The sequence below is a fragment of the Henckelia pumila genome, chromosome 1 (assembly GCF_033568475.1).
Source record: "Henckelia pumila isolate YLH828 chromosome 1, ASM3356847v2, whole genome shotgun sequence".
In the NCBI taxonomy this organism is placed as follows: Eukaryota; Viridiplantae; Streptophyta; class Magnoliopsida; order Lamiales; family Gesneriaceae; genus Henckelia; species Henckelia pumila.
This window is the reverse complement of record NC_133120.1, coordinates 172,484,781-172,554,678: the sequence shown is the minus strand read 5'-3', so window position 1 is coordinate 172,554,678 and position 69,898 is coordinate 172,484,781. Positions and strand designations below refer to the sequence as shown.

At 39.9% G+C, this 69,898-nt stretch overlaps 4 protein-coding genes across 6 annotated transcripts; all 4 read left to right on the top strand.

The window, feature by feature from the left end:
- The first annotated feature begins 23,507 nt into the window (after positions 1 to 23,507).
- Positions 23,508 to 26,961, top strand: LOC140874477 (uncharacterized). The gene is made up of 6 exons (XM_073277767.1): positions 23,508 to 25,237; positions 25,328 to 25,517; positions 25,800 to 26,229; positions 26,371 to 26,452; positions 26,536 to 26,720; positions 26,819 to 26,961. The coding sequence occupies exons 1-6, from the start codon at positions 23,508 to 23,510 to the stop codon at positions 26,959 to 26,961; spliced, it is 2,760 nt and encodes a 919-aa protein (XP_073133868.1).
- A 600-nt stretch (positions 26,962 to 27,561) lies between these two features.
- On the top strand, positions 27,562 to 29,784 carry LOC140874476 (uncharacterized). Its single transcript, XM_073277766.1, has 2 exons — positions 27,562 to 27,931; positions 29,699 to 29,784. The coding sequence occupies exons 1-2, from the start codon at positions 27,562 to 27,564 to the stop codon at positions 29,782 to 29,784; spliced, it is 456 nt and encodes a 151-aa protein (XP_073133867.1).
- Positions 29,785 to 31,409: 1,625 nt separating this feature from the next.
- LOC140875058 (uncharacterized) lies at positions 31,410 to 33,960 on the top strand. The gene is made up of 3 exons (XM_073278604.1): positions 31,410 to 31,601; positions 32,156 to 33,628; positions 33,729 to 33,960. The coding sequence occupies exons 1-3, from the start codon at positions 31,533 to 31,535 to the stop codon at positions 33,792 to 33,794; spliced, it is 1,608 nt and encodes a 535-aa protein (XP_073134705.1). The 5' UTR covers positions 31,410 to 31,532; the 3' UTR covers positions 33,795 to 33,960.
- A 22,025-nt stretch (positions 33,961 to 55,985) lies between these two features.
- LOC140875460 (uncharacterized) lies at positions 55,986 to 61,267 on the top strand. 3 transcript variants are annotated; one of them, XM_073279145.1, is made up of 6 exons: positions 55,986 to 56,052; positions 56,159 to 56,363; positions 57,648 to 60,237; positions 60,308 to 60,400; positions 60,490 to 60,657; positions 60,761 to 61,267. In XM_073279145.1, the coding sequence occupies exons 2-6, from the start codon at positions 56,212 to 56,214 to the stop codon at positions 61,196 to 61,198; spliced, it is 3,441 nt and encodes a 1,146-aa protein (XP_073135246.1). In that variant the 5' UTR covers positions 55,986 to 56,052; positions 56,159 to 56,211; the 3' UTR covers positions 61,199 to 61,267. The 3 variants fall into 3 exon arrangements, with proteins under 3 accessions (XP_073135246.1, XP_073135245.1, XP_073135248.1); XM_073279144.1 differs by lacking the exons at positions 55,986 to 56,052; positions 56,159 to 56,363 and having other exon boundaries at positions 56,595 to 60,237; XM_073279147.1 differs by lacking the exons at positions 55,986 to 56,052; positions 56,159 to 56,363 and having other exon boundaries at positions 56,595 to 60,237; positions 60,490 to 60,586; positions 60,761 to 60,866.
- The last annotated feature ends 8,631 nt before the right edge of the window (positions 61,268 to 69,898 follow it).

The following is a 69,898-nucleotide window of genomic DNA, read 5'->3' as shown; positions in this document are numbered from 1 at the left end:
AGAATCACACTGAAGACAAACTCACCTCAATCGAACAATTCTGTAAATCGCTGCCTCATATCATATTCGGTCTCCCAAGTTGCTTCCTCAACTCCGTGACGACTCCACTAAATCTTCACCAACGGAATCGACTTGTTTCTGAGCTGCTTCTCTTTTCTGTCTAGAATCTGAATCGGTCGCTTGAAGTAACTCAGAGTTTCATCAAGTTCGGCCTCATCTGGTTGAAGAACATGCGATGGGTCCGAATGATATTTCCGCAACATCGAGATGTGAAACACATCGTGGATTCCTGAAAGAGACGGAGGAAGAGCAATTCTATAGGCAACATCGCCTATCTTCTCCAGAATCTCATACGAACCAAGGAATCTCGGAGACAACTTTCCTCTCTTCCAGAATCTGATAGTGCCTCTGAACGGAGAAATCTTCAGAAACACACGGTCTCCCTGATCAAAAGACAGTGGTCTGCGTTTGACATTTGCATACTTGGCCTGTTGATCTTGGGCTGTCTTCATCCTGATTCGAATCAACTTCACTTGCTTTGCCAAATCGCAAATCATATCTGTACCCAACTCAGGTGTTTTTGAAATCTCATCCCAAAATAACGGAGATCTGCACTTTTTCCCGTACAAGGCTTCAAAAGGCGCCATGCCAATACTCGCTTGGAAGCTGTTATTGAACGAAAACTCCACTAGAGGTAAAGACTCCTGCCAACCTGAGCCAAAATCAAGCACTACTGCGCGAAGCATATCCTCCAAAGTCTGGATCGTACGCTCGGACTAACCACCGGTCTGAGGGTGATATGTTGTGCTCAAGTGCAAACGAGTACTCAATGCCCCCTGTAGACTGTGCCAAAAGTGAGAAGTAAACCTCGGATCTCTGTCTGATACTATCGACTTCGGCACGCCGTGCAATCTCACAACCTCTCTGACATAAAACTCGGATATCTGATCGTGACGGTATGTCATACGGTATTGAATGAAACAAGCAGATTTTGTCAACCGGTCAATCACTACCCAAATCGCATCACAACCTCTGACTGAACGTGGTAGCTTCATGATAAAATCCATAGAGATATGATCCCACTTCCATTCTGTGACAGGTAAACTGTGCAATAATCCACCTGGTTTCTTCCTCTCGACTTTCACTTGTTGACAATTCAGACAATGGGATACAAACCTCGTGACATCTTCTTTCAACTGCTTCCACCAGAACTGAGTCTTCAAGTCGTTATACATCTTCCGGCCTCCTGGATGAACACTGAATCGACTGCAATGCGCCTCTCGAATAATACGCTGTCTCAACTCAGAAATATTGGGCACAACAATACGGTTATTCACGAATAGCATATCATCCCTGACCTAAAACTTTGACTGATGACCTGATCTAACCTTCTCTATCGAACTCTGACTGCTCGGATCGGATCTCTATGCCTCTCTAATCAACTGAAACAACTCTGGCTCGGCCTGAATTGGAAAAACTCTATTGGATCTCCTATTGGTCTCAAACTCCAAACTAGAAGTAAAACAGTCTTCAATCAATTGAGAGACACCAATCGTAGCAAGAGATAAGGAACAAAGCTTTCGACTAAGAGCGTCTGCAGCTGCATTCGACTTTCCAGGGTAATACTTGATCTCACAATCGAAGTCCTTAAGCAAATCCATCCATCTCTTCTGTTTCATGTTAAGCTCGGACTGGGAAAACAAGTACTTCAGGCTCTTATGGTCCGAAAATATATCAAATGACTCGCCAAAAAGATAATGGCGCCAGGTCTTCAAAGCAAACACAATCGCCGCAAGCTCAAGGTCATGGATCGGATAACGAGTCTCGTGCGGCTTCAGCTGCCTCGAAGCATAAGCTATGACATGCTTCCTCTGCATAAGAATGCATCCAAGACCACGGTTAGAAGCATAACAGTAAACGGAATAACCTCCCGTACCTGATGGAATAGACAAGATCGGAGCGCTGGTCAATCTCTTCTTCAACTCAACAAAACTGGCCTCGCACTCCTCGGACCAAACAAACGGTGCATTCTTCTGGGTCAACTGGGTTATCGGCTTTGCAATGGAAGAGAAACCCTCGATAAATCGGCAATAATACCCCGCTAAACCCATGATGCTTCGGATTTCTGGCACTGATGTCGGTCTCGGCCAATTCATAACTGCCTCGATCATACTGGGGTCAACAAAAATTCCATCTCCTAATAAAATGTGGCCTAGAAAAACAACTCGGTCCAACCAAAACTCGCACTTCGATAGCTTAGCATACAACTGTTCGGCTTGCAAAACCTGTAATACAATCCTCAAATGCTCTGCATGATCTGAACGGTTCTTCGAATAGATCAAAATATCGTCAATAAAGATAATGACAAACTCATCCAAATACCGCTGAATTCATCAGATCCATAAAAACTACTGGAGTATTTTTCAAACCAAACGGCATGACTACGAACTCAAAATTCCCATATCTGGTTCTGAAAGCCGTCTTAGGCACATCCTCGTCGCGAACTCTTAGCTAATGATACCCTGATCTCAGATCTATCTTCGAATACACTGAAGAACCCTGCAGTTGATCAAAAATATCGTCGATCCTAGGTAGAGGATACTTGTTCTTGACCGTCGCTTGATTCAACTGGCGATAGTCGATGCAGAGTCGCATAGAACCGTCTTTCTTCCTCACAAAGAGCACTGGAGCACCCCAAGGCGATACGCTAGGTCGGATGTATCCCTTGGCAATCAAATCTTCTAACTGCTTCTTCAAATCCTTCAATTCTAGCGGATCCATTCGATAAGGTGCTTTTGAAATAGGTTGAGTACCCAGTGCAAGTTCGATGTTGAATTCGACCTCTCAAATCAGCGGAAAACCAGGAATCTTGTCTGGAAAAACATCAGAAAATTCGCTAACCACCGGTATCTCAGTCAACTCAGGACTAGACCTTTGAACATCTACTGCATAAATCAGGAATCCTTCTGCTCCTCTCTGAAGCAAACGAGACATGGACAACGCAGAAATCAAAGAAATCCTGGATCGAGAACCCTTACCAAAAAACTTCCAATCATCTGCCATCTCAGGTCTGAAACGAACCACTTTCTGAAAGCAATCTACTGTCGCCCTATACTTGGTCAGAGCATCAATCTCGACAATACAATCAAAATCAGATAATCCAAGTACAATGCAGTCAATCTCAATCGAATTCCCCTCGGATTCTAACACACAGTTTCGGACCATTCTCACCGAAATAATTCCTCCACCCAAAGGTGAAGTGATAAAAACGACATCAGATAATGGCTCGGCAAGTAAATCATGCATCACGACAAATCTTTCAGAAATAAAACAGTGAGAAGCACCCGTATCAATCAAAACAAACGCAGGATAACCAAAGATCGAATAGTTACCTGCTATCACGTCATTCGGAGCTGCATTGGCCTGATCCTCTGTCAAGGCAAACACCCTCGCCTGCTGTCGAGGAGGTTGGTTCTGATTCTGGTTACCTCCCTGACGAGACTGCTGCTGGGGCTGAAAAGAATGGACTGCAGAAGCTGATCTCTCGGGCTAAGCTGGCGGTCTAGAAGTACTGCCGCTCTGAGCTCTATCGGATCCTCGCTGAGGACAGAATCTAGCAAAGTGACCCGGCTGCTGGCAGATATTGCAACTACCAAACACGCCACGACACTGATCACTTGGGTGGCGTCCTCCACACTTGCTACACGGTGCTCCTGAAAACCCAGAATTCTATCGGGAACTGAACTGCCTAGAGTCACTAGTGCTCGATGAACTGCTCCACGACTTCTTGAACTGTTTCCCCTTTGGTCTATACTAATCTCGCCTGTTTCTGCCACTGTTGCCTCCCTTAACCCTCTGAGACTGATTCGACTGCTGAGAAGGTTGGTACTGATACTGGGATTGCTGAGGCTGAAAGTGAACAGGCTGATTCTGAAAAGATCTCTGCTGCTGCTGAGGAGCTATCTGATTTCCTCGTTGCATCAAAAGTCCCGCTTCGGCTCCCTTTGCCTGATCCATAGCATCTGCAAAGTTGTTGGGTCTCCCGGTATTGACCAAGGTAAAGATCTTAGGATTCAAGCCATTGATGAAATGATCGGATTTGGCTTCCTCGTGATCTTCAATGTGAGGTGCAAACCTCAAGAGACTGTCAAACTTACTCACGTACTCCTCGATACTCAGATTCCCTTGCTTCAGATTCGCAAATTCGGCACCCTTTTTCTTACGATACGAGACAGGAAAGAACCGCTTGTAGAACTCAGTCTTGAATAAATCCCAAGTGATAACGGTGCCTCGATTCTCATTGGCCCTCTTGGTCGTAGTCCACCAATTCTTGGCAACACCCTGAAGCTGGTGAATGATTAACCTGATCCTGCGGTCATCGGTATAGTCGAGAGAATCAAAGAGCTGATCAATATCCTCTAGCCAACTCTCACAGTCAACGGAGTTCTCGGTACCACTCAAGGTAGGCGGTCGGAAAGATCGAAATCTCTTCAATAGAGTCTCCATCGGGGTCGCAGTTGCATCAAACTGATCCACTCCAGTACTATCCTGATCATTCGGAGGAGTTAAAACTGGCGGCGGATTCTCAGTAGAAGGAGGAGTCAAAGGTGGTGGATTCCTTCTCAAAGATCGACGAGGTGCCATCAGATATCAAAGGTTAGGACACAATATCTCAAACTCAATCTCAATCTCAAAACCTCGGTGTCCAAACTCTGCTCTGAGTACTCATGAATCTCAAAGATATACGAGAACAGATAATAGCACAAGGTAGATATATAACAAATAATTCATGCTTTATAAATTAAATCACAAATCATGTAATTCAATTAATTCAAGAATCAATAAAGCATGCTCGCACGTATTTAAAATAATCATTTAAATAAATCAATTGCATGCGAGAATCCAATTCATGCGGACTCGATCTACCCGGCTCGCGGCCGCGCGAGGGGAGAGCTCGCGCGCGCGCGCCCGGGAAAAACTTCCCGAGCCCTCAAGAAAACTCACACCCGCGCGAGGTTCTAGACTCGCGCGCGTGCGGGCAACCAGACCCGAGCACCCCAGGCCTTCTTTCGCGCGCGCGCGCGAGGGCGAGCCTCGCTCGCGCATAGGCCAAAAGGCCAGCAGGGTGCAGGGCTCAACTCAAACAAACCCGAAATTGAACCAAACAAACAACCGATAAATCAAAACTCGATTTCGACGGCATAACGGCTATAATCGTTCAAACCAAAAATCATCAATATCATCAAACCATTCTATACCATCCATATCAACTTCTCAACCAACAAATCAATCAAAATCCAACCAAAATCCAACACCCCATTTTCGAAATATACCTCAAAAATCATATAAAATCCAAACTTTGTTCTTTTTCCGAACCGACTTCGAATACACGATCTAAGCTAACTCAATAACAACATACTCGAAGATTATCAAGTTTTGACAACCCAACAAAAATCAAAGTTCGAAGATCGTAGAAAAACTTACGTCAGAACGAAGCCCTCGTTGCGGTGATCGTGAAACTCGACTCGAAATCAAAATCTGACGGTCGGATCGTGCAAATCAAACGGAAGAAAAGCTTGAGAAATCGTTGGTTATGGCTTTCGGAGGAGAGAGAGAGATCGAGAGAGGGAGGGTAGGGAAGAAGGAGATGATGAATGATTGGCCAACTTGCATCTTATAATATAAATAAATCCAATTTTGCATTCCGGTCCCTGAAACTCCCAATTTAATTCGATTCAATCCCGGCTCAAAGAATCTCCAAAATAAATAATAATCAATTCCAATAATCACGAAAAGTAATTAATTTTCAGGGCCTTACAATTCTCCCCCTCTAAGATTCGATTTCGTCCTCGAAATCTGACAGATCACAGACTGAACAAGAAAGAATCACACTGAAGACGAACTCACCTCAATCGAACAATTCTAGAAATCGCTGCCTCATATCAGATTCGGTCTCCCAAGTTGCTTCCTCAACTCCGTGACGACTCCACTGAATCTTCACCAACGGAATCGACTTCTTTCTGAGCTGCTTCTCTTTTCTGTCTAGAATCTGAATCGGTCACTCGAAGTAACTCAGAGTCTCATCAAGTTCGGCCTCATTTGGTTGAAGAACATGCAATGGGTCCGGATGATATTTCCGCAACATCGAGATGTGAAACACATCGTGGATTCCTGAAAGAGACGGAGGAAGAGCAATTCTATAGGCAACATCGCCTATATTCTTCAGAATCTCATACGGACCAAGGAATCTCGGAGACAACTTTCCTTTCTTCCCGAATCTGACAGTGCCTCTGAACGGAGAAATCTTCAGAAACACACGGTCTCCCTGATCAAAAGACAGTGGTCTGCGTTTGACATTTGCATACTTGGCCTGTCGATCTTGGGCTGTCTTCATCATGATTCGAATCAACTTTACTTGCTTTGCCATATCGCAAATCATATCTGGACCCAACTCAGGTGATTCTGAAATCTCATCCCAAAATAACGGAGATCTGCACTTCTTCCCATACAAGGCTTCAAAAGGCGCCATGCCAATACTCGCTTGGAAGCTGTTATTGAACGAAAACTCCACTAGAGGTAAAGACTCCTGCCTACCTGAGCCAAAATCAAGCACTACTGCGCGAAGCATATCCTCCAAAGTCTGGATCGTACGCTCGGATTGACCGTCGGTCTGAGGGTGATACGTTGTGCTCAAGTGCAAACGAGTACTCAATGCCCCCTGTAGACTGTGCCAAAAGTGAGAAGTAAACCTCGGATATCTGTCTGATACTATCGACTTCGGCACGCCGTGCAATCTCACAACCTCTCTGACGTACAACTCGGACATCTGATCGTGACGGTATGTCATACGGTATGGAATGAAACAAGCAGATTTTGTCAACCGGTCAATCACTACCCAAATCGTATCACAACCTCTGACTGAACGTGGTAGCTTCGTGATAAAATCCATAGAGATATGATCCCACTTCCATTCCGTGACAGGTAAACTATGCAATAATCCACCTGGTTTCTTCCTCTCGGCTTTCACTTGTTGACAATTCAGACAATGGGATACAAACCTCGTGACATCTCCTTTCAACTACTTCCACCAGAACTGAGTCTTCAAGTCGTTATACATCTTCCGGCCTCCTGGATGAACACTGAGCCGACTGCAATGCGCCTTTAGAATAATACGTTGTCTCAACTCAGAAATATTGGGCACAACAATACGGTTATTCACGAATAGAATATCATCCCTGACCCAAAACTTTGACTGATGACCTGATCTATCCTTCTCTATCGAACTCTGACTGCTCGGAACGGATTTCTGTGCCTCTCTGATCAACTGAAACAACTCTGACTTGGCCTGAATCGCAAAAACTCTATTGGATCTCCTATTGGTCTCAAACTCCAAACCAGAAGTACAACAGTCTTCAATCAATTAAGAGACACCAATCGTAGCAAGAGATAAGGAACAAAGCTTTCGACTAAGAGCATCTGCAGCTGCATTCGACTTTCCAGGGTAATACTTGATTTCACAATCGAAGTCCTTAAGAAAATCCATCCATCTCCTCTGTCTCATGTTAAGCTCAGACTGGGAAAACAAGTACTTCAGGCTCTTATGGTCCGAAAATATATCAAATGACTCGCCAAAAAGATAATGGCACCAGGTCTTCAAAGCAAACACAATGGCCGCAAGCTCAAGGTCATGGATCGGATAACGAGTCTCGTGCGGCTTCAGCTGCCTCGAAGCATAAGCTATGACATGCTTCCTCTGCATAATAATGCATCCAAGACCACGGTGAGAAGCGTAACAGTAAACGGAATAACCTCCCGTACCTGATGGAATAGACAAGATCGAAGCGCTGGTCAATCTCTTCTTCAACTCAACAAAACTGGCCTCGCACTCCTCGGACCAAACAAACGGTGCATTCTTCTGGGTCAACTGGGTTATCGGCTTTGCAATGGAAGAGAAACCCTCGATAAATCGGCAATAATACCCCGCTAAACCCATGAAGCTTCGGATTTCTAGCACTGATATCGATCTCGGCCAATTCATAACTGCCTCGATCTTACTGGGGTCAACAAAAATTCCATCTCCTGATACAATGTGGCCTAGAAAAACAACTCGGTCCAACCAAAACTCGCACTTCGATAGCTTAGCATACAATTGTTCGGCTTGCAAAACCTGTAATACAATCCTCAAATGCTCTGCATGATCTGAACGGTTCTTCGAATAGATCAAAATATCGTCAATAAAGATAATGACGAACTCATCCAAATACCGCTAAAAGATACGATTCATCAGATCCATAAAAACTGCTGGAGCATTTGTCAAACCAAACGGCATGACTTTGAACTCAAAATGCCCATATCTGGTTCTGAAAGCCGTCTTAGGCACATCCTCGTTGCGAACTCTTAGCTAATGATACCCTGATCTCAGATCTATCTTCGAATACACTGAAGAACCCTGCTGTTGATCAAAAAGATCGTCGATCCTAGGTAAAGGATATTTGTTCATGACCGTCGCTTGATTCAACTGGCGATAATCGATGCTGAGTCGCATAGAACCGTCTTTCTTCCTCACAAAGAGCACTGGAGCACCCCAAGGCGATACGCTAGGTCGGATGTATCCCTTGGCAATCAAATCTTCTAACTGCTTCTTCAAATCCTTCAATTCTAATGGATCCATTCGATAAGGTGCTTTTGAAATAGGTTGAGTACCCGGTGCAAGTTCGATGTTGAATTCGACCTCTCAAATCAACGGCAAACCAGGAATCTCGTCTGGAAAAACATCAGGAAATACGCTAACCACCGGTATCTCAGTCAACTCAGGACTAGACCTTTGAACATCTACTGCATAAATCAGGAATCCTTCTGCTCCTCTCTGAAGCAAACGAGACATGGACAACGCAGAAATCAAAGAAATCCTGGATCGAGAACCCTTACCGAAAAACTTCCAATCATCTGCCATCTCAAGTCTGAAACGAGCCACTTTCTGAAAGCAATCTACTGTCGCCCTATACTTGGTCAGAGCATCAATCCCGACAATACAGTCAAAATCAGATAATCCAAGTACAATGCAGTCAATCTCAATCGAATTCCCCTCGGATTCTAACACACAGTTTCGGACCATTCTCACCGAAATAATTCCTCCACCCAAAGGTGAAGTGATAAAAACGACATCAGATAATGGCTCGGTAAATAAATCATGCATCACGACAAATAATTCAAAAATAAAACAGTGAGAAGCACCCATATCAATTAAAACAAACGCAGGATAACCAAAGATCGAATAGTTACCTGCTATCACGTCATTCGGAGCTGCATTGGCATGATCCTCTGTCAGGGCAAACACCCTCGCCTGCTGTCAAGGAGGTTGGTTCTGATTCTGGTTACCTCCCTGACGAGACTGCTGCTGGGGCTGAAAAGAATGGACTGCAGAAGCTGATCTCTCGGGCTGAGCTGGCGGTCTAGAAGTACTGCCGCTCTGAGCTCTATCGGATCCTCGCTGAGGACAGAATCTAGCAAATTGACCCGGCTGCTGGCAGATATTGCAACTACCAAACACGCCACGACACTGATCACTTGGGTGGCGTCCTCCACACTTGCTACACGGTGCTCCTGAAAACCCAGAATTCTGTCCAGAACTGAACTGCCTAGAGTCACTGGAGCTCGATTAACTGCTCCCAGACTTCTTGAACTATTTCCCCTTCGGTCTATACTAATCTCGCCTGTTTCTGCCACTGTTGCCTCCCTTAACCCTCTGAGACTGATTCGACTGCTGAGAAGGTTGGTACTGATTGAACAGGCTGATTCTGAAAAGATCTCTGCTGCTGCTGAGGAGCTATCTGATTTCCTCGTTGCATCAAAAGTCCCGCTTCGGCTCCCTTTGCCTGATCTATAGCTTCTACAAAGTTGTTGGGTCTCCCGGTATTGACCAAGGTAAAGATCTTAGGATTCAAGAGATTGATGAAATGATCGGATTTGGCTTCCTCGTGATCTGCAATGTGAGGTGCAAACCTCAAGAGACTGTCAAACATACTCACGTACTCCTCGATACTCAGATTCCCTTGCTTCAGATTCGCAAATTCGGCACCCTTTTTCTTACGATACGAGACAGGAAAGAAGCGCTTGTAGAACTCAGTCTTGAATAAATCCCAAGTGATAACGGTGCCTCGATTCTCATTGGCCCTCTTGGTCGTAGTCCACCAATTCTTGGCAATACTCTGAAGCTGGTGAATGATTAACCTGATCCTGCGGTCATCGGTATAGTCGAGAGAATCAAAGAGCTGATCAATATCCTCTAGCCAACTCTCAGAGTCAACGGAGTTCTCGGTACCAGTCAAGGTAGGCGGTCGGAAAGATCGAAATCTCTTCAATAGAGTCTTCATCGGGGTCGCGGTTGCATCAAACTGATCCACTCCAGTACTATCCTGATCATTCGGAGGAGTTAAAACTGGCGGCGGATTCTCAGTAGAAGGAGGAGTCAAAGGTGGTGGATTCCTTCTCAAAGATCGACGAGGTGCCATCAGATATCAAAGGTTAGGACACAATATCTCAAACTCAATCTCAATCTCAAAACCTCGGTGTCCAAACTCTGCTCTGAGTACTCATGAATCTCAAAGATATACAAGAACAGATAATAGCACAAGGTAGATATATATCAAATAATTCATGCTTTATAAATTAAATCACAAATCATGTAATTAAATTAATTCAAGAATCAATAAAGCATGCTCGCACGTATTTAAAATAATCATTTAAATAAATCAATCGCATGCGAGAATCCAATTCATGCGGACTCGATCTACCCCGCTCACTCTAGTTCAAATCCAAGAATCTTATCGCTCTGATACCCATTTCTAATCTTCTAAACTCGAATAATTAATGATAATCGGATACGAATAGCCGTGAAAAAGCGAATCAATTTTTTTTTTTTAAAGGGTCTCGCGCGTAGGCTACGCGGCCAGAGGGCTCGCAGAAAGGCTCGCGGCCGCGCGAGGGGAGAGCTCGCGCGCGCGCGGGCAAAACTTCCCGAGCCCTCAAGAAAACTCGCACCCGCGCGAGGTGCTAGGCTCGCGCGCGTGTGGGTAACCAAACCCGAGCACCCCAGGCCTTCTCGCGCGCGCTCGCGCACAGGCCAAAAGGCCAGCAGGGTGCAGGGCTCAACCAAAAACGCTCCAAAGGTAGCCCGATTCAAAACCAAACTCAAGCACGCATATAAAATGATATATAGAGCATACAATGGGTTCTAAGTTCTGCCCAACAAATACAACCAAAAGTTGAGTTCTAGAATAGAGTTCAAAAGACTCAACAAAACTAATACAAGTTCAACGGGCTCGACCCTACGACACGGAGTCTCACTTCTATCAATCTTAACCCAAGCTAACCAAGACGACTCGGTCCAGCTCCTGATCCTCCTGTTGCCAAGTTCACATACAAACAAAGACAACAGCCGGATAAACCGGTTAGAAATATAATTTCTAAGTAAAAGAGACAGGCATGCAATAACAGATAAACACCTCAGATTGAAATACAATAATCAATAACAAATCAAAATGAGAATGAATGTGTGCATGACTTCAAAACTCGGGACTATCAAATCAGATAATCGGAATATCAATCGGTATTTGGTTGGGATCCCGGGGCCAAGTCTTCACAATAACTCACCGACACACCCATTCGGGGTGGATGTCATTCAACTCAACCCCTAGACTTCAGGGCAACTATAAGAAGTATTCTGGCACTTGGAAAAACTCGAAATCCAAGACCACTTCAATATAGCTCCCTAAATCGTCTAATTTCAAAACGAATCGAGAAATCGGTTCAATATGGATGCAAGTGTAAATAAAATGATCAATCAAATTCACACAAGCAAATAAACATGCAGTATGTGATTTTCGGGGCTCGAGAATCAATCGAACTCGAGTATTCAACCCCATTCAAATCAATGTCATCTTTTACCTTTCAAGTCCGTCGAAGATACAAATCTGAAATAACAACGAACTCAAATAAATAATCAATCAAATCACAACAAATTGAAACAAGGAAAACTCAATCAATATATCGTCTTCGATTCTCAATTCGATCAACTCCCAAGTTCGATCCAAACCCAAAACTCCAATCCAAATCTGAAAATGAAGATTATAGGGATTCGGTGTCAATCCAACAACTCAAACAAACCCGGAATTGAACAAAACAAACAACCGATAAACCAAAACTCTATTTCGACGGCATAATGGCAATAATCGTTCAAACCAAAAATCATCAACATCATCAAATTATTTTATACCATCCATATCAACTTCTCAACCAACAAATCAATCAAAATCCAACCAAAATCCAACACCCCATTTTCGAAATATACCTCAAAAATCATATAAAATCCAAACTTCGTTCTTTTTCCGAACCGACTTCGAATACACGATCTAAACTAACTCAATAACAACATAATCGAAGATTATCAAGTTCTGAAAACCCAAAAAAAATCAAATTTCAAAGATCTTAGCAAAACTTACGTCAGAACAAAGCCCTCGTTGCGGTGATCGTGAAACTCGACTCGGAATCAAAATCTGACGGTCGGATCGTGCGAATCAGACGAAAGAAAAGCTTAAGAAATCGTTGTTTATGGCTTTCGGAGGAGAGAGAGAGATCGAGAGAGGGAGGGTAGGGAGGAAGGAGATGATGAATGATTGGCCAACTTGCATCTTATAATATAAATAAATCCAATTTTGCATTCCGGTCCCTGAACTCCCAATTTAATTCGATTCAATCCCGGCTCAAAGAATGTCCAAAATAAATAATAATCAATTCCAATAATCACAAAAAGTAATTAATTTCAGGGCCTTACACATTATCTCCATAACCAATAAAGAAACATTTCTTTGATTTCGGATCAAGTTTCATTCTACTGGCTAAATCGATGTGAATATATGAGAGACAACCAAACACTTTCAAGAACAAAAGGTTTAATCCTTTGCCGCTCCAGACCTCCTCTGGTATTCTGCAATCAAGTGGTACCGAAGGTCCTTTGTTGATCAAATACGCTGCAGTGTTAACTGCATCAGCCCATAATGATTTCGGCAGTCCAGCGTGAAATCTCATGCTCCTGGCACGTTCATTCAGAGTTCTATTCATTCTTTCAGCCACACCATTCTGTTGAGGTGTACCAGGAATGGTTTTCTCCATCTTGATTCCGTTTAGTGCACAATACTTTTTGAACTCAAAATCTTCATATTCTCCACCGTTATCAGACCTTAAACATTTCACCTTCAAGTTGGTCTCATTCTCCGCCATGGTTTTCCACTTCTTAAATATTTCGTAAACATCAAATTTATTTTTCAAAAAATAAACCCAAACTTTCATGCTCGAATCATCGATAAATATGACATAATATCGTGAGCCACCAAGGGATGTCACAGGAGATGGCCCCCACACGTCTGTATGAACCAACTCCAATTTTGATGCTTTTGGTTCCCTACCGCCTTTCGAAAAGCTCACTCTTTTCTGTTTTCCAAGAACACAACTTTCACACAGTTTGTGTTCGACAGTTTTTAACTCCGGTAGCTTCCCTTTTGATATCAGCATCTTCATTCCCTTCTCACTCATATGTCCAAGTCTACAGTGCCATAGACTTGAGTTAGCTCCCGCATCCACAGCTGCTAACATTTCTCTACAACTGGAAGTCATATAAAGAGTTCAAGTTTTTGTTCCTCGAGCAACAATCATGGCTCCTTTGCTCACTTTCCAAGAGCCATCACCAAATGTCACTTTATGGCCTTCGTCATCAAGTTGTCCTACTGAGAACAGATTCCGGGTCAACTTTGGTACATGCCTCACTTTGTTGAGCTTCTAGATAGATCCGTTTGACATTTTCAAACTGACATCACCCATGCCAGCTATTTCCAAATTTTTTCCATCAGCCAAAAAAACTTTTCCGTAATTACCAACAATGTAATTATTGAATAGCTCACGATCACCAGTGGTATGAAACGAAGCTCCCGAATCCATAACCCAAGAATCAACCGGGCTTTCCATGGATAGTACTAAGGCATCATGTACATTCTCAGTAACAACATTTGCATTATTCTTGGGTGATTTGCAGTCCTTTTTCATGTGACCAGTTTCACCACAGCTCCAGCACTTCAATTTCTATTCAAATGTATTTTTGTCTTTTCCAGTTCTTGATTTGGATCTGCCACGCCATCGGTTAGAACCTTTTTCGCTATTCCTGCCCCTACTTCTGTTTTCGAGATTTAGGGTAGATCTCGATGATGTTGCTTCTTCCGAATCCATCCTGCAAACTTCTTCACCAAGGATTCGATCTCTGATATCATTAAATTGTAACTTTTCTTTTCCAGCAGAATTACTAACCGCTGCCCGCATCGGCTCCCAAACATTTGGTAAAGACGCCAAAAGAATAAGTGCTCGAATCTCCTCATCAAATTTGATTTCAATCGATGTTAGCTGGGAAACAATCGTGTTGAATTCATTTATGTGTGCCGCCACCGAAGCACCTTCCTCCATCTTCAAGTTGAATAACTTTTTCATGAGGAACACTTTATTATTTGCTGATGGCTTCTCGTACATGTCCGACAAAATGGACATCATCTCCTCCGTAGTTTTTGCCTCCGCCACGTTGTGTGCCACGTTCTTTGTTAGGGTCAATCGTATTACCCCTAACACTTGTCGATCAAGGAGCTCCCACTCATCATCCTCCATCTTTTCTGGCTTCACCCCGGATAGAGGTTGATGTAGCTTCTTGCTATACAAATAATCTTTAATCTGTAACCGCCAGAATGTGAAATCTGTACCGTTGAACTTATTGATTCCAGGTCCCGATCCGTCATTTTCGGCCATCGCTTCTCCTGCCTTAATAAAATTTCAAACAATATTTTCTGATGTGGAAAATCAGACAAAGCTGCAACCACAGAGCATACTCAAAATTTTAAGAAAATTTTCACCAAGGCTCCCGAACACCGTTACAGCTCTGATACCAGTTGTTATGGATTATACCAAAGCGAACATGACGATAATAGAAATTGCGAAATAAAATAATCAACAAGAACACCAAAGATTTACGTGGTTCACCCAATATAGGCTACGTCCACGGAGCTGCTGCAAATATTTATTACCGGAGAAATATTACAAGTGTATACAAAACACTATATCTCTCTACACCCAAGCCTCGAGTATTACCGAGAAAATATTTCTCTAACTCACACCGAAAAAAACAACTCTTTTTTTCTCTCTTTATTTTCTTCTCTAATGTCAATAAAAAAGAAAAGAATGGGATACAATAACTGAAATAAGGGAGCTCTATTTATAGGAGGTCTTCTCATTCAGTTTTGATAATCTTTCGATGTGGGATTTTAATATGGGCCTCACCCTTAACAGGTCCATACTATCATCAAAGCATTTTCAGCTAGCTCCAATCACTATGGATAAAATATACATAAAATAACTCATGATACTTAGAAGAAAGAGGATCCCTGGACCAGAAATTATCCAAAGAATCCCTCCGGCAGAATATAGAACCTTCGAGCGTTGACCTATCCAGGTTATCTCCTGCGTAATGAGTACAAGTCAATATCACTACAAGATGGGAAATTTTCAAAAAATAAATAAAGCAAATGTTTTTTATATAATTTAATTGCGATAAACCTGTAGGAGGACTTGTAAGGTCCAAATCCACTAAACTCACTTACGATGATTTTAAAATAATTTTTATGATTTTATGCCATAAATTGTTTAAGTTATGATTTAATGATTATGGTTTCATGATATAATTATTTTATGTTTAACGCTTTTGATTAAGTTAATGGTTTCAGGTCAAGTTTGATTTTGGAATCATGGGACGAGGCTAACTTACGAACGAGATGATAGAGCGTATTTTTATGAACGTTTTAAGTATAATATTGATATGTTTTTGATGCATGAGTCGGGGGATGGTATTTTTATCAGAAGAGTCGGGACGGGTGACTGACTGCATTTTAGAGATGAACACACATTATGTATTGAATGATCATTATCCTATCTATCTACCCAATTCCCCACCCCATTACTTCCCATGTCCCCTTGTTCCCTTGACTCTCTCTTCTTCCCTATCCTCTACATGATTCTTTCCCATTATCTCCATTCTATCATCTTCTCCTTCTTGTTTCTTTATTAAACTTTCACGGTTCTTTAAGAAAGTCACAAGCCAAAGTTCCAAATCTCGTTCTTGGTGTGGTTAGCTCGTTGCCAAGAATCCGAATCAACTTCGTCTTCATTTCAAGGCAAGTACAAATTTAAAAGATTTTGAAACCCATTCAAGCTATTATGTATTTTGATATGAATTGTTGTGTGTTGAGATATTTATGCATGATTTTCATGAATTTCAAGAGCATGAAGTTATGATTTTACGAGATCGTGAAGCGTAGGTTGTTCTTGTCAAGTACTTGAGTTGATTCAAGAGGTTCATGTTCTTTTAAGATTTTAATGTTTTGAAGTTAGTTAAACCATGTTCAATTACAAGAAAATGAGCTTTGATGATTTATGTAGTTAGGATTTTGATTAAAAGAAGTTTATGTTTGAAGTTTGAAGTGTTGAAATTGTGTTTGGTGGCACCGGATTACCTATACTTGTTATGATTTTGAGGATACCAATTAGGATAGTAATCCAAATGATATGAGGCTAATTTTATTTGAAAGCTAGCTTATTTATCTACAACTTTCATGTTTTGAGTTTTGTCAAAATAATTTTGGAAGATTGGTCAAAATCACCCCAAAGTGTGTAGAGTGTTTTGATTTCCCGGCAGTGACACATTTGGGGAGAATGAGCATAACTTTTTACGTCAAACTCCAATTGAGGTGCTGTTTTCGGCATTAGAAAGCCAAGCTCCAGAGCTACAACTTTCATGTTTACCACGTGTTCAAATTATAACTACAAAATAGAGTTTCGGAGCGAGCAAGATGAACCATTTGCGCAGGTCAGGCGCGCCCGCGCTAGAAGTTGAGCGGCCGCGCCTTTCACTCGAAATTCATGATTTGTTTATGTTATTTTAGGGTCCTAAATTCATGATTATGATCTTCAAAGGCTTATAAAATATATTTAAGAGTTTCTATGCAAAAAGTTTCAAGTTTTAAGTCAAGAACGACAAGAACGACTTACGTGGATCGATTACGCTATGTGATGCATGTAAATGTCTAAGTTTCATTCATGAAACCTATGTTCAATATGAAAGTATGATTTTTATCATCTATGACATGCATGAAGTAATGGAGTAAAGTTTTATGTTCATGAAATGAAAGTTATGACGGAATTTACGATGAAACAATGATGTTTCATAATGAATGAAATGATATGATAAATGATGTTAAGATGAATCATGATATGATACGTTGATGCATGAAAAGATTTTGATGTCTTATGTGTCTTTGTGGTGGCAAACAGGGGATTGGTGCTCCGGTTTGGGCTCCGGAGAGGGCCTTTCCAAACATGGCTCATGAGACAGATAAGTACACGGGACTGGTGCTCCGGGATGAGCTCCGGAGATGGCCTTTCCAAAGAACGAATGTTATGAGGCTTAGTGCCATATGCTTGTTGATCAACAAGAAAAGGATGAATGTGCCCATTATGATGGTTGCCACAATTTCGCATAATTCATCACCAAATGATGAGTTTATGCTATGTTATGTTACGTTTAAATGATATTTGAAATCTCACGATTTTTACTGCATATACTTGCTGAGTCTTTAGACTCACTATACTTGAATGGTGCAGGTAATGAAGGTGACATTTATGCATATGTCGACGAGTTTAATGTCAGACATGAAGAAGAGTAAGGAGTCGGACCGGCGGGCGATGCATGAGTGTGTTATGTGTTGAGTGTGATATGCTATGTCTTGAGCTATTTGCAACTTTATGATGTATTTTAAGGTTGTAAACAAGTTTTATAAATTTTAAGGTTTGGATTTGGTTTGTAAACTATTCTGAAATGTTTTAAGTAAGGTTTGATGTATGCATACATCTTTCAAAAAAAAAAAAAATTCTTTTCCGCGTTATTGTAAGGTTATGTTAGTTTTGTAACATCTTCATCGGTTGAGGGCGTTACAGGACTGGTACGAGGAATCTGCTGATGTAGATGACAGCAGGAACCTATGAATGAATATTGAACATGGTAACTAGCTATCAAAATTTATATCCTTTCCTTGAATAATTAAATGTAAGTAATAACATAAAATCAAATATAGTACCACATCTTTTGAGGATTGGATCATTTTCAGATCATTTATGACATAGAAAGCTAGAAATGCTTGTTACATCAAGTAAATGTTAGAAATCTCTCATCTGAAAAACTCCTTTTTTAAACTATTGAGCCAAATTTGTAACAAGTCTGGTTAGCACATAAACAAGGGCCACTTGGTAATACAACACTTTGTTAAACCAGTACGCCCAAGAAACTCTGGCATGACCTTTTTCACGTGCTTCTCTTTTCAATCTAGAAGAAAGGAGTGAAAAATATTGAAACTCGGCATTCGTCACATATCATGCAGTAGAGGTACAAATAAATATGAGATAAGATATCTACTGCAAGTGTGATAAAATCACAACACCGGTTACCAACCTCGACTCTTCTGTGCCAAAATGAAATATGCCAGCAAAACAACATCCAATGAAGATTGACAAAAATGCAATCCAGCGATACTGAAAAATATAATTTTCCTTTACAAAATTACAAGAAGGATAACTTAACTCTTAGAAAAACCTTTCCCTTTGCACCAACTAATCATTGTGTTTACTACCAAACCAAAAATAATAAAAAAAAAATAGATGAACGAAGAAAGTAATGCATCCCAAGAACACAAAACCGACAGATCTTCAACTGATATGGGAAAAAAAACCCAAAAGAAAAATAAAAACATGGAACAGAGAAAGAACATATCTTTAACAACACATCACCATGGCCATAAATTTAGGGGAAAAGATTGGACTATGCTCGAATAGATTGAGGTTTGGTTAAGAGCAACTTACAACCAAAAATTGAAGCAAACTCGCACAAGAAAGATGAAGAACAGCGCGTGTAGTAGGTCACGGAACAAGACTTCGACCAGCTCGATTTATTGTTCAAAAATTATGATTTATGGATAAAATCAAAGCTGAAGATGTAATTGAATTGAATTTAGTCCAGAGATTAGTAAAACTTATGTCTATGATTTAAGGACTTTGCCAAAGAAGGATAAAACAATTTTGTTCATCTAGTAGCGCAAGTCAGAATTCAGCAAGGAATTATTAGTATCCGTGACAGGATAATCAGTATTCTCTTTTTTAGGTGTTATCTCAAGTTTTGAGTTAGATGTCACTATTCAACTTGGAATATTAGTACTATGGATTGTACTAATCGACTTTTGAGTCAACAGAATAAATATTGATATTTTCAAGAAGAGAACCTGAAGTGTTCGGGAAATCAGAAATTGTGGACAACGACGTTGTCACATGTGACAAAGTGTTAGTCATTAGTATGAGAATCCTTTTGGTACAAAGACTTGTGTACTCAGTTCTAGTGAAAAGGTATGAAGCGCTTTGTGTATCATTATGTTTCCTAGTATTGGGTGTATCAACAGATTTAGACTGAACATCGACAACCTGGAAGTTTGTATGATAAGTTATCGATTCCTGAGTAGAATGGGAGTTATCACGATGGACTTTGTGACCCATTTGCTAGTACTCTCGAAAAATTATGATACTATCAAGGTTGCGATGTATCAACTCACCGAGACAACGCTTTTCGTTTTGTGTAATCGAGAATTCACTTTTGACAGTAGTGATTGATTACACATTCAGGAAATTGCGAATTTGCATGGCATATCTGTAAGCATTGTCAGGGAATGGGATTCCATATGTGTTCCCAGATTCTGGGGGAGTTTCGAATATGACTCAAGGAATATTATCAATGTGAGTACAACCAATCATTCGGAGAATTTTGACCAGTCAGAACATAATATCTGTATTTTGAGAATATATTATGAGCTTGCGCTTAAGAATTTGGCCAACTTGGCAAAATCAGGTTTCATTAATTGAATTATTGTACAACAAACAGTTTTCACAGCAGTAATGGAATGATACCATTTGAGGTGTTATACAGACAATGATGTCGTACTCCACTGTTTTGGGAAGAAGTAGGGAAAAACGACAGGTTGAAGGACCAGAATTGATTCAACCGAGGGTTGATATAGTTGGTTCACCAAAAAGATATATATAGAGTTTATTGGTCCAATTGGGATGTTGAAAAGTAAATGAGATATAGTTCAGATTAGCTTTGTCGTTATATGGGAATAATATCCTCGATGTGTTCCATGTGTCACTGTGATGATGATTTATGGTAGACGAGTCTTACATCTTGAAATTATCTAAGGTTCAGTGGATACAGATTTGACATTTGTGGAGAGGCCATGTTGATACTGAATTATAAAAAACAATATTTTTGAATAAGATGTTCCTTGTATGGTCCAGTTTTAGCATTGAGACATTACTGACAATTATTTGGATTACAAAGAGATCTTGTAAAATGATATGAAAGAATAAGAACCTGTTGTTCTTATTCAAGTTTTTTCGGTACTTAAGATATGATTTCGAGGACGAAATATCTTAAGTGGGAAAGAATATAATAGCCCAGTTCTATTTTACAAAATTAATTTGCTAATCATGTTTAGATTTAATAAAACATGGTTAAGAGATTTTTATATATTCTAACGGACCAAGGATTTGGGTCCAAAATGCCCGAAAGATGCTTAATAGGCTTAATTGAGCTCGAGAAGTTCGGAGGATCCGAACCAGATCGGAACCAGCGGAGGAGTTCGGAAGCTACGGGGAAGATCGGAGCATCCGAACTGAGATCGGAGCGTCTGGTCATAGTGTCATGCACGTGTCAACAAAAAATTGAACACGTAGCTGCATGCATGGGATCGGAGCCTCCGAAGTGTGATCGGAGCATCTGATCTTGGCCGATCAGAACGTGGCATGCATGCGTAGATTGGAGCATCTGATCTAGGGATCGGAGCATCCGATCTCCGCCTATAAATAGGGGGTGCGAGGCTCTAATTTGATTGACAATTCCGAAACCTTTTCTCTCCCGTATGGCTCTATTTTAAGGGCTTTGGGACTCTTTATTTAAGAGTTGGAGTAGGCAGTAGTATTTTAATAGTTAGCGGACAGTGTCCAAGTAATGGCCAAGCGGCGGCTCTAGAGAGGTGTCTAGGAGTCGTAGCAAGGCTGTGCCCAAGCTATGGGGAATTCGACATCAGCGGGCTGAAGACGGATGGAGTGTTGCATGGTAGGCTTGGTATAAGGTCCAAAAAGTTCACTAGCTTAATCACGGTTAATTGGTTAAATTATATGATTTAATGCATGTTATTTAGAATGTTTAATTGCTATGTTTAATTATGTGATTAAATTAAATGCCTGAAATTTTATGCAATATGTATGATTTTAAAGTTTTCATGTTGGAATTAATCTTGGGTCGCAGGAACGAGTTTAGCCTTGAAGCGAGTAAGAAAATATTTTTTTTAATTAAGTTTAAAGGTATGCAGTGTAGAGTACAAATTTTAAAGGATTTTAAATGTAACTAATGGGCCGTGTTGGAGCCCATTAGTCACAAAAGAAATAAGCGTTCAGATTTTTTTCTGAACTCTCATTTTTTTTGAACGCTCTCTTTTCTTTCAAATCTCTCTCACTCGAACGCTGCATCAAAGCTAGGGTTCTTCGACTTCTCAAGGCTAGATCGTTCCGCCGTCCAGGTTAATCCCAATCAGACGATTCAGGCAAGTTTTTACTATTTTTAAACCCATTCAAGAATATATGTATTTTTTTTTTTAGGTAAAACCCTAGGTGTTTGATTGATGATCTATGCATGTTTCTTGAAAATTTTATGAGTATGTTGCTTGATTGTGATACGTGAAGCATTCCTGATGTGTTCGTTCATGTTTATTGAGTTTTGAAAGATTTGAATGCATTATATCAGATTTTTGGGTAAAAGTAGTTATAAAGGTTTTTGACTCAAAATCTTTGAATGTTTGATGTATTGGTACAAGTTATTTGGAAATTTTGATGTTGTTGAATGGTATTTTTGATGGAAAAATCGTCCCTAAGCAATGTGGTTTTGAAAAAGTGCAGAAAATATCAGTTTTCGGAAAAAAAAGTCGCTACGGAGCGCCCGCGCTGCCAAGCAGCGCGCCCGCGCCGAGCGCCCGCACTTTTGCGAAGTGCGGCCGCGCCCGCGCCGCAGGCTCAAACTTCCCACCCCATTTTACGAGTTTTTGAGTCCTAAAAATCATGATTTTGATATTTTAAGGTATTTTAATTATTTTTAAGAATGTTCATGAAGAATGTTAAAGTTTTCAAGGTCCGAAACGGACGGAATGCCTCACGTGGATCGGTCAAGTTATGTATTGCATGATTATGTGATTTTCTCATGAAAGCTAATTTCTCATGAAATGATTTGAAGGAATTTAAACATGTAGCATCACGAGAAATTTTATGAGCATGTTACGAGGTTTATGAAAATGATATGATATGATTTGATAAGATGAAAGGTATGATACATGAAAAATATTTTGATGAATTATGCGTCTTATGGTGATTATATGGGGTATGCACTTCGGGATGAGCTACGAAGCGGCTATCCAAACATGGCTCACGGGATGGTTATATGGGGTATGCACTTCGGGATGAGCGCCGAAGCGGCTATCCAAAGAATAAAAGTTTACGGGCGTAATGCCATATGCTTGTTGATCAACAGGAAACCATGAATGGCTCGTTATGACGGTTACCACACTACTCAAACTTCATCACCTCAAATATTTTTATATTATGGCTACTTCAAAGTTATGTTTATTGCATGAAAATTTAAGTTAATGTTTTTTCTTTTAAAGTAGAAAATCCTTTTTCTGCCTTTTCTTGCTGAGTCTTTCGACTCACTATACTTGAATGGTGCAGGTAACGATGATGTGGATGCTTACATTGATGATTATGTGACCGGGCGTGAAGAAGAGGCCGGGGTCGGTCCAACGGGCAATGCATAAGTGTGAACGCTTTAGCTTGGGAGATGTTTTAAAAACATTTGTTTTATTTTATTTTTATTTGATGACAGGCAAAAAAGTTTAATTTTCTTTAGTTGTTGGCCATGTTTGGCAAAGATTTTTAGATACTATTTTATTATGTGAAATTTTTATATGCTCCTTTTAATAAAGAAGATGATGCTTTCGCAAAATTTTTATTTTTACCAAATTTAAGTATGTATGTATGAGTAACATTTCGATTGTGAAATTGAGACGTTACAGCTTGGTTTCAGAGCAGTTCGCTCTGGGTTTGTCGCACACATGCATTCTCGCCACGACCCTATGCTTCGTCTTCATGTCTGTAAGTTTTATGTTATGGATTGTTTAATATGCATGATAATGTTTTTGATTTATAGTGTATGTCTATTGAGTAGGATGTTATGTTTAAATAATGTAATTAAGCATGTGGACTGTATGGACATCAGGATCATGGCTAACCATAGGAATCCGAACAATGAGGACAATCAGAACAACCAGTTTTTGGCTGGGTTGGCGACTCTGTTGCAAGAGCAGAGTAGAGCCCAAGGGGAACAGATTCAACAGTTAATCCAAGCACAAGCGGGAGGACGGAACAGCAATCAGCCGCTATTAACTAATCCGATCTTTAAACAGTTTAAGGATCTAGGGCCACAGGAGTTCAAAGGAGGGGCTGATCCCCTTGTAGCCGAGGAATGGGTGCAGTCAGTGGAGACTATTTTTTACTACATGCAGCTCACTGATGCAGACCGTGTGATGTGTGCCATCTTTATGTTCCGTGATGATGCACGGGTTTGGTGGCAGGGAGCCCGTTCTGCTTTGGATATGACTACGTTGACTTGGAATGGATTCAAAGATGTGTTCTATGGAAAATATTTCACTATCAGCACCAGGAATAGACTTGCTAGAGAATTTTTGGAGCTCCGCCAAGGGAGCATGTCCATTGCCAAGTATGTGAAGAAGTTTGAGAGAGGGGGTTACTTTGTGCCCATGATTTCGGGCAATGCTGCAGAGGAGTTGAAGCATTTCACAGAGGGACTGAATGTCACTATTCGACGAGATATCAGGTTGAGTGGGGCACAAAAGTACCGAGCAGCAGTGGATGAGGCTATGTTGTCAGAAAAAGATGGGAATGATATTATCAAAGAATCGCAAACGAAGAGGATTAGTTACCAAGGGAGAGAGCAGCAAGGGTCTAGTCAGAAGAGGCCGTATCAAGCTCCAGCTCAAAGGAGACCGCAACAGCAGCAGCACCAAAACCCCAATCAGGTGCGACCTCAGGGACAGAATCAACCGAACGCCAATGCTCCAAGGCCGGCGAATGCACCTATCTGTCAGAAGTGTGGGAAGTCACACTCCGGTCAATGCATGCTTGGGACCAATACTTGTTTTCTCTGCAAGAGGCCAGGGCATTTTGCCAAAGACTGCCCGCAGTCAAAGGAGCCTGTCAAGGGAAGAGTGTTTGCTATGACTCATGATCAGGTTGACCCAGATTCTGCAATTGTCTCAGGTATGATTCGTATTTCTGATTTACCTGCATTCGTGTTGATAGATACAGGAGCTACGCACTCTTTTATGTCTGTTAGTTTTATGATGAAATTGAGGGTCTTGCCGGATGAATCTATTTCGGAATTTTGTGTGTCGTTACCCTCAGGAGAAGAACTGAAAAGTAGTAGTGTGGTAAGAAATTGCAAGGTTCAGATGCAGAGTCTAGTTTTGTGTGCAGATTTTATTGTTTTGAAAATGGTGGATTTTGATGCAATTCTTGGGATGGACTGGTTGATTCGTCATGAGGCTATTATTGACTGCAAACAGAAAACTGTCTCTGTGATAGATCAGAACGGGAAATCGTTGGTGTTCCGCACTACGTCTAAGAAGAGTGCACCAGGTATGATTTCTGCAGGAACAGCCTGGCAATTATTGAGTAATGGGTGTACAGGATTTCTTGCGATTCTAATTGGTGATCTGGAGGTACAGCGACCAAAACTTGGGGAAGTGGAGGTAGTGAAAGATTTTCCGGAAGTCTTTCCCGATGATGTTGTGGGATTGCCTCCAGTCAGGGAAGTCGAATTTGGGATAGAATTGTTGCCTGAAACTAAGCCAGCTTCTAAGGCACCGTACAGATTGGCACCGACCGAGATGAAAGAATTAAAGGATCAGTTGCAAGAGTTGCTAGATAAGGGGTTCATCAGACCGAGTGTATCGCCTTGGGGTGCACCAGTGTTGTTCGTCAAGAAAAAAGATGGGTCAATGAGATTGTGCATTGACTACAGAGAGCTGAACCGAATTACAGTGAAAAACAGATATCCCTTGCCCAGAATAGACGAATTGTTCGACCAATTGCAAGGGGCAGAGGTGTTCTCAAAAATAGATCTACGATCAGGTTACCATCAACTGAAGGTAAAAGATGCAGATGTGCAGAAGACAGCATTCAGGACTCGCTATGGCCACTATGAGTTCTTGGTAATGCCGTTTGGGTTGACCAATGCACCAGCTGTGTTCATGGATTTGATGAACAGGGTGTTTCAACCTTTCTTGGATCAGTTTTTCATAGTCTTCATAGAACACATATTGATTTATTCTCGTAGTAGGGAGGAACATCATCAGCACTTGACTACAGTGTTGCAGATTTTGAAAGAAAAGCAGCTGTATGCTAAATTCAGTAAGTGTGAATTTTGGCTGGAGCAGATTTCATTTTTGGGTCATATAGTTTCAGCTTAAGGGATTGAGGTCGATCCGTCTAAGGTGGAAGCGGTTCGGAATTGGGTTGCTCCGAAGAATGCTACAGAAATACGAAGTTTCTTGGGTTTAGCAGGCTACTACAGGAGATTTATTCAAGACTTCTCTAAGATAGCTCTACCACTGACTTCCTTAACTCAAAAAGGTGTGAAGTTTGTGTGGTCAGATCAATGTGAGAAGAGCTTTGCCGAATTGAAAGAAAGACTGATGTCAGCGCCAGTGCTAGCAATTCCCGAAGGCACAGGTCGTTTTGTGGTTTATACCGATGCTTCTAAGAGTGGATTAGGAGCTGTTTTGATGCAGGATAATAAAGTAATAGCATATGCATCTCGACAGCTGAAGGTTCATGAGAGAAACTACCCGACTCATGATCTTGAATTGGCGGCAGTGGTTTTTGCTTTGAAGCTTTGGAGACACTACTTATACGGCGAAAGATGTCAGATTTTTACTAAACACAAAAGCCTAAAATATTTCTTCACTCAGAAGGAGTTGAATATGAGGCAGAGGCGATGGCTGGAATTGGTGAAGGACTACGACTGTGACATTAGCTATCATCCGGGTAAGGATAATGTTGTAGCAGATGCATTGAGTCGCAAGTCTGCGACATTGAACCAATTGACAGTCCAGCGGGAATTGATTGCTGAAATTGAACGGATGAGGTTGGAGGTATTCAAACCAATGGAGGTATGCACTCTAGCAGCCTTAACAGTAGTACCTAGTTTTCTTGAGAGAATTCGTGTAGGCCAAGCTCTGATGAACAGTTGATGTTGTGGAGGAACAGAGATGAAGCTAAGGGTGGTACATTGTACACTGTCAAAGATGGAATTGTTCATCACCGAGGTAGAATGTGGGTGCCAGTAGTAGACTCACCGAGAGTTGAAGTGATGACTGAAGCCCATACTGTTCTGTATTCCATTCATCCAGGAAGTACGAAAATGTATAAGGATCTGCAATCCTTATATTGGTGGCCAGGAATGAAGAGGGATGTTGTTAAATTTGTGAATGAATGTTTGACTTGCCAGCAGGTGAAGATCGAGCATCAGAGACCGGCAGGACTCCTGAAACCATTGCCAATACCCACATGGAAGTGGGAAGATGTCACCATGGATTTCGTGGTAGGATTGCCAATTTCAACGCAAAGGATGAACTCGATTTGGGTGATAGTTGACAGGTTAACTAAGTCAGCTCACTTTATTCCAGTCAAGAATAACTTCTCGATGAATCAGTATGCAGAGCTGTACATTTGAGAAATTGTCAGATTGCATGGAGTACCAGCGAGGATAGTATCTGAAAGAGACCCTAAATTCACTTCAAACTTTTGGAAAAGTTTACATAGAGGATTGGGAACGAAGCTAGTTTTCAGTACAGCTTTCCACCCTCAGACAGATGGTCAGTCAGAACGAGTGATCCAAATACTCGAAGACATGTTGAGAGCTTGTATGATCGACTTTGGAGGTAATTGGGAATCGAAATTGCCTTTAGTGGAGTTTACTTACAACAATTGTTATCAAGCAACTATTGGCATGGCTCCTTATGAGGCGTTGTATGGGAGAAGGTGTAGAACTCCCCTACACTGGGACGAAGTTGGAGAAAGAGCTGTTTTGGGACCGGAAATAGTGACCCAAACAGTAGATGTGATAGCCAAGATCAGAGACAGAATGTTGACAGCTCAAAGTCTACAGAAAAGTTACGCGACCAGTGACGTAGAGATTTGGAGTTTGAAGTAGGTGACCATGTATTTTTAAAGGTGTCACCATGGAAAGGTATTATGAGATTCGGGAAAAAGGGTAAATTGAGCCCAAGATATATAGGATCTTTTGAGATCCTAGAAAAGGTTGGGGCTCGAGCTTACCGAGTGGAACTACCACCCAACTTGGAGGGTGTTCACAATGTCTTCCATATCTCCATGCTAAGGAAGTATGTGGCAAATCCCTCTCATGTTATCCGCCATGAGCCAGTGGATTGGACGCCAGACTTGTCCTACGAGGAGATTCCTGTTCAAATCTTAGACAGACAAGTTTGTAGGTTGAGAAACAGAGAGATTCCGATGGTGAAAGTCTTATGGCGCAACCAGTTGGTTGAGGAAGCTACCTGGGAAACCAAGCAGGATATGCGAGCACGCTATCCTGAACTATTTGGTAAGTCAAATTTCGAGGACGAAATTCTTTTAAGGAGGGTAGAGTTGTAAGGTCCAAAAAGTCCACTAGCTTAATCACGGTTAATTGGTTAAATTATATGATTTAATGCATGTTATTTAGAATGTTTAATTGTTATGTTTAATTATGTGATTAAATTAAATGCCTGAAATTTTATGCAATATGTATGATTTTAAAGTTTTCATGTTGGAATTAATCTTGGGTCGCAGGAACGAGTTTAGCCTTGAAGCGAGTAACAAAATATTTTTTTAATTAAGTTTAAAGGTATGCAGTGTATTTTTATTGGGATAGTACAAATTTTAAAGGATTTTAAATGTAATTAATGGGCCGTGTTGGAGCCCATTAGTCACAAAAGAAATAAGCGTTCAGATTTTTTTTCTGAACTCTCATTTTTTTTTTAACGCTCTCTTTTCTTTCAAATCTCTCTCACTCGAACGCTGCATCAAAGCTATGGTTCTTCGACTTATCAAGGCTAGATCGTTCCGCCGTCCAGGTTAATCCCAATCAGACGATTCAGGCAAGTTTTTACTGTTTTTAAACCCATTCAAGAATATATGTATTTTTTTTTAGGTAAAACCCTAGGTGTTTGATTGATGATCTATGCATGTTTCTTGAAAATTTTATGAGTATGTTGCTTGATTGTGATACGTGAAGCATTCCTGATGTGTTCGATTCATGTTTATTGAGTTTTGAAAGATTTGAATGCATTATATCAGATTTTTGGGTAAAAGTAGTTATGAAGGTTTTTGACTCAAAATCTTTGAATGTTTGATGTATTGGTACAAGTTATTTGGAAATTTTGATGTTGTTGAATGGTATTTTTGATGGAAAAATCGTCCCTAAGCAATGTGGTTTTGAAAAAGTGCAGAAAATATCAGTTTTCGGAAAAAAAGTCGCTACGGAGCGCCCGCGCTGCCAAGGAGCGCGCCCGCGCCTAAGTCGTGCAGGTCTGTGCACAGGAGGTGCGCCCGCGCTGCCAAGCAGCGCGCCCGCGCCGAGCGCCCGCACTTTTGCGAAGCGCGGCCGCGCCCGCACCGCAGGCTCGAACTTCCCACCCCATTTTACGAGTTTTTGAGTCCTAAAAATCATGATTTTGATATTTTAAGGTATTTTAATTATTTTTAAGAATGTTCATGAAGAATGTTAAAGTTTTCAAGGTCCGAAACGGACGGAATGCCTCACGTGGATCGGTCAAGTTATGTATTGCATGATTATGTGATTTTCTCATGAAAGCTAATTTCTCATGAAATGATTTGAAGGAATTTAAACATGTAGCATCACGAGAAATTTTATGAGCATGTTACGAGGTTTATGAAAATGATATGATATGATTTGATAAGATGAATGATATGATACATGAAAAATATTTTGATGAATTATGCGTCTTGTGGTGATTATATGGGGTATGCACTTCGGGATGAGCTCCGAAGCGGCTATCCGAACATGGCTCACGGGATGGTTATATGGGGTATGCACTTCGGGATGAGCGCCGAAGCGGCTATCCAAAGAATGAAAGTTTACGAGCGTAATGCCATATGCTTGTTGATCAACAGGAAACCATGAATGGCTCGTTATGACGGTTACCACACTACTCATACTTCATCACCTCAAATATTTTTATATTATGGCTACATCAAAGTTATGTTTATTGCATGAAAGTTTAAGTTAATGTTTTTTTTTTAAAGTAGAAAATCCTTTTTCTGCCTGTTCTTGCTGAGTCTTTCGACTCACTATACTTGAATGGTGCAGGTAACGATGATGTGGATGCTTACATTGATGATTATGTGACCGGAAATGAAGAAAAGGCCGGGGTCGGTCCAACGGGCAATGCATAAGTGTGAACGCTTTAGCTTGGGAGATGTTTTAAAAACATTTGTTTTATTTTATTTTTATTTGATGAGAGGCAAACAAGTTTAATTTTTTTTAGTTGTTGGCCATGTTTGGCAAAGATTTTTAGATATTATTTTTTTATGTGAAATTTTTATATGCTCCTTTTAATAAAGAAGATGATGCTTCCGCAAAATTTTTATTTTTACCAAATTTAAGTATGTATGTATTAGTAACGTTTCGATTGTGAAATTGAGACGTTACACTTGGTATCTAGATGGGAGTTTCTAGGATCTATCTTAATAAAGGTACGATAGTATTGTTCGAGATACCCTGACTGAGTATGCGCATGTATTATGTGTTGCATAGTTTACTTGATTATATGACATGATTATATCTGCATATATTATGACATATTATAATGCTGCATGCATGATCATCTTGAGCTTGTATTTTTGTGATATCCTGTAGTAGGGTGTTTACCCTATCTTATTAGTAGATGGTTGGACACATGGACTTGTGTCAGGTCACCATCAGTTGGGTATGTAGGTCACCTCTTAAAGCGACGACACAACGTGCTATATACCCAGGGCCCAAGTATATTCTTGATCAGATAATCTTGACCTCATGTCTTGGTACCCGTACACTTGCGTACATGCACATTTAATATTGTATACTCATAATCTCGTACTAAGCGTTTATGTTCACGTCCTCGTACTTTTGTTTTTCGACATCCCATTCGATGGGCCATTTGCAAGTAGTTTTCTCAGAGGTCTGGAGATTAAGTGGTGACCAAGGCAGGATTACGAGGTCAGCCACTAGATTTTTCCATGCTTGTATTAGTTATTTTAGTTTCCGCAATTTATCTTTGATTTTGATTATTTATTGTTTAATTGCATGCCTAAGTTTTTAATTAGTAGGTGATCATGGTGCGGGTCACTACATTCATCGTCACCATTAATCGCCATGGATGAATCATTAGCAATGGAGATTAGAAGTTCCTACTAGTTCATGCGACATAAATTACTCACCATTAATAGCCATGGATGAACCATCATGAATTTGCTGGCATCTGCTTTATACATAGATGTGATTTTAGCATCTAGGAATCCATCCATTTGTTTTTTTAACATATTGTATTAATCGACTTGGTTAATGGTTAATCATATCAAGATTTAACGTTTGGTGAAACTTTATTTTCAAGAAAATAAATAATTGAACAAACCCTATCGTTTGAGATGAGTTTGAAAAATTGAGAGTAACCATTTTGTTTGTTTTTATATTTTATTAGAAAACTAGGTCTCATCTACTTTTGAAGCTCGACTCAGGTTCCAAGAGTCTTGGCTACATCTCGATTATACAAAAAAAAAAAACACTTTTATAAAAACGTTTTATATGTACATGTTCAAACAGAGCCTACGAGTTTTTTAAAAAACTTAAATCACCCAAAAAAATTTTAAAACAACTTTATAAAGTGTCAACCAACTTATTTTGACGATTTATAACGCATTAGAACCAAATTATTGTCCAACAAATTCACAAGTGTTGTTTTGGAGGTTACAAGCCAAACACCCTCGTCTATGTGATGTGACACGATAGAGTGTAGATGAAACGCGACTCTTACCGGGAGTTCCGCTTGTACTAGGAGTTAAAGTAACCCAAAGTTCGAACAACTGCTGCCAAAATCTACACCCAATTCGATTAATAATTTCCTCGAACGAACAAGCCACACAAGAACCACAAAATCCCAAATTTCATGGCAGGAAAAGCTTCTTCCTCCAGGACAAAATCCTCCAAGAAGAAAAGGAACAAGATTTCTTCTAAGGTTTGTCTGATTTTATTGCGCTTTTTATGTGATTGCTTGCTGATGGATTTGTTAATTAGTTGTTCAATTCTGATTGGGGCTTTATTCTTTTTGAGTTTTCTTTGAGGATTTTTTGAAAAAAAAAAATTGAATCTTGGAATTTGGTGTATTTGTTGAACTGAATTGAACATGAATTTCGTGGGTTCCTTGAGTTTGTGGAAAAAATGTAGAGATGTGCTTTAGTAGACCCAGTACTTTAATTATGTGATTCGATAAATTGATTTTCTAATGGATTCTTGCAACCGAGATTTAAGTAGGTTTGTATTTCAATGGAAATTTTGTGTATAAATAGTCTCTGTAAGCAATCAATATCTCAAAACCAACATCGGTGAATGAAAAAGTAATGTGCACTCAAAATGGGTGAAATAAAAATTAATATATACATCAATTTAGTTTTTTCCTCGTACACGCTGAACTAATGTGACCCGGCTGCATTTTGACTGCGTTCTGCCGTAATATATCATCTATTGTTGTTTATGACTTAACCTCGAGTCTTTCTTAATTCAAACTGTTAGTTATTGAAGAAGAAGAGCAGAAAAAAGGAATCCAAGGTGCTTCACGGTCCTGATTCTGTTTCTTTAAGTTCCCAATCGACGGGGTCCGCATCTTCAGAATCTGATTTTAGGAGCAGGAAAGATAAATCTAAGAAACGTCGTCGTGATGACTCGGCTTCATCGCATTCTGATGATCATTCAGTGACTTCAGCTACCGAGTCCTTATCCACGCATGATAACAAGAGTTATAAAAGAAGGAAAGCCCTACCTCAGGGTAGAAAGAGAAGGACTCGAAAAACATACGAAAGTGCCGAATCCGATGCAGAGTCGAGAAGGAGAAAAAGATCTAGGAGACATCATGTTGTCAAGTCGAGTAACAAACCATTAAAGAAGAAATCAAGAAGACGTTTTACTAGTTCTTCGAGCTCTGATTCAGAGAGCTGCTCCACATGTGATAGTAGAGGCAGCAACAGGACAGGAGATCGTAAACATCGAAGCAGTAAAATGATTCTCCATAAAAAAATAAAAAGTTCAAGAGGTAGGGAATCTCACAGGGCTCGTGGAAAGCGCAAAGCAAGGTCTCCAAGTGGTTCTTCTTGTAGTACCTGTAAAGACCATGATGTCATTGTGGACCAAAGTGACAAGGCTTTAGACCGTGATATCTGGGTAGACCGAAGTGACGAGGCTTTAGTTCCTGTGGTTAACTCTAGGCGGCTTAAATCAGTTATCGCCTTTGTCACTCGGCCCACTGCTGAAGAGGAAAACAGATGGGAGAAAGATCCTCAAAAAGAAGAAATTGTTTGTCATCATGATGATTATCCATCTCCCAAAAGCATGGACAGTAATGAAGGAGTGGATAAAAAGGAGTCGGATGATCAATCACATGGTGCATCCAATAAGAGAATTCGTGTAGAAAATGTCGAAAGTGAAGTGATTTTGCCCATGAAATCTGGAAATGAAGGATATAATGCTGATGATTCTCGGTCACATGAAATTCATACAAATCGTCCCGAGAATGGAAAAGAGATTAATGTTTCTGTTAATTTTTCCCCTTTGGATGGGGATAAAAAGGATGGTGGCGGCGATGATATAGAGTTAATTTTGAGGCAAAAGGCTCTGGAAAATTTGAGGAGGTTCAAAGGGGGACTTCAAGCTGCTCAGAAAAGTGTTAATCTTGACACCAATAACGCAAATGTTAACAAATCACCCATGGAAAGGAACGATAACATTCAAAACAAATCTACTGAGCCGGATAGCTTTCTTGCTCAGGAGACGAATAAGAGAAGTGGAGCCACACTCCCAGAGGTTAAAGAAGATTCTGATTCTGAACATACGGCTAATGATCCGCCCAAAGCTCCCGTCGCTTTGGCCATTAATGACAATAATCAAGCCGCTGGAGAGCATAGCTCGAAAAAACAGCTAGATGAGGCTAAGAATGGGTCTGAGTTTGAGAAGAAAACAATGTCTGTAATGAGGGGTGGTGAAATGGTGCAGGTAAGAATTATATCATAACACGCTAAGATTTATACTATGATTTAATGTGCTATGTTCCTTATTTCTTATGCTGGTACCCATTTTGGGAATGTTTTACCAGGTGAGCTATAAGGTTTACATACCGAAACGGGCACCAGCTCTGGCCCGGAGGCAACTCCGACGGTAGTGTGATCGGGTTTGAAGGTCGTACTGTTGAATTATCTGTGATAAAGTTTCCATTTTATGTATTCTATTGTTTGTTGGTCCTTTTTTTTTCCTCCCGGACAATACTTGATTCAATAACTCTTGGCAGATCATTGAAATAACTTTTAATTTTTTAATCCATGATTATTTTCTCATTTTGGTATTTTTGTATTTTATCATTAAGATTCTGTTTGGATTCATTGATTTCAAATGTGTTTACTTGTATTTTCCTTGTTAGAGAAGGAAGACGATAAACATCAAATTCATCTCCTATATGTATATATAGCATTTAGTTATAATTAAGATGGATTTCAAGTCTACTCGATAATGATGTCATTTGAAATTTAATCAAGTTTGTGCTACTAATCTGAAAATAAGTGATTATGAATTTAAACTTTGATTTATTATTTCATCATTAACCATAATATTATAATCCAAATTCCTTCAAATTTATCTGCTCAAACCCATCCCAAAAGAAGGGATGGAGTAGGGTTCACTGTTCGGAGGGACAAGTAAATGCTAATTTTTTTGAAATAAAAGTAATCGACTCAAATAAGATTACATCTGAAATAAAAGAAGACAAATGAGTGAGTCGACCTTTAAATCAAACATAGAACCTACTGTTCTAATCAAAATATGAACAACTTGGTTCGCTGATCGTTTAGAAAAATAAACCATCACGATTGAAAATCCTCAGCAAGAAATTGAAAATCCTCAACTATTACACTCAAGCTAGAAGCCTAGAATAACTATTACATCCAAGCTAAAAGATTCAAAACTTGGAAGATTTGCAAACACTACCTTAATGCATAGATCACAAATCTTTGCATCTGATTCAAGCATAATTCTGTGAAAAGTTCAAATCTCAAAACTTCCGCTATAGTTGGATCTTATATACCCAAAATACTACTTTGAATAGCCCCAACAGCTGCCCCACAAGAATCTCTGAGTAAATGCTACATTTTTCTTCTTTTTTTTCTTTATTATTTTTTTTCCTTGGCATTTGGTTACACATGAAAAGATAGTATGTTGGTATGACCTACCTCATTATTTTTTTGTCTTTTGATGGCTATGTAATTACAGAAATATAAATTTCATTATATTTTTTTATTTTAATGGATATTTATTTAAAAAAATGCCATTTTTTTAATTTCACTATTTTTATTTTCTACAAGTATTTAATAAAAAATGAATTTTAAATGAAAACAAACGTGTACGTAAAAACGCACTGTATAAGCATGCAACGCGTACAATTTAGTACTAGTTTAGAATGAAAAATAATGTTTCTGATATTTAAAAAAAAAAAAACAAAGATAATCCCTAATAATTAGGCCAGGGGACGTCTTAACCATGTGAACACATAGGAATTTTAAAAAGTAAACATCTTTTTTCAAAGTAGATATAAACACATTCTATTTTTATTTAATCTTTTTCTATTTTATAAAGCCTCAAAGTCACTTAAAAACTGTTTTGTACGTTTAGCATGGCCCAATAAATTAAATGTATTAAAAATTAAAAAAACAAAAGAAAACCTACGCTTTGTAAGAACCATTACCTTGGTGTGGCCTCAAACAAAAAACAGAACCGTCTCCTTTCTCCTCACATCGTGGCCGACATCATGGAAGAAAAAAAATATGAAGAAGGATCGGTTTGTAGCTTCCACTTGGGCAAAACCACCTCTATTTGCTACAACCCTTTCTTTTCAAATTACATCGCCTTCTCAATCAAAGCCGCTAAATCTTCATTCCAAGGTTTTCGGGATACTAAATCTTCATTCCAGCCGTAAATCCTTCGAAATCTGTTCTCAAGTTTTGCGTGTCTCTCAGATTGTTCGTTCTTTGAGCTTTATATGGGTTAATTGTTCGTGCTTTGAGATTTATATGGGTTAATTGTTCGTGCTTTCATTGTAGTGACCCTTACCGAGATCACCTACTAAACAGAACTTAATCATGCAATTAACTTAATCAAACAGTAAACCAGAATTAAGCTGCAGAAACAATAAACAATATACAATCCCGAGAAAATGAATCTGTAAATACCCAAATAGTTATACAACCAAATCGAACAGCTGTATCAACCCAAATACAACAGAGTAAAAACCTAGACGAAGCTCCAGCTGGCCAACCACTGCCTAGCCCCTCTTGGATCCACCCGCCTCATCCAAACGCAAACCTGCCCCATGGAATAGGGTGTCCAGAAATACAGAGTACGAGACGTGAGCATAAAACGCTCAGCACGAGAGTATGAGTATACATGAATGCAAGTGAATCGCCTACTGACTAGAGGTCAAGAATCAGATAACAAAGACAGACCGGGCCCTGGTATGTAGCACGTTGTGCCGTCGCTTCAGGAGGTGGCTCACATACCAAAATACCAGTGGATACGCCAGAACCAATTCGATGGAAGTCCATCCACTAACAGGATAGGGTAAAACCCTACTAACAGACATCTCAAAAGAGATAGCTCAATATGCAAATGTATGCAGCATATAATCATGTCATATAAATCATGCAGTCACATAATACATGCATACTCAGTCAGGATATCTCGAACAATACTTTCGTACCTCAAATACTAGGCAAGCTCTACCAGCTCTAGGTCCACGCCTATAGTCCGCACTACACTGCAAAATGATACTATTATCATTAAAGTGCTCTAAAAGCCTTAACTAAGCTATTGCATACTCTTAAATATTTTTAGGAAGCAAAAGCTATACCTTCGTCCGTCGTTAGCCCTTTGCTGTCAATTGCCTCAAAACTAGGCCACAGCTCCGCTACGATGCCTGGATCGCTATGCCACTTTCGGATTCCCAACGGGACGCCTAGAATGCCCTAGATCTAAGCTGGAATACCAAGGACCCGGTCCATATCTGATCATTCTGGGTCCATTACCAGACTCCGCTAATCCAATTGACATCCCCTTAATCATGTTTATTGGATTAATTAGCAATTACTCACTAAAACTGGGTACGGGCTACTACATTCTCCCCCACTTAAGATATTTCGTCCTCGAAATCAGATTTTAAGTACTAAATGTAAAACAAGATGCAGAAACATTCTTTATTCAAATTAAACGTTTACAAGGTACAACTGTACAATACTGAAATAACAATCAGAATAACTCAGGATGTTCTGGACGCATCCTGCTCTCAAGCTCCCAAGTGGCTTCTTCAGTGCCTCGACGCTGCCACTGAACTAAAACTAGAGGAATGACTTTATTCCGCAAGACCTTATCCTTATGATCCAGGATACGAAAAGGTCTCTCAACATAGGTCAAACCCAAATCCACCTGAACTTCAGACGATTGCAGAATATGAGACTGATTTGCCACATACCGTCGCAACAGAGATACGTGGAACACATCATGAATACTGGACAGATACGGTGGCAAAGCTAGCCGATAATCCAAATCGCCGATGCTCTCCAAGATGTCAAATGGACCGATAAATCTGGGAGACAACTTGCCCTTAAGGCCAAATCTGAGAATCCTGCAGAAAGGTGAAACTCTCAGAAACACTTTTTCCCCAACATCAAACTGCAAAGGTCTACGCTTGGTATTAGCATAGCTGGCCTGACGATCCTGTGCAGTCTTAATTTGTTTCTTGATCTGATCAACAACATTTGTTGTCTGCTGGATTAACTCCGGTCCCTCAGCCTATATCTCCCCCACTTCTTCCCAAAAGAGTGGAGTGCGACAACGTCGTCCATACAACGCCTAAAAGGTGTCATCTCAATGCTACGATAATAGCTGTTGTTGTACGCAAACTCAATCAATGGCAAATGATCCTGCCAGGCTGAACCAAAATCCATAAGGCATGCTTGAAGCATATCCTCCAAAGTACGGATAGTGCGCTCTGACTGACCATTTGTCTCCGAATGATAGGCAGTACTCAAACTGAGAGTAGTGCCCATCGCACGCTGAACACTCCCCCAGAACATAGAAGTAAACCTGGGGTCTCGATCGCTGACAATGCTCACAGGCACTCCATGAAGTCAAACGATCTCCTGAATGTACAACCGAGCCATATGATCCACATTGAACTCTCGGCTGTAGGAAATGAAATGAGCTGACTTGATGAGTCGGTCCACCACAACCCAAATAGCATCAAAGTTTCTCGATGATACCGCCAAATGGTTCACAAAATCCATCGTGATAAACTCTCATTTCCACTCAGGAATAGGCAGACTGTGAAGCAAACCTCCAGGTCGTCGATGCTCTGCCTTGACCTGCTGACATACCAGACATCTCGAAACAAACTAATAAACACTGCGTTTCATTCCCTTCCACCAAAACCGAGTACGTAGATCCTTGTACATCTTGTTGCTCCCCGGATGAATACTCAACTTAGTGCGATGTGCCTGAGACAAGATCTCCTCTCGCAACTCTTCATCCTCTGGAATCACAAGCCTACCAGACAAACACAGAAAACCATTTGACTGATAGTAAAATCCAGATGTGCTACCCTCATTAGCTAGACGAGCCAAACGTTGGGTCTTCGAGTCATACATCTGAGCATCCCGAATTCGCGAATACAAAGCTGACTCAGATAATATCGCAAACATCTGGATACTATGCATACCTTTCTTGTGCTTGAAGGTATACCCTGAAGAACAGCAGTCACCGATCGCACTAGACATCGAACAAGTCTAAAGTTCGGATAGTCGCACATTGCGACTCAATGCATCAGCAGTAAACTGCGTCAACGATCGAGCTAGCTGAGAGAAGTTCAAAATGAAGCGACGATAATATCCTCCTAGACCCAGAAAACTGCGGATCTCAGCAACCGTCGTCGGACGCGACCGATTTAGCACAGTAGCAATCTTGCTCGGATCAACAAAAATCCCCTCCCTGGATATGATATGGCCAAGAAAGACCACTCGATCCATCCAGAACTCACGCTTACTCAGTTTGGCGTATAATTGCTCATCCCTAAGAGCCTGCAGTACCAACCGTAATTGAGAAACATGCTCGTTCGCATTGCGCGAATACACTAGAATGTCGTCAATAAAAACCACGACAAACTTGTCCAAATACTCCCTAAAAACACGGTTCATCAGATCCATAAATATAGCCGGCGCATTAGTCAATCCAAATGGCATTACTAGAAACTCGTAGTGCCCATAGCGAGTACGGAATGCAGTCTTGGCTATGTCCTGATCTCGGACTCTCATCTGATGATACCCAGATCTCAAGTCAATTTTGGAGTAAACTGAAGTACTCTGCAGCTGATCAAACAAGTCATCAATACGAGGCAAAGGATACTTGTTGTGAGACCTCGATTCTAAACATCTAATCTTGGGATTAAACAACACTAAGACAAACAATAACCAAAGGTTAAAGCAATTAAAATTTTTTTTTTTTTTTTTGGAAATAGTGCCTCGCTCGATCCGCATGATCTTGCGGATCGAGCGAGCAAATTTTGCCAAAGTTACTTCCCGGAAAACTCAGTCCTCGCTCGATCCGCAAGATCTTGCAGATCGAGCGAGCCACCAAAAATTGGGAACAGAGGACTGCACAGCTTGCCCTTGCTCGATCCGCAAGATCTTGCGGATCGAGCGGTGACAGAAACAGAGCAAAAACAGCAGAAATCATGCTAGAACTTGAGTCCAAAACCAACAACATTTTATCATGCATTACAATCACAAGTTCTCCAACTAATACATGAAATTCTAGGGTTACACAACCGCTCAAAAGTATTGGATTTGTAACGACAAACTTTCAACACAGCTTGCATAAACAATACAATAACATAACGAAGTTTGATATCTAAACATGTTCAAATACAACTAGGTATACATGCTGACACGACTTCTAAACCGAGTCTCACTACTAGCTCTCCCTCTTGTTGCTAACCAGGCCTTCGCTGACTTGGTCCTGCCCCACCTGTTGCCAAGTACACATACAAAAAAAAGCAACAGCCGGATAAACCGGTGAGAATGACATTCCCAGTAAAAAAAACAACATAACAAGTAATGAATATACAACATGATATCAAAACAACAAGTTCAAGTCGAAGCTAATGATATGCATGTCTTTAAAACCAGGATATCAATTCTGATAAACAAGGAAGTGCTGCTTTGCTTTTGGGATCCCGAGGATGAGATCACGTAACAACCCACCGACTCTCCCAATAGAGGTGGTGCCACGTATCCCACTCCTCTAGACTTTGAGCAACCATAACGAGTATGCTAGCACTAGGCGAAATACTACAATCTAGGCCACTCAATCATAGTTTCCAAACGTCTAAACAAAAAGGGCGGTTCTACCCGCTGAAATCAAAGTAGGCTCAAGATGAATGCATAATAGAAACATAAACATAAGCCACATAAAAAACTCAATCAATCAACAAAATACAAGTTCCACATGCTAGAACCAGTATCGATGCAATATGTGATTTAAAAAGGGAAACTCGAGAACCAACAGTCTCGAGTATGCTATCCCGCTACGATGACTGCTTTTTACCTTTCAATGCAGTAGTTCCAACTTCTGGAAAGCTACAACAAAAGATTGTATCAAAGTCTAACCAATCTAAACAACAACAAGGCTCAAGGTAATTCTCTATACCGTTCTTCGTCCAAAACTCTGAAACGAACAATTGCTGTTAATCTTGGGCTTGACAAGCTCCAAACGAATCTGTTCAGATACCAATAAATGATCAATAACCACGATCAACTTACAAGCCCAGATCACAACTCAAAAATGGTTCGAAATCCCCAAAACTCAAACCGACGGCATAACGGCTATAAACTGAACAAACCGACAATGCAGACATCAGTTCAATAGCGATATAATCTCATAACAATGCTAATACCACAACAACAAGGCAATCCCAACAAATCTCAAAACTCAAACTTTCGAAAATGGCTTCCAAAAATCATAAAAATTCCGAACGTCGCTCTATTTCAAAACTGTCAGATAATAAACGATCAGAACACTGTAGAGAACGACATACTCGAATCTAGAATGATTCTAACAACATCCAAAAATTAGAATGTATCTGATTGTAGAAAAACTTACGATAAAACGAAGCTCTCGCAGCAGTGATCGCTAATCTGCCTTCAGAAATAATTTCCAACGGATGGATCGAGCTCGGACTGAAATCCCATAGCTTGGAATGAGAAGGGGCGGCTCTAATGGAGGATAAGTGCAATGAGGAAGAAGGAGAAGACTTCTCCAATCAAATCCAAGTGTAGATAATATATAAAAATCAATATTTGCGTTTTAGTCCCTAAAATTTCCAAAATTTACAAAAAGGACCCTGATCAAAATCAAACCGGCTCGAGAACTCTGTAATCTCTAATTAACTCAAATAAAATCATTTAAGATAAAAACGGGGCGTTACAATTCTCCCCCACTAAGAAAAAATTTCGTCCTCGAAATCAACGAGAACCACAACTCATAAGATAGAATAAAGAACTAAAGACAGTAAGAAGAACTCACGTCATCCGAATAACTCTGGAAAACGTTGTCTCATGACAGACTCTGTCTCCCAAGTCGCTTCCTCGACTCTGTGACAGCTCCACTGCACTTTCACTAATGGAATCAACTTGGTTCTGAGTTGCTTTTCTTTCCGATCAAGGATCTGAATCGGTCGTTCAAAATAGCTCAGATTCTCGTCTAACTCGGCTTCGTCAGGCTGAAGGATATGTGAAGAATCTGGATGATACTTTCGCAGCATAGAGACGTGAAAAACATCGTGAATACCAGATAAAGACGGAGGAAGTGCAACTCTGTAGGCAAGATCACCTATCTTCTCGAGAATCTCGTACGGCCCGATGAATCTCGGAGATAACTTCCCTCTCTTACCGAATCTGACAGTGCCTCTGAACGGAGAAATCTTAAGAAAAACACGGTCTCCCTGCTCGAAACTCAGAGGTCTACGTCTGACATTTGCATACTTCGCCTGTCTATCTTGAGCTGACTTCATTCTGGTCTGAATGATCTTAACCTGCTCTGCCATATCTCTAAGAATATCCGGTCCCAAATCTGGTGACTCGGACAAGTCATCCCAAAACAACGGAGATCGGCATTTCTTACCGTACAATGCCTCAAAAGGCGTCATACCGATACTCGCTTGAAAGCTGTTGTTGTAAGAAAACTCGACAAGAGGAAAAGAATCCTGCCAACTAGTGCCAAAGTCTAGCACTACCGCTCGCAGCATATCCTCTAACGTCTGAATAGTCCGCTCTGACTGTCCATCCGTCTGAGGATGATAAGTTGTACTCAGATGCAATCGAGTACCAAGTGCCCCCTGAAGACTATGCCAGAAATGCGAAGTGAATCTAGGATCTCTATCTGAAATGATCGACTTCGGCACCCCATGCAATCTCACAACATTGCTAACATACAATTCAGCCATCTGATCATGACGATACGTCATCCTGTACGGAATAAAACAAGCAGACTTCGTCAATCGGCCGATCACTACCCAAATAGCATCACATCCTCAAACGGATCGTGGTAGCTTCGTGACAAAATCCATAGAAATGTGATCCCATTTCCATTCAGGAACAGATAGACTGTGCAAAAGACCTCCTGATCGCTTTCGCTCTGCTTTTACTTGCTGGCAGTTCAAACACCGAGATACAAACCTTGCGATGTCGCTCTTCATTCTCTTCCACCAGAACTGAGTCTTCAGATCATTGTACATCTTACGACCTCCAGGATGAATAATAAATAGATTGCAATGAGCCTCTCGGAGAATACGCTATCTCAATTCCAAAATATCAGGCACAACAACACGGTTATTCACAAACAAAACATCATCTCTAACCTGGAATTCAGACTGATGTCCCGATCTGACTTTCTCTACTGAAACCTGAATGCTCGGCTCAGACTTCTGTGCTTCTCTGATTGCAACAAACAACTCCGGCTCGGCTTAAATAGCAAACACTCTGATAGTCTCCCTATCTATTTCAAACTCTAAACCAGAAGTGCAACAATCATCGATCAACTGAGAAACACCAATAGTAGAAAGAGATAAAGAACATAGCTTTCGGCTCAAAGCATCTGCAACTACATTAGACTTTCCCGGATAATACTTGATTTCACAGTCGAAATCCTTCAACAGATCTAACCATCTTTTCTGTCTCATATTCAGCTCTGCCTGCGAAAATAAGTACTTGAGGCTCTTATGGTCAGAAAAGATCTCGAAAGACTCACCATAAAGATGGTGACGCCAGATCTTCAATGCAAAGACGATCGCAGCTAGTTCAAGATCGTGAACCGGATAACGGGTCTCGTGCGGTTTCAGCTGTCTCGATGCATACGCTATCACATGCTTATGTTGCATAAGAACACAACCCAAGCCTTGATTAGAAGCATCACAATAGACTGTGAAACCTCCAGTACCCTTTGGAATAGAAAGAATCGGAGCACTGGTCAGTCTCCTCTTTAGATCAACAAAGCTAGCCTCATAATCTGAAGTCCAGACAAAAAGTGCATTCTTCTGAGTCAGCTGGGTAATAGGCTTGGCAATAGACGAGAAACCCTCGATGAATCGGCGATAATAACCAGCTAAACCCATGAAGCTTCGGATCTCAGGTACTGATGTCGGTCTAGGACAATTCATTATCGCTTTGATTTTGCTGGGATCGACAGAAATCCCATCTTCAGAAATAATATGACCGAGAAAGACAACTCGATCTAACCAGAATTCACACTTAGACAGCTTGGCAAACAACTGCTCAACTCGCAAAATCTGCAGTATGGTCCTCAAGTGCTCTGCATGGTCAGTACGGTTCTTCGAGTAGATAAGAATATCATCGATAAAGATAATGACAAACTCATCTAAATAACGCTGAAAGATACGGTTCATCAAACCTATTAAAACCGCTGGAGCATTTGTCAAACCAAATGGAATGACTATAAACTCAAAGTGACCATACCTCATCCTGAATGCGGTCTTAGGAACGTCTTCCTCTCGCACTCTCAACTGGTGATAACCTGACCTCAGATCAATCTTAGAGTAGACAAAAGAACCCTGCAGCTGATCAAAAAGGTCATATATTCGGGGTAAAGGATACCTGTTCTTAACTGTAGCCTGATTCAATTGGCGGTAGTCGATACAGAGCCGCATAGAACCATCCTTCTTCCGAACAAAAAGCACAGGAGCACCCCAAGGCGATACACTAGGTCTGATGTATCCCTTGGCAATTAAATCCTCAAGCTGCTCTTTCAATTCTCTCAATTCAATAAGTGTCATACGATACGGAGCTTTGGAGATAGGTTGAGTACCTGGCACTAAGTCAATGCTGAATTCGATTTCTCGAATAGGTGGCAAACTAGGAACATCTTCCGGGAACACATCAGCAAATTCTCTAACCACCGGTAAATCTACCAAAGCTGAGCTAGATTTCAGTACATCAACCGCATAAACCAAAAATCCTTCTGCACCTCTCTGTAGCAAACGAGTCATAGATAACACTGAAATCAAAGGAATTCTAGATCGAGAACCCTTACCAAAGAATTTTCACTCGTCTGCCAATTCAGGCCTGAACCTGACAACTTTCAGAAAACAATCGACTGTTGCCCTGTACTTGGTTAAAGCATCTATACCGACAATACAATAAAAATCTGACAGTCCAAGTATAATACAGTCGAATTCTAACAAATTTCCCTCAAAACAAAGTTCACAGTTCCTGAATAGTCTGACAGAAACAATTCCTCCACCCAAAGGTGAAGTAACAGCTACTACAGTAGGCAACAACTCAGTTGGAAAAGCATGCAATAACACAAATTTCTCAAAGATAAAGGAATGGGAAGCACCTGTATCTATCAAAACATGAGCAGAATGACCAAAAATCGAACAGTTACCTGCTATAACATCATCAGGTGCCGCCTGAGCCTGATCCTCTGTCAAGGCAAAAACTCGTGCCTGCTGTCTCGGGGGCTGGCTTTCAGTAGTGTTACCTCCCTGTCTGTTCTGCTGCTAGGGCTGGAAAGAGTGAACTGCAGAGGACTGCCTCTCAGGCTGAGCTGCAGGTCTAGACGAACTCCCACTCTGAGCTCTATCTCTGTTACGTTGAGGGCACACCTTAGAAAAGTGTCCCGGTTGCTGACATGTGTTACAATTGCCAAAACCTCCCACACACTGATCCGGTGAGTGCCTTCCTCCACACTTGCTGCAGTACAAGGTTGATGATCCAGAACTCTGCCCTGAACCAAACTGTTTGGAGCCACTGGAACTAGAAGAACTGTTCCTCTGTCTTTTGAACTGTTTACCTCTTGCTTTGTACTGATCCTTTCTGTTTCCCCCACTGTTACCACCTTCATACCTCTGCTGCTGGTTCTGATGCTGAGGTGGCTGATTCTGATACTAAGATGGTTGGTTCTGATACTGCCTCTGCTGCTGAGGTGCTACCTGATTACCTCTTTGCCTCCACAAGCCTGCTTCTGCTCCCTTTGCGTGATTCATGGCATCCGCAAAGTTGTTTGGCCTAGCAGTGTTCACCAAAGTGAAGATGTCAGGATTCAAGCCATTTATGAAGTGGTCGGCCTTTGCTTCCTCATCTCCGGCAATTAGTGGTGCAAAATGAAACAGACTATCAAACTTGGCAACGTACTCTTCGATGTTCAGATTCCCTTGTCTCAAATTGGCAAATTCTGCTCCCTTGTCCTTACGGTACGAGATAGGGAAAAACCGCTTATAGAATTCAGATTTAAAAAGAGTCCAAGTAATTTCCGTACCTCTATTCTCTATTGCTTTCTTTGTCATGATCCACCAGCTCTTAGCAACCCCACGTAGCTGATGAATGACTAACCTGATTCTGCGGTCATCTGTGTAATCAATGGAATCAAACAGCTGATCAATATCATCCAACCAACTTTCACAGTCAACTGGATTTTCTGAACCCAACAACAACGGCGGATTGAAAGACTGAAAGCTCTTCAGCAAGGTTTCCATAGGCGTTGCTGAAGCATCCAACTGATCAAACTTCAGTGCTAGCTTGCTCAGTCGTAGGAATAACTGGCGGTGTGTTTCTGTTTATCACTCGACGAGGACCCATCTGATAATAAAATGTTAGGACACGAGATATCTCAATCGCTACAATCAGTGTCCTTAAAACCGCTTGGGATACCGGATACCAGTCGATAACAGAAACAATTATATCTCAAGTAGATCATGCTTTATAAATTAAATCACATAACCATGTAATTCAATTATTCTCAATAATAAAGCATGCTCGCATGGAATTAAGTACACAGTTAAAATAATTCAAACACATGCGAGGAGCCAATACACGCAGACTCGATCTACCCCGCTCACTCTAGTTCAACCAAGAATCTTAACGCTCTGATACACTTAATGTGAGACCTCGATTCTAAACATCTAATCTTGGGATTAAACAACACTAAGACAAACAATAACCAAAGGTTAAAGCAATTAAACAAAAAAATTTTGGAAATAGTGCCTCGCTCGATCCGCATGATCTTGCGGATCGAGCGAGCAACTTTTGCCAAAGTTACTGCCCGGAAAACTCAGCCCTCGCTCGATCCGCAAGATCTTGCAGATCGAGCGAGCCACCAAACATTGGGAACAAAGGACTGAACAGCTTGCCCTCGCTCGATCCACAAGATCTTGCGGATCGAGCGGTGACAGAAATAGAGCAAAAACAGCAGAAATCATGCTAGAACTTGAGTCCAAAACCAACAACATTTTATCATGCATTACAATCACAAGTTCTCCAACTAATATATGAAATTCTAGGGTTACACAACCGCTCAAAAGTATTGGATTTGTAACGACAAACTTTCAACACAGCTTGCATAAACAATACAATAACATAACGAAGTTCGATATCTAAAAATGTTCAAATACAACTAGGTAGACATGCTGACACGACTTCTAAACCGAGTCTCACTACTAGCTCTCCCTCTTGTTGCTAACCAGGTCTTCGCTGACTTGGTCCTGCCCCACCTATTGCCAAGTACACATACAAAATAAAGCAACAGCCGGATAAACCGGTGAGAATGACATTCCCAGTAAAAAAACAACATAACAAGTAATGAATATACAACATGCTATCAAAACAACAGGTTCAAGTCGAAGCTAATGATATGCATGTCTTTAAAACCAGGATATCAATTCTGATAAACAAGGGAGTGCTGCTCTGCTTTTGGGATCCCGAGGATAAGATCACTTAACAACCCACCGACTCTCCCAATCGAGGTGGTGCCACGTATCCCACTCCTCTAGACTTTGAGCAACCATAACGAGTATGCTAGCACTAGGCGAAATACTACAACCTAGGCCACTCAATCATAGTTTCCAAACGTCTAAACAAAAAGGGCGGTTCTGCCCGCTGAAATCAAAATAGGCTCAAGATGAATGCATAACAGAAACATAAACATAAGCCACATAACAAAACTCAATCAATCAACAAAATACAAGTTCCACATGCTACAACCAGTATCGATGCAATATGTGATTTAAAAAGGAAAACTCGAGAACCAACAATCCCGAGTATGCTATCCTGCTACGATGACTGCTTTTTACCTTTCAATGCAGTAGTTCCAACTTCTGGAAAGCTACAACAAAAGATTGTATCAAAGTCTAACCAATCTAAACAACAACAAGGCTCAAGGTAATTCTCTATACCGTTCTTCGTCCAAAACTCTGAAACGAACAATTGCTGTTAATCTTGGGCTTGACAAGCTCCAAACGAATCTGTTCAGATACCAATAAATGATCAATAACCACGATCAACTTACAAGCTCAGATCACAACTCAAAAATGGTTCGAAATCCCCAAAACTCAAACCGGCGGCATAACGGCTATAAACTGAACAAATCGACAACGCAGACAACAGTTCAATAGCGATATAATCTCATAACAATGCTAATACCACAACAAAAAGGCAATCCCAACAAATCTCAAAACTTAAACTTTCAAAAATGGCTTCCAAAAATCATAACAATTCCGAACGTCGCTCTATTTCAAAACCGTCAGATAATAAACGATCAGAACACTGTAGAGAACGACATACTCGAATCTAGAATGATTCTAACAACATCCAAAAACTAGAATGTATCTGATCGTAGAAAAACTTACGATAGAACGAAGCTCTCGCAGCAGTGATCGCTAATCTGCCTTCAGAAATAATTTCCAATGGACGGATCGAGCTCGGACTGAAATCCCAAAGCTTGGAATGAGAAGGGGGCGGCTCTAATGGAGGAGACGTGCAATGAGGAAGAAGGAGAAGACTTCTCCAATCAAATCCAAGTGTAGATATTATATAAAAATCAATATTTGCGTTTTAGTCCCTGAAATTTCCAAAATTTGCAAAAAGGACCCTGATCAAAATCAAACCGGCTCGAGAACTCTGTAATCTCTGATTAACTCAAATAAACTCATTTAAGATAAAAACGGGGCGTTACACTTGTTCTTAACTGTAACTCGGTTCAGCTGCCGATAGTCAATGCACAACCGCATAGATCCATCCTTCTTCTTCACAAAGAGAACAGGAGCTCCCAAGGAGATACACTAGGACGAATGTACCCCTTGTCCAAAATATCCTGTAACTGATTCTTCAACTCTCGCATCTCTGACGGAACCAGACGATACGGTGCTCGATAAATAAGAGAAGTACCTGACATCAACTCTATGCCAAACTCAACTTCCCTAATAGGAGGAAACCAGGAATCTCATTTGGAAATACATCTGGGATTTCATCAACAACCGGAATACTCTCTATCCCAACGCTCTCAGCGGTCAGATCAACTGCATAGATAAGGTAGCCTTCTTCGCCAGACTCTAGAGCTCGACATGCTCTCAAAGCTGATACCAAAGGCATTGGGGGTGGCGCTCCCTCACCATAGAAAAACCATCTCTCACTCTTATCCGGATGAAAGCGTACTAATCTCTGATAGCAGTCCACTGAAGCTCGATAGGTAGTCAGCATGTCTATCCCCAGAATGCAATCGAAATCTTCCATCTCAAGAACCATGAGATTCGATATCAAAATGTAGCACCTAAAATCTAATCTACTAAATTGCATGCATTAAATTTATTAAATATTAGGATTATTATTTTTAATTTTAATTGATTAAATTCTTTATGTGAATTATGTGTTAATACAATATTTTTATTATTTATTCAAATAATTTTTATCGTACTAACAATTTAATTAATATTTTTAATTGTTTAAATTTATGTGCCTAAATGATTTTATTGTGAAATTTAAATTGTTTTAATATTTTAAAGGTTTAGGCTTGCATATTTAAATGATTTTTGATTTTAATAGTTTAGTTTGTTCTTTTAGATGATTTTAACTGTTTAACTTATTTATTTAAATACTTTTGATTGTCCAACCTGTTTATTTTAAATAACTTAAGTTTAGCGATTAACTATTTTAAATCATTTTAAATGTTTAGCTTATTTATTTAAATCTTTTTTAATTGTCCAAATCATTTTAAATATTTTTTTTCGCTTGTGTATTTATTAAATTATTTTTAAACGTTAGTCTAGTTTGTTTAAATTATTTTAAATCAGTCTGCTTGATATTTAAATATTTTACTCGTTGCCGTGACATCAGGATATTTAAAGTGTTTAATTCTTAAAATTTTCAAATTTGAGTATTTGTGTAATCTGAGCCTAACACTTGTAAATACTACATATTATATTACTTACCTAGTTAAAAATATGCGTTGACCCGGCCCAAAGGGATTTTCACCCGGCCAAATAAGCATTGGCCCAATCCCTATTTTTCCTAGCCCAGCTCACAGGCCCATTAAGGATTATACTTACCTAAATGCATCGGCTCATTTCATTTCTTTTCCCTTTCTCCATGTTCCCCCTGCTTTCCCCTCCAAGATCAACCCGACGGTGGATTCTTCTCCCCTTCAAACTCACGCCGCCAGCAGCCATGTTTCTCTCTTCTTTCCGACGAAGCTCTCCCCTTAGCGAGCTGTTCGAACCCCTGCATTTCTTCCTTGATCGATTTCACTCCCTTCCCTCTCCATTTCACGATCGGGCCTCTTCTCCAGCCCAGCATTCTGATGTCGCCAGCTGCATTCCTCCGGCGAGGCCTCCCTCCAGGAGAGCTGAGCAAATTTTCTCCTCTTCCTTGGCCAAATTTCAGCTGCTCGAGTTCATCATTTTCCCCAGCTCGGCGTCCAGCTATCGAGCTCCTCCCATTTCTGGTTTTTTTAGTTTAAGGCAAGATTATGGTTTCGTTCATCCCCTTATAGATTATTATTGAATGCTTTGATTGTTATTAGATTTTTTATAGCTCAATTTCGAAAATCTCATGAATGTGTGTGCCCTGCTTCTGTTCGATTCTCAAGCTTAAGTTTTTGGGATTTTGTTTGGATTTTAGTCAATCTAACCACGTTCATATGTGAGGAATGAATGATTTTAATGCTTTGAAATGCAAATGTAAGCATGTTAGCAGATGTTCAAAATTTCATAAATTCTTGATTGGCTTTTTTGAATTTTTGTGCGTTGTGTTGACTGGTGGACTGGTTTGGTGATTTAGGGGCTACCACTGGTGATATGTAGTTCACGTGATAGCTTCTAGGATGGTTGTGAAGTGGGTTCGTAGGTTTGTTAAGGGGGTATTCGAAACTTGAGGTGATGGGGCTCGGTTTTCTGTTAGTGGTTGGGGCTGCTTTCGAACTGGGTTTAATGGGGGTTCAAGATGAGATGTGAGGGCTGGAAATGAGGTGGATTGTTGGTCTTGGACCTAGGATTAGAAGCTTGGAATATTGGAAGGTTTATAGCTAAGATGTGGTTGAGTTTGAGATTTTAAACTTGAGCAGAATTCTTGTGAGTGGGTTGTCCAGAAATCGATTTTTAAACAGGGGTTAAACTCGGGTTTTGGTTAAGGGCTCGGGTTTAGAAATGGTTTGGAATGTTAGGAATATTTTGGTTCAAGCGGGAATCATTTCGGTTAAGTTTGGGTCGAGTTTTAGATTTTAGTGATAAGGCGCAGAGTTATGTTGAGGCTAAGGGGCTGCTGCCCGGAAATCATTCTTTTGAAAAATGATCGCTTAGGAAATAATCCCGAGGATGACCTCCCTACTTAGTTCTAAGTGTCGTAGAGTCGTGGTTTCAAGCGGAATCCTTTTTGATTAAGAATCAAGAAAGTTACATATTTTACGGGCGAACCGCTCCAATTTGTCCTAAGCGCTACATTACGGTTTAGTTTTCCCATCTTTAGGTTGTCTCCTAAATCACCATCCCGGTCATTCGCATCGAGTCTCTTGTGTGTTCATTGAGTCAATATTTTCGTGAACATTACATCTACATGTGCATGCTAAGTCTTATATTCAATAAAGGAAAGAAATATTTTTGAACATAGTGAGATGGTTGTGACTACATATTCATGTGTTCGTGTGGGGCTGAAAGACGTTTTGGCCTCCCTTACCAATTCATTATGGGTTTCCTTACCTTAGGATGTGTTTGTGTGGGGCCGGAGCTATTCTGGTCTCCCTTACCAATAGGGCAAGTACGGGTTGGGTTTCATCTCGACCTCCTTGCGGCATTTTGCACTATAGTCATGATCATGATCGCAATCACAGAGTCACAATTCATGGATCGGAGTTCACCCAAATTCATATGACCATGTTCAGTACATTTTATGCTATTCATTGAGTTATTTGACTTAAGCTTGCACATGTCATATTCATGCATTTATTCTTTATACATGTTCATTATTTTTAAGTTCAGGGGCACTAACGGTTATTTTATTACCCATCTTTAGGTTGTCTCCTAAATCACCATCCCGGTCATTCGCATCGAGTCTCTTGTGTGTTCATTGAGTCAATATTTTCGTGAACATTACATCTACATGTGCATGCTAAGTCTTATATTCAATAAAGGAAAGAAATATTTTTGAACATAGTGAGATGGTTGTGACTACATATTCATGTGTTCGTGTGGGGCTGAAAGACGTTTTGGCCTCCCTTACCAATTCATTATGGGTTTCCTTACCTTAGGATGTGTTTGTGTGGGGCCGGAGCTATTCTGGTCTCCCTTACCAATAGGGCAAGTACGGGTTGGGTTTCATCTCGACCTCCTTGCGGCATTTTGCACTATAGTCATGATCATGATCGCAATCACAGAGTCACAATTCATGGATCGGAGTTCACCCAAATTCATATGACCATGTTCAGTACATTTTATGCTATTCATTGAGTTATTTGACTTAAGCTTGCACATGTCATATTCATGCATTTATTCTTTATACATGTTCATTATTTTTAAGTTCAGGGGCACTAACGGTTATTTTATTACCCATCTTTAGGTTGTCTCCTAAATCACCATCCCGGTCATTCGCATCGAGTCTCTTGTGTGTTCATTGAGTCAATATTTTCGTGAACATTACATCTACATGTGCATGCTAAGTCTTATATTCAATAAAGGAAAGAAATATTTTTGAACATAGTGAGATGGTTGTGACTACATATTCATGTGTTCGTGTGGGGCTGAAAGACGTTTTGGCCTCCCTTACCAATTCATTATGGGTTTCCTTACCTTAGGATGTGTTTGTGTGGGGCCGGAGCTATTCTGGTCTCCCTTACCAATAGGGCAAGTACGGGTTGGGTTTCATCTCGACCTCCTTGCGGCATTTTGCACTATAGTCATGATCATGATCGCAATCACATAGTCACAATTCATGGATCGGGGTTCACCCAAATTCATATGACCATGTTCACTACATTTTATGCTATTCATTGAGTTATTTGACTTAAGCTTGCACATGTCATATTCATGCATTTATTCTTTATACATGTTCATTATTTTTAAGTTCAGGGGCACTAACGGTTATTTTATTACGCACTATTTTTTATTCTGTTTGCGCTTGTAGTTATGTAGTACTCGTTATTCTTCCCCCCCCCCCCCCAATAGTCTTGTTGGGTCTTTTAGACTCACCCCACTTCTTCCTACTTTCAGGTGAGGTGCATTTCATTGAGATCGAGGGGCAAGACTATCGAATGGACTGCGATGCGGGCATGGCACATCCCTCCGACCTTTGCTCGTCTTCCGCATAACTGATAGAATTTCATATGTTTTGAAACATTCGTTTTGGTTATCTGTCAATTGTATATGAGAAGTTTAATTAGTATTGTTTTGGGCTTGTAAACACTAGATTTCTTAAACCTTTTGGATATTTGTTATGTCGAACCTCTTTCTTGGGTCTCGTTCTCGTCTCGGCCTAGTTGCTTGTGTCGTCAGTCGTTCATTTCTTTTATTTTATTTTGGTTGCTGTCTTAGACTGATTGGTTGTAATATAAACAGAGAGGTCATGCCAAAATTTTTAATAAATTTTTAATATTAAGAATTTTTTTATTTTGAAAAATCCGTATTTTATTTAGTTTAATTTAAAAGTTGAGTCAGGGGCGTTTCACAAAATGTTCCCTTCGAACTCTAAAGGGCAACCCATCACTAGACGCTTAATCAAAGCAGATTGACCCGTCGGAGTAGAAATAGAAACTACTACGTCTAGTGCAATGCATGGTAACTTATGCCTCTTAATAAAACGTGCAAAAATGAAGGAATGAGATGCACAGTGTCAATAAGTACAAGAGCAGGTATACCATATAACAGAAATGTACATGCGATGACCTTCTCATTATCCTCCAAAACCTGATCATTTCTCAAGGAAAACACCTGGCCAGATGCCCGCGGCCTCAAATGAGAACTCCCAGCAGACTGTCCCTGCGACCTCTGCTGAACGGTGGCCTGAGAACCCGATCCTGAACCTGAACCAGAACCGCCTCCCCCAGATAGTGGAAAATCCCTCCGGAGATGACCAACCTCTCCACATCAGAAACATGCTCCAGAAGCCTTACAGCATCGGTCGGTCGGATGGTTCTTCCCGCAATGGTCGCACTTCTCCTTCTTCCCAAAATGAACAACACCACCAGAACCAGAGGAAGAAGAAGTAGATCCGGACTTCTTGAAGGACTGAGCACGGGGACCCAAAGAACTCGCAGGCCTAGATTGAGAGAAAGACCTGTTTCGCCGAATGCTATCCTCCGCCTGGTGACAGCGGCTCACCAAACCCTCGTAGGACATGTCATCACCGACCGCCACACGGTCATGGATCTCAGGGTTAAGGCCCTGAAGGAACATATTGTACTTCATCTCGGAACTATCAACAATCTCGGGGCAATAAGACAACAGATCAAAGAACTTCTGCTAATACTCCTTAATAGACATAGGTCCCTGACGTAAGCTCAGTAACTCACCCGCCTTCGTCTGACGGAGTGCAGGAGGAAAAATAGCTTTTGAAAAGCTGTGCGAAACTCGGCCCAGGTGGCCACTCCTCTCGCCGCAATAAAGGATGCAGAAGTAAACCTCCACCACCTATGGGCTCGCCCATCCAGAAGATAACCAAGTGTCTCCATCTTCTGCTCCTCAGTACAGTGAAACGTCTGAAAAGTCGTCTCCATGCGATCCAGCCAGTTCTCCGCATCCTCCGGAGTCTCGCCTCCAACCAAGGGCTTAGGACCCATAGATAAGAATCGGCGCACACTGAAACGCTGATCATCATGATGATGATGATGGCATTCTTGACGACGTTCCCGGTCAACATCTCCCCAACGTCCACCTATACTGCCATGGCTACTCTGATCATCACGATCCGCCATCTATAAAATTAACCTCGCGGCTATCTTTATGCAGAATCTAAATCCCAAGAATACTATGCATGCTCTGATATCATAAAGTTAGTGACCCTTACCGAGATCACCTACTAAACAGAACTTAGGCATGCAATTAACTTAATCAAATAGTAAACCAGAATTAAGCCGCGGAAACAATAAACAATATACAATCCCAAGGAAAGGAATCTGTAAATACCCAAATAGTTATACAACCAAATCGAACAGTTGTATCAACCCAAATACAACAGAATAAAAACCTAGACGAAGCTCCAGCTGGCCAACCACTGCCTAGCCCCTCTTGGATCCACCCGCCTCATCCAAACGCAAACCTGCCCCATGGAATAGGGTGTTCAGAAATACAGAGTATGAGACGTGAGCATAAAACGCTCAGCACGAGAGTATGAGTATACATGAATTCAAATGAACCGCCTACTGACTAGAGGTCAAGAATCAAATAACAAAGACAGACCGGGCCCTAGTATGTAGCATGTTGTGCCGTCGCTTCAGGATGTGGCTCACATACCAAAATATCAATGGATACGTCGGACCCAATTCGATGGAAGTCCATCCACTAGCAGAATAGGGTAAAACCCTACTAACAGACATCTCAAAAGATATAGCTCAATATGAAAATGTATGCAACATATAATCATGTCATATAATCATGCAGTCACATAATACATGCATACTCAGTCAGGATATCTCAAACAGTACTTTCGTACCTCAAATACTAGGCAAGCTCTACAAGCTCTAGGTCCACGTCTATAGTCTGCACTACACTGCAAAATGATACTATTATCATTAAAGTGCTCTAAAAGCCTTAACTAAACTATTGCATATTCTTAAATATTTTTAGGAATCAAAAGTTATATCTTCGTCCGTCGTTAGCCCTTTACTGTCGATTGCCTCAAAACTAGGCCAAAGCTCCGCTACGACGCCTGGATCGCTATGCCACTTCCGGATTCCCAACGGGACGCCTAGAATGCCCTAGATCTAAGCTGGAAGACCAAGGAATCGAGAGAGAAGAGGTGAATGGTGTGCCTGGAAATGAATCTCGGCACTTCTATTTATAGACACGGAACGGAACGTCAGTTCCTCCATCGTTGCGTCCGTTCGACGAACGTTATGTCCATTCAACGAACGTTGCATCCGAACGTCACATTAAGTGCGTAAGCAGTGACGCATTCTAGCTGGCACGAACGTTGCGTCTGTTCCTAGAACGTTGCGTCCATTATGCCTGACCCTCCGGACCATATCTGATCATTCTGGGTCCATCACCAGACTCCGCTAATCCAATTGACATCCCCTTAATCATGTTTATTGGATTGATTAGCAATTACTCACTAAAACTGGGTACGGGCTACTACATTCATATTTATATGTGTTCTTGGTTCCGATCCATAATGGGTCAGGAGAAGATCTATTCTTCTTGTTTCTTGAATAAAAAAATATATTTGTTTACTGTTCATGATCTTACATTTTTATGGGTTCTTATTTTCTTATTCATAATGAGTCACGAGAATTTTTGTTCTTTATGGGTTCTCTTTGGTATAGATGTTTGGTTTAAATCCCGATTAACATATGCTATCTCTGAATCCCATTTCTATGCGTTTGGCAGAGGCGTTTAGGTGAGTATATTTGGTTGCTGGGCTAATATTGCACAAACCTTCGTATGTTCTTCAGGTAAAGAATTAAAATTATGGTATTTTAATAATCTATTTCTGTTTATTAAAGTTGAGGCTCATTGATCCTGTTTGGCCTCTTTGGTATGGCCTCGCCTCTTTGGTATGGCCTTCCTTGCCTTCTCTTCACTCTCACTGTCTCACACTTCAAAAAAACGTGGGCAAAATGGAAGAAGTTGTACGGTTATCACAATATTCCGCTTCTCTTCCAATCTCGTAATTGCTCCCATCTTCTCCGTTCAGCAACAACCAAAAAGGTTTTATTTTTCCCCTTTCTTACTTAATTATCTTCTCCGTTCAGCAACAATAAAAAAAGATCTGATTATCCGTTCTCCTGCGCATTTGATTTTTCGGTGTTTATCCGTTCTTCTGGCTGTTCATTCTAGGCAACTATAATTATTGTCTCTAAATATTTATTGTCGCTTCTTCTTTTTCACAATATTGGTTTTGGTTCATGCGTGCGTGTGTGTGAACCCACCATAGTTACAAATTGATATATTGTAAGGTAAAAGAAGTTAAAATTTTGGTGTAAAAGGGGTCACTATCTCGAGAGGCAAGTTAACTTTTGGTATAAAATGATTTTTTATGTTTTTTTGGGATACAGTAGTGTAGGAAAGTCAATGACTGGCCAGAAACCTTAATTATTAAGGAGATTGTACATAGTCGCAGAGCTTTCGAAATTGGCTTCTGCTTTTCGGAACCAAATTGGCTGCTGCTTTTCGGATAATTAATCCTGTTTCAATAAATATGGTATTTGTAGCTCGATCACTACTATATTTATGATGTTGTTAAGAGTGAAACTAATGGTTGTGCACTATCAATGCATAGGTCCATTTAGAAAAATATCAGGTCCTACAAAGTTTTGATTTATTGATGACACACAAGGAAAATGTCAAAATAGGATGAAATTTAAACACTTTAGTGGATTTCATGTGATTTACATATGTATGTGATTCATGTAATCTCCAGAGATCACATCACATAGTTAATAAATGACATAAAAAAATATCTGTAGTATAAGTTGTCTAGGGGATAATTGCATTTTGACCCCTTGTGAAACGTCAAAAAAGCTGAAAACCCCCCGTGAAAAATAAATAAGCTAAATACACCCTATGTTATTAAACAAGTTACACACGTGCCCCATCTTAATATTTTAGTTTATTTAATTATATATAATTTGGTGAAGACTATTTTGCCCTTCAAATAATAATACCCTCACAACTGTTAAACGTAATCCTTCAGAAACCCTATTCTTCAAATCTTCGCGATCTTTGACCACTTTCTTGCAGAAACCCTATTCTTCAAATCAATTTCCCATTTCTATTTCTTTCACGTTGTATGGATCTTTCAATTAATTTCGATGTATGGCATGGAGGTACGTTTCAAGTTAATCCCAAGAGCACATACCCCAAATTAATTTATGTTGGAGGGATTAAGCACGAGTTTAAAAAAGTTAACTTCGACAGGTTTAATTTTATGGATTTATATGCTCTGTACAAGCTTTGTGGTGGAAAAAAGTTGAATGTTAATTTTTTTTATAGAATTCCTGGTGTAGTGATTGAACACGGTTTGGTGAATATTTTTGGAGATATGGATGTGTCGAATATGTATTCGTTGTATAAGGATTCCGACTTGGTAACCATATGGATTGAAGAGACAATGCCAGAACCAGAAATGATGTTAGATGAATTAGGAAACATTGTACCTCCTAATCCCGTGGGTTATATTGAATATAAAAAAGATGTTACAGCCTCTAGTGAAGTGAGTGAGAATGAAATTGATCCTAAAATCCAAGTCTCTGACCAGGTACTTGAGAATGAATGTAATCCTGCCTCTGACCAAGTGCTTGAGAATGAAAGTGGCCAAACTAATTGTGAGGCTCATGTTTCTGGCCAGCATTTGGATGAAGACCTTCACTTGTTTGATGATATTTTTGACAGTTATCATCAAACGCTTCCTTTTCAAAAACCAAGCTCTCATGACCCTGATCCTACTAATGTTGTTAGTGGTGCAGATGATGACATTTCAGATTCTAGCGAATTTGATGATTCAAGTGATGAAAATTATTCAAATCCATCATCCAAAGGAGGTTTGGATGATGTTCAATCGAGCACTGATGAAGATATATTCGTTGAGAGTTTGAGTACTGAGGGTGATGGCTTTTCAAAGGAAAAAAAAATTAGAAATGAGAAGAGGGGGAAGAGTAAAGTAGGTGAAAAGAGGAAGAAAAGTGAAACTACAGCTGAGTGTGAATGGTATAGTGATGGAGATGAAGATGATGTTGATGATCTTAGTATGAAGGGCTCTGATGAAGAGGGGCCTAGGCATCCAACTTTCAAAGATGGACAAGATATGAAGAATTTTTCACTAGTTGTGGGCATGAAATTCAAGAGCGCACAAGAATTTAGGGAGGTTTTGAGAGATCATAGTGTTAGACAAGGTTACGAATTAGTTTTGAAGAAAAATGAAAGGACTAGGATAACAGGTGAGTGCAAAAATGGTTGTAATTGGAGGATTCATGCGTCTTTGGTAATGGGTGGACCAATATTTCAAATCAAGACAATCTCAGGTCAGCATAATTGTGCTAGAATTAATGAGAACAAGCTTGCAAATTACAGGTATTTGGGTAGGAGAATTGAGAAGATTGTTAGAGATAATTGTGACATTAAGATTGACCAGCTCAAAAACACGATAAGGACAAAATGTGGAGTTGAAGTGAGCAAATGGAAAGTGATTAGAGCTAAGAAGGCTGCTGTCCAGAATCTACGAGGGATCAACAGTTTACAGTACCATCGACTGTGGGATTATTGTGAAACAGTGAGAAATTTTAACCCAAGAAGTTCTCTTTTTCTCCAAAGAAAGGAAGATTTTGAGCCCCCAACATTTGATAAGCTTTATTTTAGCTTGAATGCAATGAAATGCTCATTTTTAGCAGGTTGTAGGCCTATTATTGGTCTAGATGGTTGTTTTTTGAAAACAACACATGGTGGACAACTATTGGCAGCTGTTGGTAGGGATGGAAATGATAATATGGTGCCAATAGCTTTTGCAGTAGTGCAAGTTGAGAACAGGGAGAATTGGGCTTGGTTTCTTCAAATTCTGTTGGAAGATATAGGAGGAATAGGAGAAGATAGGTGGACTTTCATCTCAGATAGACAGAAAGGATTAGTAGAAGCATTGAGAGAACTTGTTCCTAATTGTGAGCATAGATATTGCTTGAGGCATATGTATCAAAACTTCAAAAAAAAATTCAAAAGTTTAGAGTTGAAAGACTTATTTTGGAAGGCTGCTACAACAGGAAACAAGAATCAGTTTGAGGAGCTACTGAAGAAAATTGAACAAGTGAATCCTAAGTCAAATGAAGGTCAAGAGACATCATATGAATGGCTGAAGAAAATTCCAGCAATTCATTGGGCTAGAAGTCATTTTTCCTCAAGATGTTTGTCTGACTGTGTAGTCAATAATTTCTCCGAGTCATTCAATAGTTTCATTATAGATGCAAGGGATAAGCCTATCATAACAATGCTTGAGTGTATTAGAAACAAGTTGATGAAGAGAATTCAAGTCAAGAAGACTGGTATGGAGAAATACATTGGTCAGATATGCCCTAACATTTTGAGAAGGATTAACAAGAATCAGAAGTTTTCCAGAAACTTTTTTGCTATATATTCTGGTGAAAATGAGTATCAAGTTCAGTGTTTGTCAGTACACGGAGTTTTAACACAACACGTGGTTGATTTGTTGAAGAAGACTTGTACATGTGGGATGTTCCAGTTATGTGGTTATCCCTGCTCTCATGCATGCACTGCTATTGGTCATAGTAGGTTGAGATTGGAGGATTTTGTACACAACTGTTACAGCAAGGATGAATATTTAAAGGTGTACTCACACATGATACATGCTGTTCCAGGGGAACTTGATTACTGCAAAACACCGTATCAACCACTTAATGCACCTGTTTATAAGAGCAAAAAGGGCAGACCTCAGAGAATGAGAAGGAGACAAGTTGATGAGGAAACCAGTGTTTCTACAAGAAAGGGTCTTACTCATACATGTTCAAGGTGTTTGAAACAATCTCATAATAAGTCAACTTGTAAAAATCCAATACATCCAAGATCCAAATATTTCAAGGTAATTTCATATATATATTTCAATCACATGTTCATAACATTGAATTATTTTGATAGTGGCTTCAATGCAGGGGACTAATGAAGAATCTGCTGGAACTAATACACAATCTGTTCATGCTAGGTCCCAAAGCAGAGCCAAAACTGCTAGGCCCGGAAACACAGCTGTGGGAATTCATATTTACATTTCAATCACATGTAATCATTTGAATTGCATATTCATAACTGAATGTGTTTGACATTAATTTTAATGTAGGGGACTGGTGAAGGACATGTTGGAAATCAAGAATCAGCAGGAGCAGCTACAAGTGAAGATGCAAGTGCTAGATCTATGCCTTATGAATCATTGAGTGGTACACCTCAAAGTTCTGGAAAACAAGATTTTATTGGTTCTACATCATTTGCATCAAATATATGTTCAAGTGTAAGCAATAGATTGATGGTATTGGGTACTGTGCCTCTTTTGTGTGTTGTGTTGTGTAATTTAGTGTCATTTTATGAATTTAACATGTACAAAATGATGATAGGATATTAACACTACTGCAAGAAGGGTGCAAATGAGTCATTTGAATAGGGCAAAACTACATGCAAATGCAAGTGTGGATTCTAATTCTATTGCAAAACCAACTGGAGGTGAAAGTTCCAAGGCCAGAGCCACTGCAATTGGAGATGCAACTACAAGAGGTAGAGGTAGAGCTACTGCTACTGCAATTGGAGATTCAAGTGCTTTTGGTGCAAACTCCAGTGCTAGAGCTACTACTACTGCAGCTGGTGATTCAAGTGCTTTTGGTGCAAACTCCAGTGCTAGAGCTACTGCTACTGCAGCTGGTGATTCAAGTGTTTTTGGTGCAAACTCCAGTGCTAGAGCTATAGCTACGACAACTGCAATTGGAAAAACAAATGCAATAGCTAGAGCTACTGCAACTGCTAGGTTGGGAAGAAGGTTGCCAAGATGGGGGCCGTAGTCTCTACATGATAGTATTTTTGATGTTTTCTAGTGTTTTGTATTAAGTCATGAATGATGGGCTACTAATTATTTTTGGTTTGTATGGAATGCAATATCTACAAAGACATAAATTGCTTTTGTTGATGCTTTATGGTGTTTTATTCGAAGTTAGAATTATGTAATAGTTGTTTTTTCTTCAAAGAAGTTATGATCTTTAGTTGAAATTATAAGACATAAATTGCTTCATTGATGAACTGAGAAATTACAGAAATTGAAATTTCATATCTAAACACTTGGATTCAATACATGACACGAATTTTTCATATTGCAACACAATGAAACACAACTCAAATGAAACACACACAATGCAACAGAATGAAACACAACTCAAATGAAACACAATAACTTCAAATACATCAACAATGGGCTATGACACATATTGTCTTCTCACTACTTGAACAAAAGAACGGTTAGCACTAGTAGAAGCAACGCACAAGCAATCCATGAAACATGGACATAACCAGCTTCAATTTCAACAGAATTTCTTCCTCGCGCAGTAGAAGTAGCCTCCTCTTCAAAGCCTTTATCTCTGTTCTTCACACCACCATAGCTATTGTAACTCTGACCTTTAAATTCACCATCAGATTCATCTCCATCTTCATTTGGAAACAAAGTATAATCATCGGGGTGACACCAACGGAAGAAACCACACAGGTTCTTCGAGCAACAGTAGTATAAAAGGCCCTTGGTTTTCTTCTTTTCGGACAACACAACTTTGATATCAGCTCTAACATTGCAAGAACAAGTTGGAGGAGTTGGGTACCTTAAATCCAAGCGCTCCAAAATGGTTGGATTTCTGGGTTTGTAAGAAGACTCCATTGCAATCTTTCACAATTGTCCCGATGGAATTATTGAAGAAGAGCAAAAAGTAGCCAATGATTTAATAAAGGGTTAAGGGCATTTACGGTACTTTGGGTTGAAAAATCTCCAAATAGCAAACAATACTCACATCACAAGCGCGTGAATATTACTTCACGGATTTAGGGGTACGTGTGCTACATTTTGTATAACATAGGGTGTATTTAGCTTATTTATTTTTCACGGGGGGTTTCAGCTATTTGGACGTTTCACAGGGGGTCAAAATGCAATTATCTCGTTGTCTAGAAACATCAAACTAAAGTCATTAATGGCTACACGCTAATGTATAGCAGTCTCGAGGAATGCATGCTGCTACTCAAATGTAGTGTCGAGTCAAATAGGTCAAATAACAGGACAAATTATGGAATCTAGCGTCGAGTCAAATAGGTCAAATAACAGGAAAAATTCTGGAACTGACAAGGAAACAAAATAAAGTAAAATAAGAGAAAGCAAATCACAAGGATTAGCCAGAAGCACTCACCAACTTTCACGAACTTATTTTGCAACTTCTTGCCAATGGACTTTAACCATTTGGGTAAATTTAACTTTAAATCATGCAATTTTTTTAATAAGGGTAGACCAATGAACTTAGGACTACTGGTGTACCAAAATCGCCATCTCATTTCACAAGAGCTGATTGACTTAGAGGCAAAAGCTTATATTTGTTACCATTTTTATCCAATTTATTTACTCTTCTAAAGCGGTGGTTTGTTGCTGCTTCAAATCTACTTTAACTGTTGATATTTTTTGGTTTTTGGTACTATACAAAATCGGAAGGAACATGCAAGAAAGATGGCACTTGGCCCTCTGATAATGTTTAACTGTGCTTGGTCATTATCTTTTATGGTATTATGTATAAATTTATCATTACTCAGCCTTTTAGAATTTTTTAATTGCTTTTATGGAGAACACTCAAGGGGAAGAGAACAGGAATCAACTGGTTAAGAGCTGTAGCATTATAATTCAGTGGCCCAGTATCATGTTATCATTAAGCATCCAATGGATTTAGGTACAATTAAAACTAGATTTGCACAAAAGTGGTAGAACTCAACTACAGAGTTTGCTGAGGATGTCAGACTTCATTTCATTTTTTTTTTACATATCTGACAAATTTAATTTCTTTTCATCTAAAAGTGTGGTCAGATCATTATAGGAATAAATTATTTTTGTTTGGAATCAATATTAAGGCATAATTAACTTACACAGATGCGATATTTTTATTCTTCAAAGTTTTTATTAATTTTCTTATTTGGCAATGCTGCAGAGAGGTATATTGGCTAGACTAAATATGGACGAAAATACTTTATTCAGACATTGCCATTGAAATTTATTGGAAAATTTGTTTGGATAAATGTTGGAAAAATGGATGGTAAATGAAATGGTGAATGAATCTTTATGCTCATTGTCCCACATTGATAAAATATGGGAATGAATGACACTATATAATGTCAAAGTTTAGACAATGGGTTGGGGCCACAAGGGATACTCATGTTTGTTAAAGGGAGCGGACCTAGTCTAGGCTAGGTTCGAACCATTAGCCACATGCGCGCGCCGCCGCCGTCCGATCGGCTCGGCACGGACCGTGGGCGTGGGCTGGCTTTAACATGAATATAAACTTTTTGGACAAAATAAATTAATTATTTTATTAATTATTTACAATCTGAGTGCATTTTCAGTTTACAATCTGAGTGCATTTTCAGATGAAAGAGTATGCGACTCTTCAGCCCGAATTAGTGCAACTTTTTGGTCCGAACCAGTGCGTCTTTTCGGCTGAAAGAGTGTGTCCTTTCGGTCCTAACCATTGCAACTTTTCGGCCATACATGCATCGAAATGGTGCGACTGTCCGAGGCATCCTTCCAACATCTATAAATAGACCCCGTCTGTGATCATTCATACTCGCTCATTTCATTCTTCTCTTCTTCTTGCATACTCATATTTCTGAGTTGTGTCTGAGTTTCTTAAGCAATTTGAGTGTTCAAAAGATTCTTCGGTTTTTGTAGTGCTACTAACCGAAGTTGGTGATTAGCGTTCTATCTTGGGAGACATTTTGATCAACCCGTAAGCACCTAGACGGGCAAAATTGTCTTAAAGATAGAGAGTTAAACTCTCGGCTTGCTATATTCTGTTGTTGCTGTGTGCATACTTATCAAAGGGTGATAACAAGTTTAAGAAAATTTTTGTATGTTGGCTACTGATCCATCTGCCAGTGTCACGCCACCTTCTGTTACGCCCCCACCACCTCCCCCTATTACGCCGCCACCACCACATGTTACACCGCCGCCACCTACGGCCCCTGCATCTACTGCACATGCCGATAAACCTGAGAAGTTCTTCGGTCCTGACTTCAAAACATGGCAGCATAAGATGTTGTTTTACCTCACAACACTTCATCTTGCGAGGTTTTTAAAGGAAGTTGTTGCTGTTTCGGCACCAAATGCTGGCACACAAGCAAGGTCTGTTTTTGATGCATGGTCTCACAGTGACTTTTTGTGCCGGAACTACATATTGAATGGGTTAGACAATACGTTGTATAGAGTATATTCTGCAACCAAGACTGCTAAGGAACTGTGGGAATCCTTAGAGAAAAAGTACAAGACAGAGGATGCTGGCACGAAGAAGTTTGTAGTCGGGAAGTTTCTCGAATTTAAAATGGTTAATACCAAGACAGTGATTAGCCAAGTGCAAGAGTTCCAAATCATCATCCATGATATAATGGCCGAAGGGATGATGATCAGTGAGTCCTTCCAAGTTGCTGCTATAATTGAGAAGCTTCCTCCTTTATGGAAAGACTTCAAGAATTATTTGAAGCATAAACGCAAGGAAATGGGGCTCGAGGACTTGATAGTAAGGCTGCGAATTGAGGAAGACAATCACAAGTGGGAGAACAAAGCTGGTAAGATACCGATGGAAGCGAAGACAAATTTGGTGGAGCTAAACGCTATGAAGAAAAGAAAGCATTTTGGAAAAGATGTGAAGCAAGGGAAGCACAAGAAATGGAAAGGAACCTGCTGGAACTGTGGAAAGTCGAACCATAAAGCCAAGGATTGTTGCTTACCTAAGAAGGACAATCAAAGTCGAGTAAATGTTGTCCAACACAAATCTGTGCCTATTGATTTGTCCGAGTTAGATCTGTCAGCAGTAGTCTTTGAGGCTAACATGGTTGATCATCCTAAAGAATGGTTTATCGACACCGAAGCGACGCGACATGTCTGTGCTGACAAGGAGTTATTCTCGAAGTATACTCCTATAAGTGGAAGAGAGCTATATATGGGTAACAATGCGACTTCTAAGATCATTGGCTTAGGAAAAGTGGTGATCAAGATGACTTCGGGAAAAGAACTTACTCTTATTGATGTCCTTCATGTTCCGGACATAAGGAAGAATCTTGTATCCGGTTCTAGGCTGGTTAAGGCCGGATTTAGAATAGTTTTTGAAGCTGGAAAAGTTGTAATCATGAAAAATGGACAGTTCCTAGGAAAAGAATATATAGAAAAGGGACTGTTCAAGATGAATATAATGACTGTACTTCGTGATCTTAAAAGTAATAAAGTTAATGCTTTGAATTACTTGGTTGAATGTTCTAATTTATGGCATACTAGATTAGGACATATTAACTTCAACACTTTGCGAAAACTTGGAAAATTAAATCTTATTCCAAGGACTAAGATTGATTCAAACTACAAATGTGAAGTATGTGTTGAAGTTAAATTAACTAATGTACATTTTCACACAGTGGAAAGAAGTACAATACCTCTAGAACTAATTCACACTGATGTTTGTGATTTAAAGTTTGTACAAACTAGAGGTGGGAAAAAGTACTTTATTATATTCATAGATGATTGCACAAGATTCTGTTATGTGTTTCTTTTAAGAAGCAAAGATGAAGCTCTTGAAGCATTTAAGACCTATAAGAATGAAGTTGAAAATCAATTAGGCAAACGAATCAAAAAAATTTGTAGTGATAGAGGAGGTGAATATGTTACTCCGTTTGAAGAATTTTGCAATGAATCTGGCATTATTCATCAAACAACTGCTCCTTATTCACCACAATCTAATCGTGTTGCGGAAAGAAAAAACCGTACTCTGAAAGAAATGATGAATGTCATGCTAATAAGTTCTGACTACCCCAAAACTTGTGGGGGGAAGCAATACTTTCGGCAAATCATATTCTTAACAAAATTCCACATAAAAAAAAGAATGAAACTCCTTACGAATTGTGGAAAGGACATAAGCCCTCATACAAATACTTGAAAGTGTGGGGGTGTTTGGCGAAAGTAGAAATACCAAAGCCAAAACAAGTGAAGATTGGACCTAAGAGTGTGGATTGCATTTTTATTGGATATGCAAATAATAGTAGTGCATATAGATTCCTTGTGCACAAGTCAGTGATTCCTGATATACATGAAAATACTATTATTGAATCAAGGAATGCTGCATTTTTTAAAAACATCTTTTCTTGTAAGGAAGGAAAAGAAAAGAGCTCTATTAAAAGAGGTCATGAATCCACAAATGAGTAAACTCATGAAAATGCAGAACCAAGGCGTAGCAAAAGAGCTAAGATAGCTAAAACATTTGGTCTTGATTTTCTTAGTTATGCTATAGAAAATGATCCAAGGACTTTAAGTGAATCATTATCCAGCCCTGATGCTCCACATTGGAAAGATGCCATAAAAAGCGAAATAGATTCCATCATGCAAAATCATACTTGGGAGTTAGTAGATCTCTAACTGGGAAGCAAATCTTTAGGATGCAAATGGATCTTAAAAAGGAAATACAAATCTGATGGAACGATGGAAAAATACAGAGCAAGGTTAGTGGCCAAAGGATTTAGACAAAAATAAGGATTGGTTTTCTTCGACACATATTCACCTGTTACGATAATAACGTCTATTCGAGTACTTATAGCAATTGCTGCTTTAAATAATCTCGAAATTCATCAAATGGATGTAAAAACGGCCTTTTTTAAATGGTGAGTTATAGGAAGAAATATATATGGCACAACCTGAAGGATTCATTGCTCCCGGTCAAGAAAGAAAAGTGTGTCGACTCATTAAATCATTGTATAGGCTAAAACAAGCTCCTAAACAATGGCATGAAAAATTTGACAAAACAATGATGTCAAATGGATTCAAGATTAATGAGTGTGATAAATGTGTTTATATAAAAGGCACACATGACTCGTATGTAATTGTCTGTCTATATGTAAACGACATGCTCATAATGGGTAGTAATCATGATATTATCATGAAAACTAAGAAAATGTTGACAAGACATTTTGATATGAAATATATGGAAAAAGCAGACGTTATCTTAGGAATTAAGATTGTAAAAACACCTGAAGGAATTATCCTAACACAATCTCATTATATTGAGAAAGTACTTAGGAAATTCAATGCGTATGATGTTACGCCGTTAAGATCACCCGTAGATTTAAATTTACATTTATCTAAAAATCGAGGTGAACCCGTATCTCAACAACAATATGCAAGGATTATTGGAAGTTTAATGTATATTACAAATTGTACTCGTCCTGATATTGCTTACTCAATAAATAAATTGAGTAGATTCACAAGTAATCCTAGTCATGATAATTGGAAAGCATTGGAAAGAGTATTTAAATACTTAAAGTATTCAATGAACTATGGATTACATTATACAACATATCCTTCTGTACTTGAAGGATATTGTGACGCAAATTGGATTGCAGACACAAAAGACTCGAACTCCACAAGTGGATATGTTTTCACCATCGGTGGAGGAGCTGTGTCGTGGAAATCCTCTAAACAAACGTGTATAGCTCGTTCAACAATGGAATCGGAATTCATAGCTTTAGAAAAAGCGGGAGAAGAAGCGGAATGGCTTCGTAATTTCCTAGAAGATATTCCGTGTTGGACGAAACCAGTGCCAGCAATAATGATACATTGCGATAGTCAGTCGGCTATAGTTAGGGCACAAAATAGTATGTATAATGGTAAGTCAAGACACATACGTCGAAGACATAATACCATTAGGCAGTTGATCTCAAATGGTGTTATCGCAGTTGATTATGTAAAATCAAAAGATAACTTAGCGGATCCGTTGACAAAAGGTTTAGGGAGAGATCAAGTAAACTGCTTATCAAGAGGAATGAGATTAAAACCTACAAAATTAAAGAATATTCATAGCGGAAACCCAACCTTGTAGATTGGAGATCTCAAGATCTTGGTTCAATGGGAAAATCAAGTTATGAATGTTCGCTTGCACTTAGAACTTCGTTCTATTCTCATTCCTAGGATAAAAGTGCAACCTGTGCAAGTAGTGAGGTTAAGTTTTAAACTTTTAATGATTCCTATATTTCTTTAAGAAATAGAGTATGACAGGATACTCATATAACTGGAGGTCACCTATTTAAGTGTGAAGATGGGCCGCTTCAACGAAACACATAAGAATCCAAGATGTTGTCCAGGGCCAAAACGGACAAAACCATGAGAACAAATAAAGTGTGAGAAAAATTATTGTGTGAATACTGTTGTCTTGGTTTACATCAACGGCTGAATAGTTCAAGACATCACGTTCACTAGGCAGCCTAGTAAATCCGATAGTATTTCACTAAGGAAGGTTCAAAGCCGCAAGATACCTATCCCCATGCAATAATTTTTCGCAAGAAACTCTGTTTTAGCATATGCATATATATTCGCATAAATCACATTCATGTGGGGGATTGTAGGAAAATTTGTTTGGACAAATGTTGGAAAAATGGATGGTAAATAAAATGGTGAATGAAGCTTCATGCTCATTGTCCCACATTGATAAAATGTGGGAATGAATGACACTATATAATGTCAAAGTTTAGACAATAGGTTGGGGCCCCAAGGGGTACCCATGTTTGTTAAAAGAAGCGGACCTAGTCTAGGCTAGGTTCGAACCATTAGCCGCACGTGCGCGTGTGCCGCCGTCCGTCCGACTGACCGACCGGCTTGGCTCGGCACGGACCGTGGGCGTGGGCTGGCTTTAACATGAATATAAACTTTTTGGACAAAATAAATTAATTATTTTATTAATTATTTACAATCTGAGTGCATTTTCAGATGAAAGTATGCGACTCTTCAGCCCAAATCAGTGCAACTTTTTGGTCCGAACCAGTGCGTCTTTTCGGCTGAAAGAGTGCGTCCTTTTGGTCCTAACCATTGCAACTTTTCGGCCATACATGCATCGAAGTGGTGCGATTGTTCGAGGCATCCTTCCAACATCTATAAATAGATCCCGTCTGTGATCATTCATACTCGCTCATTTCATTCTTCTCTTCTTCTTGCATACTCATATTTCTTAGTTGTGTCTGAGTTTCTTAAGCACTTTGAGTGTTCAAAAGATTCTTCGGTTTTTGTAGTGCTACTAACCGAAGTTGGTGATTAGCGTTCTATCTTGGGAGACATTTTGATCAACCCGTAAGCACCTAGGCGGGCAAAATTATCTTAAAGATAGAGAGTTAAACTCTCGGCTCGCTATATTCCGTTGTTGCTATGTGCATACTGATCAAAGTGTGGTAACAAAATATTCACTGAAATTAATTTCTGAATATATTATGTGTTCAAATGATTTACTTTATGTTCTTTCATATAATCGTAGGAAAAAAGTAAGATGTGCAAATGATGATGACGTTCAAGTGATATTAATTCCATATTATACTACATATTTTAAAATATCAAATGCTAAGTTATAGTAGCTGCTGCTACAATAAGTTATATTTTACTGATACAAGCATCGTGATTGAGTTTTACCACTAACATAAATCAGAAGATGACGAATTACATGTAACTTCAG

Excerpts from the sequence above, each read along its gene's own strand:
- LOC140875058 (XM_073278604.1), top strand. The coding sequence starts at position 31,533 with ATGGCAGGAAAAGCTTCTTCCTCCAGGACAAAATCCTCCAAGAAGAAA. Across the intron at positions 31,602-32,155 it reads GGAACAAGATTTCTTCTAAG|TTATTGAAGAAGAAGAGCAG; the intron begins GTTTGTCTGATT and ends TCAAACTGTTAG. Across the intron at positions 33,629-33,728 it reads GGGGTGGTGAAATGGTGCAG|GTGAGCTATAAGGTTTACAT; the intron begins GTAAGAATTATA and ends ATGTTTTACCAG.
- LOC140874477 (XM_073277767.1), top strand. The coding sequence starts at position 23,508 with ATGGCTAACCATAGGAATCCGAACAATGAGGACAATCAGAACAACCAG. Across the intron at positions 26,453-26,535 it reads GCTGAAATTGAACGGATGAG|GCCAAGCTCTGATGAACAGT; the intron begins GTTGGAGGTATT and ends GAATTCGTGTAG. Across the intron at positions 26,721-26,818 it reads GTATTCCATTCATCCAGGAA|GTGAAGATCGAGCATCAGAG; the intron begins GTACGAAAATGT and ends ACTTGCCAGCAG.
- LOC140875460 (XM_073279144.1), top strand. The coding sequence starts at position 57,445 with ATGGATCTTTCAATTAATTTCGATGTATGGCATGGAGGTACGTTTCAA. Across the intron at positions 60,238-60,307 it reads CAAGATCCAAATATTTCAAG|GGGACTAATGAAGAATCTGC; the intron begins GTAATTTCATAT and ends GCTTCAATGCAG. Across the intron at positions 60,658-60,760 it reads CATCAAATATATGTTCAAGT|GATATTAACACTACTGCAAG; the intron begins GTAAGCAATAGA and ends AAATGATGATAG.
- LOC140874476 (XM_073277766.1), top strand. The coding sequence starts at position 27,562 with ATGAGATTCGGGAAAAAGGGTAAATTGAGCCCAAGATATATAGGATCT. Across the intron at positions 27,932-29,698 it reads ACGCTATCCTGAACTATTTG|GTAACGATGATGTGGATGCT; the intron begins GTAAGTCAAATT and ends TGAATGGTGCAG.